At 43.3% G+C, this 72,089-nt stretch overlaps 1 protein-coding gene and 1 pseudogene across 1 annotated transcript; both read left to right on the top strand.

Moving 5' to 3' along the window:
• Nucleotides 1-18,222: 18,222 nt before the first annotated feature.
• LOC128565126 (heterogeneous nuclear ribonucleoprotein R-like) lies at nucleotides 18,223-20,409 on the top strand (annotated as a pseudogene).
• A 14,190-nt stretch (nucleotides 20,410-34,599) lies between these two features.
• LOC128564303 (olfactory receptor 476-like) lies at nucleotides 34,600-35,541 on the top strand. The gene is made up of 2 exons (XM_053559797.1): nucleotides 34,600-35,168; nucleotides 35,250-35,541. The coding sequence occupies exons 1-2, from the start codon at nucleotides 34,600-34,602 to the stop codon at nucleotides 35,539-35,541; spliced, it is 861 nt and encodes a 286-aa protein (XP_053415772.1).
• The last annotated feature ends 36,548 nt before the right edge of the window (nucleotides 35,542-72,089 follow it).

Consider the following 72,089-nt stretch of genomic DNA (forward strand, 5'->3'; position numbering starts at 1 on the left):
TGTGGCACAAAGAACAAGACATTTCCCCTGCCCCTTCTGACCCTGGGCCTGAGGCAGGGGAATAGGTTTTAGTTCTCAAAAAGAAAGGCGGCAGGGATAAGGGTTTGAAGAGACAAAAATATTTTTACCCTGTTCTTGTTTTTCCAGGCCATTCTAGTATACTCACTTCTCCATTTCAAGTCCAAAAAGAACATAAAGCCTTCAATCTGGTATGGCACTGAGATTCTAACTTAGGTTAAATGCCTTAATATCTGTAATAGACAGTCTCCAAAGTCTCCAAGGATTGCCCCCATCAATTCCTTCTTTCCCTGTGTGTTGCTTCTCACATCAACCTTCTTAAATTTGCTATCTCGTTCTGTGGCCTAACAGAGGATCCATCCCAGAGAATGTTCCGTGTGTGCTTGAGAAGAATGTGGATTTGGATTCTGCTGCTGTTGGCTGGAATCTTCTGTATACAGCTGTTGGGTCCATTTGGTCTAACATACTAAGTCTGATGCCTCCTTATTGATTCTTTGTCTGGAAGATCTGTCCACTGCTCCTGACCTTCAAAGAGGTATACAGCACATTTAGACTCCTTTGCCTGTGTCACAAATACAAACATCATCTTGGCCATGTGAAATAACGTGGCAAGTCCAAAGTCAAGACAACGGGACATACACTCCACCTTTTTGAGACAGAAGTGAAAACTAAACAGGAAGTACACAGTAAAGACTAAGGCTTTGCCTCAAGAGAGGTGTGGCCTTTACCCTTGGCTTCTGAGAAATGATCTATATTATATCTGATAGGAACGTCTTTGCTTAGGGTGGGGCTCACCATGCTGATCAGTCATAGGGTGGGGGCTGGAGCCACCAGACAGACCACCCAGGTGATCCAGGTTTGGATCATGTGTCATCAGGCAATCTGGAGACTGAGTTCAAACACATGCATAATAAACGAATTCATCATACCCACATCATAAAGCTGCAGTAAAAACTCTGGGCGTTGAGGCCCAGGTGAACTTCCCTGGTTGGTGATACTCTTGCCACAGATCAGTGTTAAGAGAGGAATGTGTCCTGAGGACTTAGAAGGCTTTGCAGATGGGGCCCTCCCAGACTGCTGTATGCACCTCTTCCTTTGGTTCATTTTCATCTGTATGTCTTGGGAAGAGAATGAGTGAGACCAAAAATGGACATCACCCAAAGGTGCCCAGGTAAGATCTCATGAATACTGAGTGCTTCGTGAAGATACAGTACCCACATGTCTTGTGAATGTGTGATGCCTCTGGGCCTTCCATGCCTTCCTATGAATATTCATCATGCATATATTCTCTGCTTCCTGTATCACAAGCTCCTTGGTGCTAAATTTAGGTTCTCTTATTTTTTATAAGGATCATTCTCCAATAACACAAATACTCATTTATAAGTGTCTCTGTGGTGTAAGTGCAGGCACAGTGGCTCACACCTGTAATCCTAGCACTCTGGGAGGCCGAGACAGGAAGATCACTTGAGCTCAGGAGTTCGAGACCAGCCTGAGCAAGAGAGAGACCCATCACTACTAAACAGAAAAGTTAGCCAAGCACACTGGCAGTTGCCTATAGTCCCAGCTACTTGGGAGGCTGAGGCAGGAGGATTGCTTGAGCCCAGGAAACTGAGGTTGCTGTGAGCTAGGCTGATGCCATGACACTCTTGTCTGGATAACAGAGTGAGATTGTGTGAAAGAAAGAGAAAAGAAGGAAGGAAGAAAGGAAGGAAGGAAGGCAGGCCGGCCAAGTCTCTCTGTCAGAAGAATCTTCAGCCTGATACTCAGGATAGAGAAGGTAAAGGAAGCCATTCACAGGCAATTCACAGGGTGAAAGAGAGGGGACATCTCCAGTGGCAGCAGAACGATTCAGGAGCAGCAGCTGAAAAAGCCATCCATACAAAAAGCATCCAAAGCCTGTGACAATGACAGGTCTAATTTACAACCAGCAGTCAGTGTCATCTTTGTGCTCTAAGAGGTGACATCCACAAAGCATGCAGCATGCAAGGCCCCCTGACGCTGTGAAATGTGGTGCTGGGCCAGATGTGGATGGGAAAAAATGGAGAGAAATGAATGCAAGCAGACAGCACACAGGAAGGAAAGTGACATCTGAGAGCCAGGCCATGGCCACCATTTAGTATTCAGCAGTAGGCTCCGGGTCTTAGGACAAACAGGACACCAGTCCTGCAGGGCGCTCAGGTCTGGAGAGAGAACAGTAGATATCCTGTTATCAGAATCCGCTGCTGAAGTGCAGGGCGGGAATCTCATCAAGGATGGTGACGCTGTGACGCAGAGGATGATCTTGAATCTGCCTATGCCTCGCCTGGAGGCAATTTTGGAATATTTCTCTAGACGAGACCAGTAATGTCAAGTAAGATGACTGAACCCTTAGAGGCTGGGAGCTGTGGGAGGAAGCAAAGATCAAAGGCCAGAAGAACTTGGTTTAGTCCTGACTGTGCCACTTCCTAAATACGATCTTGGACGTCACAGCCCTCCCCTGAGCCTCGGTTTTGTTCTTCCAAATATGGAGACAATTATGAGCAGACCTGAGAGGATTTATATGAAGATAAGGTAACATAACATATAACCTATGGCCAAATATACAAGTTGTTATTATTCTTACCAGTGACTTGCTCTGTGAGCAGAAGAAAATTAGAGTTTTATTAGGCTCAGGTTTTTCTTATGAGAAAGAGGAAGAACAATCTCTCTACTGTTAATGAGAGGAAAAAAAGAAATGAATTCTCTCAAGCCCCCAGGAAGATGATCCCATATGATTGCTCTGTGATGGGTTTCTGTGCAATTCTCTCTCTCTGGAGTCTCACGTTCATAGAACCTTAGGGGCCCCCAGGGGAGGGACTTCGTAAATGAAGAAGGTGATCCCTGTGTCAGGAGCCTCGCAGGTTCTCAGGCCCAGGAGGACCATCAGGTGTCACTCCCTGTCTATCCTGGACCACTGATCACTGCTCCCTGCTCAGCCCCTCGGACAATCTAAAATGAGGTCATTCTCACAGAAGCAGAGCTAGAGAAAAGCCAAGCAAGAAGCCTTCCCAGGAAGGAGGGCTCCAAGGGTCTTCCAGAACTGGCTGAGAGCACCTACCCCTGTAGCTGGTCCAAGGCCCCCAATACCACAGGAAGGGAAAGCCTCTCCCCAGAGTCTCTGAGAACTAGACCTGGAAGAAGACGCTTCTCCACAGCTCCAAGCACTCACAGCTGAACCTTGCCTCCTAAATGTCCCTTCTCCTTTGCTTTCCTTCTTTTATTGATGTGCAGCTCACACTTCAGAAATAAGGTGACAAAGATCAATGACCACAGCTTGTGAGCATCTGTCACATCTGACGAGGAGGAAAGTGAAAAAGAACCAGGAGAAAGCCGGGCAGGGGCCCTCTCCATCACCTCTGTCTTCTCCCCAGAGAGCAAACACTGAAAGGTCCAGGGAGCTCTTTGCATGAAAGACAAGTCAGAGGCTGCACATTAATATTTTTTATGGTGCATCTGCATGGCTCTAGGTTCCAAATTGCTTTAACCCAATGTCACTTTCTGTTAGGTGCTATTTTCTTGGTAACTACAGAAGAGTGACAATGACTTACATGTCCCAAATTAGGGGACTATTTAAACGGGACATTCAAATGAGTACAGTGCAGCCCCGTGCAGACTTTGGTAGCAGGGGTGGGAGGCAGGAGCAGCTCTTAATTTCTGACATGGGAAGATCTCCAAGATAAGATACTAAATTTAAAACGCATAATTTGTGGTAGTGGGGGACTGTGTTCACACTTGCCCCTGAGAAACTAAAAAAAAGAAAAATATATAAATAAGATGCAGAACAGTATATGGTTTGTTACCATTTGTATCTTGACACCTTTGAATCTTTTAAAAGGGAGAAAAAAAACCTTCGTGTGTACCTTTTGTTTCTATAACCATGACTAACCACGGAAAGATTCTTAAGAACTGGTGGCTTCTGAGGAAGAGAGGAGTGGGAGGAGAATTTATTTTTACCTTAGAAACGTACCTCCCATTCAAAAAAGCAAAAACTGAGATTGAAAGATTTATTTCCTTGTTCTTCTTTCTGTGCTTCCAGCCACCCAAGTTCCAATGGAATTGATTGATTCAACAAACATTTTTGAGTAGCCTCTCGGTGAGACCCTGGCCGAGTTCATTCTTGGAATAGAGATTACAACAGTACTGACTTTTGTCATTGCTAGCAACACAAAAAGTATGTTTTCAGAAGCTGAAGACTCTCAGGATTCTGATTTCCCTTGAAGAATCCAAGAGACACGCGGCTGAGGAGAAGAGCTGCCAGCCTGAGTTGCAGCGCCAAGAAATTCTGCACGCCTGTGTCAGGGCGGCCCCTCGGGAGGTGGCGGCGGGTGGAGGCTGAGGGGTCTCTCCACCTGGATTACTGAGCTGGAATCTGCAACCAGGGACTGAAAGCAGAACAGTTACTGCTCCGAACAAGTCTTGCGAGGACTCGGACTTCCCTTGAGTCTCCTGAGTCATTTCTGGTTTGAACATCTGACAGCTTTGGCTGGCTGAAGTACAGTAGTTCCCTCTTAGCCGTAGTTTGTACTCATAGGTCAACTGTGGTCCAAACATAAAATTCCATAAATAAATAATTCATAAGTTCTAAACGGCTCATTGTTCTGAGTAGCGTGATGAAATCTCACACTGTCCCACTTTGTCCTTGCCAGAACGTGAATCATCATCCCTTTATCTGGAGTATCCCTGCTGGACGTGCTACCTGCCCCTTAGTCACTGGGTAGCCTTCTTGTGATCAGATCAACTGTGGCGCTATCACAGTGCTCGTGTTCAAGTAACTCTTGTTTTGCTTACTGATGGCCCCAAATCTGAAGAGTAGTGACGGGGGCATATTGTTGTAATTGGTCTGTTTTATTATTAGCTATTTTTATTAATCTCTTACTGTGCCTAATTTTTTAATTAAACTTTATCAAAAGTGTGTGTATATAGGGGGAAAAGATAGTATACACGTATATAGGGCTCAGTACTCTCCACAGTTTCGGGCATCCACAGGGGGTCTTAGAATGCGTCTCCCTCAGATGAAGAGGGGGACTACTATATTGAGTTTATGGTACTTCCCTGGTTACTGATTTCTTAGTCTGTTTTCTGTTGCTTATAACAGAATACTTGAAACTGGATCATTATTAAAGAAAAGAAATTTACTTCTTATGGTTATCAAAACTAAGGAATCCAAGCTCAAGGGGCCACATCAGGCGAGGTCCTTCTTGCTGGTAGGGACTCACTGCAGAGTCCTGAGGTCTGCAGGGCCTCACATGGACAGGGATCTGAGCACACCAACTCAGGTCACTCTTCCTCTTCTTAAAAAGCTGCCAGATCTACTATCATGAAAACTCATTCATTCATTAACCCATTAATCCATAAAAGGATTAATTCATTCATGAGGGTAAATTCCTCATGATGCAACCATCACTTAAAGACCCCACCTCTCAAAGCTGCCACATTGAGGATTAAATTTCCACATAAGTTTTGGATAGATATTCAAACCATAGCACCGTGTTATTTCTTGGTTTTCATTAAGGAATTTCTCTAGCTTGGGTCGTTTATTTCCTTCCCTGAGCTGTTACCCGCAGCCAGTGAAGAGAGGATAATGCCAACAGCTTTCCATATGGTCAGCCGGGTTCAAATCTCAGTGCATTCCTTCATGACCTGAGGCAGTCTCCTCGCCCCTCCACTGAGGCTGGGATGGGGGAAGCACCCAGCCTGGATTAGCACAGAGCGGAGACTTGACTGACAACTTGTTTCTTCTATCAGAACATTTCCTCCTCACTCCACGACCACCCAGTATTATTACAAGCACTTTATTCTTTACAAATCACCTCTGTCTTCACCACTTCAGTCACTTGAATCCCAAAATCCCAGCCAAGGGCCATCCTCTCCACTTCGCAGGTGAGTACACAGGATGTGCCTTTCTTGAATGAGCTGCCCCGGGTCAAAGCACAAGGAAGAAGGACTAGAGCAGCCCTCTCAACCCTATTCTTACACTTCCTGGTGTTTCTCCCCTTGACAAATTCAAATCCACAAGTGTCTGGGTTCCCACAATGTGCCATGTTACGCGTGATTTCTTTTTAATTCAAAATTTCTTTTGTGCATGGAAGGGAATATCTAAAGCAATTCAATAACTGGTCATAATATTTTAAGTTGTAAACTTGGAACTTTTCTTCTTAGATCATTAAATGCAATTTTCAAGTATCATAAGTTTACTGACTGAACATCGTGGCTCATGCCTGCAATCCTAACACTCTGGGAGGCCAAGACAGGTGGATTGCTTGACCTCAGGAGTTCAAGACCAGCCTGAGCAAGAGTGGGGTCCCCTATTTACTAAAAATAGAAAAACTAGCCAGGAGAGGTGGCAGGTACCTATAGTCCCAGCTACTCAGGAGGCCTATGCAGGAGGATCCCTTGAGCTCGGGAGTTGGGAGGTTGTGGTGAGTTAAGATGATGCCACTACATTCTACCCAGGGCAACAGAGTGAGACTGTGTCTTAAAAAGACAAAAATAGGGCGGCGCCTATGGCTCAAAGGAGTAGGGCGCTGACCCCATATACCAGAGGTGGCGGGTGGTGGGTTCAAACCCGGCCCCAGCCAAAAACTGGGGCAAAAAAAAAGAGACCAAAAAAGTTTACTTACATATCCACTAATATTTGTGTTATAATTTAAAACAATCACAATTTATCTATGATTAATATTGTCTTAGCTCCAAAATTTGAGAGTTTAAATTCTCCTAAATAATAACATACTGTTTCAAATCAAGTTCTTTTAATTGAAAGACACACACACACAATCTAAGGAAGCAAATTCTCATTAATGTTTAAACACTTTATAAGCTTAACTAATTAAATCTCTTAAAGTTTTTAAATTACATCACAAATTTAATGTACCTGATTTCTCAAGCCTTTCAGATGCTTTCATAAAACGCTTCAACAGCTCTTGAAAAATCTATTAAAATAAAATGTAAATCAAACATCCTTCTGTATTTCAGCAGAGTCGAATCAAACATAAACTTTGCTAATTCAATTTAGTGAATTATCATCAACATTTTAAGTCAAATTAAGAAAATACTCTTAAATGTATTAAGCATTGTAAGTAGTATGCAACATCTTTTTTTTTTTTTTAGAGACAGAGTCTCACTTTATCACCCTTGGTAGAGTGCTGTGGCATCGCAACTCACAGTAACCTCCAACTTCTGGACTTAGGCTATTCTCTTGCCTCAGCCTCCTGAGTAGCTGGGACTACAGGCGCCTGCCACAATGCCAGGCTATTTTTTTGTTGCACTTTGGCTGGGGTCAGGTTTGAACCCACCACCCTCAGTATATGCGACCAGTGCCCTACCCACTGAGCCACAGGCACTGTCCCAGTAGTATGCATCTTCAATCTTCATGTATTCAACTATGCATTCAAATTCATATTAAATGGTACAGTTGTTATTAAAAAAAGTATATAGCTATGTTAATAAATCTTTTTTTTTTTTTTGTAGAGACAGAGTCTCACTTTATGGCCCTCGGTAGAGTGCCGTGGCCTCACACAGCTCACAGCAACCTCCAACTCCTGGGCTTAAGCGATTCTCTTGCCTCAGCCTCCCGAGTAGCTGGGACTACAGGCGCCCGTCACAACGCCCAGCTATTTTTTGGTTGCAGTTTGGCCGGGGCCGGGCTTGAACCCGCCACCCTCGGTATATGGGGTGGGCGCCTTACCAACTGAGCCACAGGCGCCGCCCTATGTTAATAAATCTTACACAGAATTAAAGAGCACAAAGCATACACTTATCTAAAAAGAATCATCTCAAGGCTTCCATAGCATCTAGAGTTATAAATTTGTGGTTGCCAGAGATTTGGGACCAGGGTTGCAAATTTAGGACTGATAGAACAGAACACGGATTCTCCTCCCCAGCAGACTCAGCCCACCTTGTGAGTTAACAAGCCGAGCCCCTCCTACAGACAGGTTCTGCTATTGTGACAACAGGCTACAGCTCTCAGCCTGTACAGAATTTCACAACCCAGTACACTGGGTTTCAATATCTACTCTGTCCTAATTCTTATAATCATTCTCTAAATTTTATCACCTGATTTGCGCAAATAGAATTCTTAACTCACCCATCTGTATAGCAATTATCCTCTTTGTAGCCTGTTTACTTTGAAGAGATTCTGTATCTTTTTTTTTTTTTTTTTTTTGCAGTTTTTGGCCAGGGCCAGGTTTGAACCCGCCACCTCTGATATATGGGGCCAGCACCCTATTCCTTTCAGCCACAGGCGCTGCCCATTCTGTATCTTCTTTACAGCTTTCACTCACCCATTCAGCAACTGTCTGTGGAAGATGAACTACGTGCCAGTGACCAGGAAAATGGTGAAAGATGCCTGCCTTCATGTTCTTTGCCTCCTCTTGTCAGGACAGAGACAGTAAAGAAAGTGTATACGTCGGGCCTGGTGAAGGGGCTCACACCTGTAATCCCAACACTTTGGGAGGTTAAAGTGGGAGGGTCACTTGAGGCCAAGAGTTCAAGACCAGCCAACGGAGTGAAACCCTGTCTCTACAAATAAAATCTTTTTTTAATTAGCTAGGCATGGTGGCACATACCTATAGTTTCAGCTTCTTGGGAGGTTGAGGGAGGAAGATCACTTAAGCTCAGGAGATTCAGGCCTTGGTGAGCTGTGATGATGCCACTATACACCAGCCTGGGTGACACCGAGACCCTTTCTCCAAAAAAAAGAAATTAATATCTGGGCACGTGGTGAATTGCTTGAGCTCAGGAGTTCAAGACCAGTCCAAGCAAAAGTGAAAGTGAGACTGCATCTCTAATAAAAATAGAAAAATTATCCAGGTGTCATGGTAGGCGCCTGTAGTCCCAGCTACTCGGGAGGCTGAGGCAAGAGGATCCCTTGAGCCCAGGAGTTTGAGGATGCTGTGAACTATGGTGCCACGGGACTCTACCCAGGGTGACAGAGTGAGACTGTCTCAAAAATTAAAAAATGAACAAATCATGTGTATATAGCATTTTAAAAGAAAAAATGTTAAACAGAGAAAAGAGACCATGAGTGCTGGCATAGGAGAGAGTTTAGTTTTAAATAGGATGATTAGAAAGGGCTTCACCAACAGGCGACGTTTAGCCCAAAGCTTAAAGAAGATGAGGGAAGAGCCACACAGTGAACTGGAGCAGGGAGGTCCTGAGGGGAGGGAAGAGCATGTGCAGAGGTCCCAGGTCACCCCAGGCATGTCCTCAGAGGAGCCGGGAGGCCTGTGTAGGAGCCGAGCAGGGGAGGGAAGGAGGGGAAAGAAAAGAGGACAGAGAGGTGAAAGGGAGGAACAGGGCAGAGGCCAACACGATAGAATAGGGCTTCACCAGCTAGGGCAGGGGTTCAACTTTTTCTTGCAAATTAACAGAATCACTCTGGCTGCTGTGTTCTTGACAAGGAAGCAGGACGCCAGTTGAGAACTACAATAATCCCAGTAAGATATGATGGTGTCCTGAGGAGGGTAGGATGTCAGTAGATGTTTTGAAGTAGAGCCAATGTAATTTACTGACAAATTTAACAAGGGGTAGGAAAAAAAAGGGTCCAAATGACTGCAAGGTTTCAACCAAAACAGCTGAAAGGATTGAGTTGGCATTGCCTGAGTGAGGAAGACTTTCCTCTCCAACTGAAAATTCGTTCATTGACATCAGACATGTGACAGATACTAGGGCTCAAGTTATTGAGATATTAAGTAGCTCTCTTACTGCTGGGAATAAGAAAATTTAGGAGGCAAGATGGATGGACTCTTTTTTTTTTCTTTGAGACAGAGTATCACTATGTCACCCTCAGTAGAGTGCTATGGCATCACAGCTCACAGCAATTTCAAACTCTTGGGATCAAGCGGTTCTCTTGCCTTAGCCTCCCAAGTAGGTGGGACTATAGGCACCTTCTTGTTGTTGTTGCAGTTGTCATTGTTGTTTAGCAGGCCCAGACTGGGTCCAAAGCCACCTGACCCTGGGTGTGGCTGGTGCCCTAACCACTTAGCTATGGGCACCAAGCTGGATGGACATTTTTTAATGCTAAAGCATAGTGATATTAATTCAGATAAAGGAGTGTCTATAAAGTTCAAGACAGAGGGGAAGGGAACAGAACTCCAAACTGGGTTTGGAGAGACCAAAAGACATTCTAAGAAGAAAATGTAGATAGCACGGAAATGCATAGACCATGGTTGGGGTGCAGGAGGAAGTTGCTCAGAATTGCCAGAGGCTAAACTGAGGACAGGGTGTTGTGGAGGCATGGCACGGGGGACATCTGGCTAAAGAACTTAGACGTTCTTGGTGCGAAAACGGGGAAGCAACCCAAGTATCCCTCAACGGATGAATAGATAATCAAAATACGGTGTATCCATATGGTGAAATGGTATTAATCAGACTTGAGAAGGAAGAAATTCTGACACATGGGACAGCATGGATGAACTTTAGGATATTATATGTATTAATTTCAATAAGCCAGTCACACACACCTTTTGGGGGCAAGACACAATTATAAGAGGGACTTTACCCAGCAAATGCAATCAGTGTAACCTGGTTTCTCATACCCTCAATGAATCCCCAACAAAAATAAATAAATAAATAAATAAATAAATGAATGAGCAAGCCAGTCACAGAAAGACCCATATGGCATGATTCCAATTATATGAAGTACTTAGAGCGGGTTGAGGAAATCATTGAGACAGAAAGTAGAATGTTTGTCTCCAGGGGCTGAGAGGAAAAGGGAATGGACAATTATGGCTTAATAAGTACAAAAATGGTTACCATTGCCAGCTGCACGGCACCTCGTGGTCCTAGTATACCCCATCACAGACGAGGAAGAAGTCAACGGAATTCCCAAAAATAGACTGAAAGGAAGTGGGGGAGAGAAGGCAGAGAGGTGACTGCAGGAGCAGCTCGTGGAAGGCAGGGTTTGCCCAGAGAGACAAGACATCCACCTCCTTTTCCCCCCCAAACCCACTTCTGTGAATGGGGCTTATCTCTCCCCCTCTACCCCTTCACCTAAAACCATCTGCCAGAGAACCTGATAGGAGTCATTGGCATGTATGTTGGAAATTAAGTCAAAGTGTTCATACTCTCAAGAGCATTTGAGTTAAATTTTTGTTTACACTATGTCTTAAGACCACCCAGAGCCCGCTCAGTGTCTGAAGACCTGGAACTTTCTGTTGGGTAAATGTAGGGGAACAATGAAAGGGCAGGGGTGGATGGAGCTGCCAAGGCTAAGAAGACCCGTTTGTGATCCTGGACAGACAGCTGAGGTACAAACAGCTGATGTTAAATGAAGGATGATGACTGGCTCCATTACCTGGGGAAAGTTAGTTAAACTTGTGGGGTCTCAGGTCTTCCCCCAGGTGCGTTAAAGAGGTGATCTCTAAAATCTCATGTTCATAAAGGAAAGGGGAGTAAATTGCTTTGAATCACTGGATATTAATCTGTTCTCAAAGGTCCCTCATTCATTTAAACTAATCCTAGATGCCTTTGGGAAGGAACATTGCAAGGAAGTAGGAAGTCAGCCCCCACTTGGGGATCTTTAGTGGAAAACTCAAGCTCTCCATTGGCTGCCAGCTGCCAGTCACCAAGCGGCACACCTCTCCAGGGACAACGTGGGCCACCACTTACAACTCCCAGTGCTGTCCCTGGAGGAACCACACTACGCCAATTCCTGCTGACTCACAGGGGACTAAGAAGCACAGGATGGAAGGTGGCAAATGCAGGTGAGCCAGGGCCTTCCCTTGGAGGAAGGATCCCGAGACAGCCTGAAGACATGTCCAGCTAGAGCAGGTCAGAGGCCAGTAACATCAAGCCCTGCAGAAGACCCCCAGGCCCTGCCAGGAAGAGATCGCCCTGGCTCCTCCTGAGTCAGGACACTGAACACTGATGTCCCTCTTCAGAGTGTCAGAGTTCCAGTTTCTTTCTGACCCTTTCCACAACCTCAGGAAAACAGGGAAAAATCCCCTAAGAAGCTGAGTGAGATGGGAAGCAAGCCTGACGCCCAGGTAGCGTGTGGATAAGCTCCATAAAGACAGATTTACTCCAGGGAGGGGGCCCTGTCACCCTCAGAGCCCCATTTCTCTACTCTCAGATCCTCATAAAGTACAATGCTTGCCATCACTCTGGGAGGCTGAGGTTTCCAGTCCTTCCGTGTCGCTGCTAGTGAGAAAGCTCTATGCACGCAAACCCCAAAAGCTGCCAAATGAATGATGCACTTGAGATCCCGCCTCAGGGGCCCCACGGCTCAGCTCCCCTTCAGTGTTACTTTCATATATGACAGCACAGTGTGTTATTCTGTTCACTTGTGCTTTTAAGCTCAAAACTACAATTCCTTATAAAAATAACTCAAATCTTTTACAACAACCTGGACAGAACTGAAGACCATTCTTCTAAGTGAAGTTTCACAAGAATGGAAAAGCAAATTGTGAGACCACACCTACAGTGCATTTTACAAGAGTCATGTTACATTTACTAAGTGTAGAGTATAAATGTCTGAACACAATAACTAAGAAAATGCAGTGAAGGCTATGTTAACCAGTTTGATGAAAATATTTCAAATGGTATAAAAAAACCAGCACATTATATCCCATGATTGCATTAATGTACACAGCAATGATTTAATTTAAAAAAAAAAAAAAGAATGGAAAAACAAACATCACATATACTCACTATTAAATCAGAAATAATCAATCAACACTCATGTGTACAATTGGGAGTAAAACTCAATGGAAAGAAAGCAGGTGGGAGAGGGCGGGAGGGAAGGGGTAAATTCACATCTAACGGGCACAAGCATGCCATCCGGGTGAACCTTCAACTCCAACTATACAAAGGCAAGTCAAATGACCATAACATTTATACCCCCATCATATTGTAAAATAAAAATAAATGACTCAAATCACTCAAGGCACACATAAAGTACCAGCAAACAAATGCTGGGGCGAGGCTAGGTGGCCCTAGAGTTGTATCCTACCATTAGAAGGGGAAAGCAGGAAAGAAGACAAGAGAAAGACTGGTATCCAGGGCAGACTGGGACCCTTCAAGATTTCCTCACAGGTTCCCAATCTGGCATCTCTCTCTTCTGATGTTTCCTGTCACAAGAGCTATACCCAGACACTCTCCCCAAATGTGTATCTTTCCCCAGCAGCCCCAAGCACCGAAGTCCTCAGCAGAGCTCCTTGGAAAAGCCATTCTCCAGGTCCTAGCATCTCTTTCTGTCAAACAGAGATTTTCACTCAGCATGACTCTCACACCCCATGGCTGGCTAATCCAGCTTCATGCTTTCAACCTACCAGAGATCAGCTCACTGACCATCTCTCAGCCATGGGGCTGGGTGCTGCTCACAAATGCGGAAAAGGCAAAAGGAATGAAGTCAGCTGCCTTCTTGTTCTCCCTCCAGAGCAGAAATCACCACTCAAGTTGTCCCCATGTGTACCTGAAGATATCTTTATTTTACAACAAGCATAGCCTGGAAAGGATCCTTCCTGAAAGCCCAGATTTCTCAGCCTCTACTTCTTTAGCTTCAGGGTAAACCCTGCATTTCTCCTCATGTTTCTTCCTGGGGACCTGTCCTCTATGCTACATAAACTGAGGTCACAAGTCCAGACAAGCATGATTAGATCCCAGGGAAAGTAACCTGGCTAAGCTAATACTCGGTTACTTAGGTGGATTCCCCAACGTATGCAGGACAATCATGTGTGTGTTGGCTTTTTTCCAGGGCAAGGCTGAAGAAAGTGCAGAAGTACAGGGGGCCTCTCCGCCAATACAAAGGCAGTATTAGAAAAGGTGCTCCCATTAGATACCCTCTGAGCAACACCAAAGGTGGGAAGCAGAATGCTATTTGCCTGGATGAGACTGAAATGTTAGCCAGATCTCCACTTGAAATCCTGCCTAGATAATAGCTGCCATTTAACAAATACCTCTCATATGCCAAGCATTTTACTTCCCTCTTTCATAAAATCCTCCCAGCCATACCCAGGAGGAACAAACTATTCATATCCCTTTTTTAAATGAAGGAACAAAATCACGGAAGGGTGACATAACTTGCCTGAGATCACATAATTAAGAAGCAGAACCTGGATTAAAACCAGACTCTGGAGGGCCCAGGCTTACCCACTGTGATGTAACATAACGTCTCCACTGTTTAGAAGGTCTTCCTGGACCCTACGGCAGAGTCTCCAAGACTCTCCAATGGCAAGGCTGCCCTTAGTTCTTTCCTTCCCTGAATGCACATGCTGCGTTTCCCCTTGGTGGGGGGAATCTGTTTTCTCTCCCTGGAATATAAACAAGTTCTTGTGACTAGGATGGTTAGATCTATCAAATGAATCTGCAGAATGCCCCGTTAAAGTTGAGTTTCCAGAGAAACATTAGATAATTTTTTTATTATACATATGTCCCAAATATTTCATGAGACATACAATACCAAATATTTATTATTTATCCAAAATTCATATTTTTCTAGGCACCATATATTTTATCTGGCAACTCGTTTTATTAATTGCTTTGACCAAAAGAATATAGGGCAAGTGACAGTGTGCCAGTTCCAGGCTCAGCCTAAAAGAGGATTGTCAGCTTCCACCTAATCCATCCTGAAAGTCTATCCTGAGACCACCACCCTGAGAGGAGGCCCAGAGAGACACGTGGAAAGGCCACATGGAGAAGCTCTGAGCACCCAGCAATAAGTAAGGCCTCATTAGGCCTTCCAGGACAGCCTGGCCACCAGCCACGTGATTCCAGTGTATACCTTGTAGAGCAGAAGAACCACCTGCCCAAGCCCTGCCCAAACTCCTAATCCACAGAAGTGTGAGAAATAACAAATTGAAATAACAACATCATTGTAAGACACTATGTTCTAAGGAGGCTTCCTAAGTAGCAAGAGAGAATCCAAATGACCTCTAATGGGCCATCTTCAATTTAGACCCAAAATCTTACAGAGTCCTCTCTAGTGGCTTCATGGAGCTTAGTTTTTGTGTCTGTGCCATCTTGTCCCGTCTCACTGGTTTTATTTTATTTTTTTTTTCTCCTTAAGGAGATAGCATATTCTTAAGGTTTAGAACATGAGATTTGGAGATAGGCCCAGGAATGGATTCCAGCTCTGTCTGACAAAGCTGTACAATCTGGTCTCTTTATCTGAAAAATGAGTATGTTAGCACTAATTACCTCATAAGGTGGTTGTTAGAATTAAAGGATATTTAACATCTATTAAGTTATTAGAATAGCACCAGGCCTTAAATTGATGCCCAGCACTTATTAGCTGTTGTTAATAGTTATCCTGACACTGGATAATTTCTCTAACCTGCATTATTTTATTATCTGATCTCCCTTGTTATTTATACTCAGTGGAGAAAATTTAGTGAAGCCACAGATCTGATGACAACAAAGGTGACAAGGTCTGCCACCAAAGAACCAGAGTTCTCCATGGGGAGAGACTCTCAGCACAGAGGAAACACAGTGAGGGGTGTGGCCTTTCTCAGGCCCTCATTCTGCTATTTGAGTCCTTCATTTCCTATTCCCCAGCACAGCAGTCACTGAGAAGTCACAGGCCCCTGAATACAGCCCAGACCTATTGGGTAATTAAGCTACCCCAAACCCCATGCCAGGCTACTCAACCACGCTCCCCGAATTCCTTATTTCTCTTTTACCAGGAATCAGAAATACTAGAACAGACAGAAAAATGTAGACACAGAAACAAATTCCATGGGCTATGGAATCAAACAGTTCTGATGTCTAAATCTGCTTTTAGACTGATGTCTAAACCTCGCATATTTTGTAAGCAAGAAAACTGTATGAAGACAAAACTTGTTATAATAAAAGGCCTGGCATGTGGCACGGCTGATACTCATTTGACACCAGTTTCCCTGCTTCCCTAGCACTCATCATTCTGAGGTCTTAAAAGGACATTGGCTGCTGGTACCAGCAACATGGCCATGTACAATGACATCCTCCTTTTATCCTTCTGTGGCCCCAACATCATGAATCACTAGTCCTGTGCCCTCCCCCCTCTCCTCCCTACAACAACTGGCCTGTGTTGATATTACCAAGGCTGAGCCCATCCTCTTCTCTTGTTCTGCTTACCCTCTTTTCCACCACTGTCACCCTGGTCACCTTCTGAAGAATGCATTCACTGAACTCCAAAGCACAGCTCTGTCCGCCTTTGCCCTCATCTTACAATCATCTCCCTCTTCTACAGCACCATCACACCCATTCACATTCAGCCAAGCTCCTGCGGTCTCAAGGTGACAGGCTGAAGCCTGGAATCCCTCAGCAGGGTAGAGCCAGGACAAGTTATCAGGTTTTGGAAGGCAGAATGTTGATTCTACACCAAGGATGAACCAAGGGCCAAATACCAGGAGAAGAAGGTTCCGATCTAAAAATCCAAGTCAATATTATGGAAGGGTCTTTATCTGACACAAGCCATCATTGTAACCTGGTTCTTTGTATCCTCAATGAATCCCCAACAATAAAATAAATAAATAAATAAAATAAAAATCTAAGTCAAGGGCAGCGCCTGTGGCTCAAAAGAGTAAGGCACCGGCCCCATATGCTGGAGGTGGTGGGTTCAAACCCAGCCCTGGCCAAAAACTGCAAAAAAAAAAAAAAAAAAAAAATTTTCCAGAAAAATCTAAGTCAAGACAAGAAAAACAGTATAATGAGTGAAGTTGGGATTAGACGTGAAGCTAGCTAGGACAACAGGTACACGGGTCATTATGAAAATCTGAGATTCCACAAAAATCAGGAAAATCCTCAAGGACAGGAGGATCCTGTCCTCAAAGCCCTTCTAGAAACACCAATAAACTGAGCAAGGTGAAATCAGAAACAATGCTATTTCCAAGTCTGTTTCTTGGAATTGAAATCATGGACCATTACGCAGTGTCTCAAAACTTTCATAGTGACCTATGTAGTGTTTTGGGGAATAGCACAAATATTGTAATCCTTGTCCTGAGGTCATTGGAGGTCAAAACTGGCTCCTGAGGAGCCAGACTGAGGGTAAAGAGGTATCTCCAGATCCCTCAGGACTCTTGCTGTGCACAAAGCTTACCCAGAATTAGGCTTCTTTGGAAGATTCCTCTCATATCCCGGTGCCTACCTTGGCCAGAAGCAGGGGCCAAAGGCAGCACTTCTGAGGCCGAAATGAAATCTACTGTTTTCTAACACCTGGTCCCTCACCTGTCTCTGTTTGGGTTTTTTGTTACAAGTTCTCCACTTCCCAGGAACAACACATAGACGTGAGCACATTTGTCACTGGGACAGTGCTGAGTGATTCCCGCAGAGTTACATTCCCAGACTCTGCTCACCGCTGCTGTCTGGCTGTGCCTCTCGCCTCCCCAACCCAACGGTGGCCTCTCCGTGGCAGGAATCCAGCCTCAGGCTTCATGTCATCCCCCACTGAGACTAGCCCAGTGCCGAGTGTTACGCCCAATCAGGATTAAGGAATATTTGTTTATTTGCATGTATTTCACCTCTTCCTCTTTGGATTTGAAGCTTCTAGGAAGCAGATGATAAAAGAAATACTGATTGTTTTTATTCTACAAGGCTTAGGACTTTAATTGAACACAGCTGCTACCTGAAAAAGGTGCTTTCCCAGCCGTGATAATTAATCGCTAATCTTCTTCTTGAACATATGTTATACATCAGGCATGCTGTGAAGTACACTGCATACTATTTTGTTTTACTCTCACAACAATTTTGTGAGTGGAGGATGCCTATTTCATGTATGAGGAAACCAAGACCCTAACTTACCTGAGGTCATACACCATTCATGATTGGTGGAATCAGGTCCAGCTAATTTCAAAGTCTATGCTCCACTACAGAACCTAAAACTTCCTGAGATTTCACACAAAATTATGTAACAAGTTTATATTTCTACTGTCTCCCCAAAATCCCAAGTGCTGCTCCCAGAGTTTCCACTAGGGCCCAGCTTTCTATTGATCCCCATAAAGCCTTGATTCTTACCAGGATTTTAGTTTCTACACAGCACCAGGAGGGCAACTTTAAACAGAAAAGAAAAAAAAAGGATAGAAGAAGCAGAAAGAATCAGAAAATCGGGTTCATGAGGGGGAGAGGGTGGCACGCGAGCACCATTTCTAGTTGTTTTCAAAGTGCCTCGCGCTGATTGTCACGGGCTCAGCCACCGGCCCCTGCTCTGCTTGGCATATTAAAATGGCTAATCAGGTGAACGGTAATGAGGTACAGTTAAAAGAAGAGGAAGAATGAATGGATACTTCCAGTGTAACTCACACAGAACACTACAAGACACTGATAGAGGCAGGCCTCCTACAGGAGGTGGCAGAAAAACTTGATGAAATATTTCAGACAGGATTGGTAGCTTATGTTGATCTCGATGAAAGAGCAATTGATGCTCTCAGGGAATTTAATGAGAAGGAGCTCTGTCTGTACTACAACAGTTCAAAGAAAGTGACGTATCACATGTTCAGAACAAGAGTGCATTTTTAGGTGGCGTTATGAAGATCCATAAGCAAAGAGAGAACCAGGGGAGCAAGGTGCAGGAGTCCACAAAAGGGCCTGATGAAGCAAAGATCAAGGCCTTGCTTGGGAGGACTGGTTATACTCTGGACGCAACCACAGGACAGAGGAAGTACGGTGGTCCTCCACCAGACAGAACCTGGAATTGGAACAGAGGTCTTTGTAGGTAAAATACCAAGAGATTTTTTGTTTGTTTGTTTGTTTTTTGTTTGTTTGTTTGTTTTTTGTAGAGACAGAGTCTCACTTTATGGCCCTCGGTAGAGTGCCGTGGCCTCACACAGCTCACAGCAACCTCCAACTCCTGGGCTTAAGCGATTCTCTTGCCTCAGCCTCCCGAGTAGCTGGGACTACAGGCGCCCGCCACAACGCCCAGCCATTTTTTGGTTGCAGTTTGGCCGGGGCCGGGTTTGAACCCGTCACCCTCGGTATATGGGGCCGGCGCCCTACCGACTGAGCCACAGGCGCCGCCCAATACCAAGAGATTTATATGAGGATGAGTTGGTGCCCCTTTTTGAGAAGGCCGGTCCCATTTGGGATCTTCATCTTATGATGGATCCATTGTCTGGTCAGAACAGAGGATATGCATTCATCCCCTTCTGTGGAAAGGAAGTTGCACAGGAAGCTGTTAAACTGAGCAACAGCTATGAAATTCATCCTGGTAAACACCTTGGAGTATGCATTTCTGTGGCAAACAACAGACTTTTTGTTGGATCCTTTCCGAAGAATAAGACTAAAGAAAACATTCTAGAAGAATTCAGTAAAGTCACAGAGGGTTTGGTTGACATTATTCCCTATCATCAACCCGATGACAAAAAGAAGAATCGGGGGTTCTGCTTCCTTGATATGAGGATCACAAGTCAGCAGCACAAGCCAGACACCGGCTGATGAGTGGAAAAGTAAAAGTATGGGGAAATGTAGTTACAGTTGAATGGGCTGACCCTGTGGAAGAACCAGATCCAGAAGTAATGGCTAAGGTGAAAGTTTTATTTGTGAGAAACTTCCCTACTATGGTGACAGAAGAAACACTAGAAAAGTCATCTTCTGAATTTGGAAAAGTTGAAAGAGTGAAGAAGTTGAAAGATTATGCATTTTGTTCATTTCAAAGACAGAGGAGCAGCTATTAAGGCTATGGATGAAATGAATGGCAAAGAAATAGAAGGGGAGGGCACTGGCCCCATATACTGGAGGTGGCGGGTTCAAACCTGGCCCCTGCCAAAAACTGCAAAAAAGAAAGAAAGAAAAAAAAAGAAATGGGGAAGAAATTGAAATAGTCTTAGCCAAGCCACTAAACAAGAAAAGGAAAGAATGCCAAGCTGCTAGACAGGCCTCCAGAAGCACTGCATGTGAAGACTATTACTACCACCCTCCTCCTCAAATGCCACCTCCAATTAGAGGTGGGGGTCATGGTGGGGGCAGAGGTGGATATGGCTACCCTCCAGATTATTATGGCGATGGAGATTACTATGCTGATTACTATGGTTATGATTATCACGACTATCGTGGAGGCTATGAGGATCCCACCATGGCTATGATGATGGCTATGCAGTAAGAGGAAGAGGAGGGGGGGAGGGCAAGGTGCTCCACCACCTCCATGAGGTAGAGCTGGCTATTCACAGAGGGGGGCACCTTTGGGACCACCAAGAGGCTCCAGGAGTGACAGAGGGGGGGTCCTGCACAACAGCAGAGAGGCCCTGGTTTCCATGGATCTCGGGGCAATTGTGGGGGCAATGTAGGAGGCAAGAGGAAGGCAGATGGGTACAACCAACCTGGTTCCAAGCATCATCAGACTAACAACCAACAGACTGGGGTCCCCAACCCATCGCTCAGCAGCCACTTCAGCAAGGTGGTGACTATCCTGGTAACTATGGTTACAATAACAACAACCAGGAATTTTATCAGGATACTTATGGGTAACTGTGGAAATAGATAAGTGAGGGCTTGAAAATGATATTGGCAAGATATGATTGGCTCTACATTCTTTAGATCTACATTCTTCAAAAAAAAAAAAAATTGGCTTAACCATTTCATCTTTAAGTAGCAATTTGCTGCCATTTGTATTGGGCTAAAGAAATCACTGTTGTGTATATACTCAAATCTTTTTATTTTTCATCTTTTCTTAAATGCTCTTGGACATTATTGGGCTTGCAGAGTTCCCTCATTCTGGGGGTTACAATGCTTTTATCGTTTCAGGCTTCATTTTAGCTTCAAAAAAGGCTGAGCACACTATTAAATCATGATTTTGCAGAACCTTTGGTTTTGGACAGTTTCTTTTTTTTTTGGATTTGGGATAGATCACATAGGAGTATGGAGTATGCTGTAAATAAAAATACAAGCTAGTAATGCAAATCAAAACAACTTTGAGATATCATCTAACTCCAGTAAGATTAGCCCATACCACAAAATCCCAAGACCAGAGATGTTGGCGTGGATGTGGAGAAAAGGGAACACTTCTACACCACTGGTGGGAATGCAAATTAATACATTCCTTTTGGAAAGATGTTTGGAGAACACTTAGAGATCTAAAAATAGACCTGCTGTTCAACCCTATAATTCCTCTACTAGGTATATACCCAGAAGACCAAAAATCACATTATAACAAAGATATTTGTACCAGAATGTTTATTGCAGCCCAATTCATAATTGCTAAGTCATGGAAAAAGCCCAAGTGCCCATCGATCCATGAATGGATTAATAAATTATGGTATATGTACACCATGGAATATTATGCAGCCTTAAAGAAAGATGGAGACTTTATCTCTTTCATGTTTACATGGATGGAGCTGGAACATATTCTTCTTAGTAAAGTATCTCAATAATGGAAGAAAAAGTATCCAATGTACTCAGTCCTACTATGAAACTAATTTATGGCTTTCATATGAAAGCTATAACCCAGTTATAACCTAAGAATAGGGGGAAGAGGAAGAGGGAGGGAAGGGAGGGGGGAAGATGGGCAGAGGGAGGGTGATTGGTGGGATCACATCTGCAGTGCATCTTACAAGGGTACATGTGAAACTTACTAAATGTAGAATATAAATGTCTTAACACAATAACTAAGAAAATGCCAAGAAGGCTATGTTAACCAGTGTGATGAAAATATGTCAAATGGTATATAAAACCAGTGTATGGTGCCCCATGATTGCATTAATATACACAGCTATGAATTAATAATAAAAAAATACAAGCTAGTGCTTTGTCTTAGTAGTTTTAAGAAATTAACGCAAATAAATTTAAGTTTTCTTGTATTGAAAATAACCTATGGGGACGGCGCCTGTGGCTCAATGAGCAGGGCGCCGGCCCCATATGGTGGTGGGTTCAAACCCAGCCCCAGCCAAAACTGCAACAACAACAACAACAAAAAATAGCTGGGGGTTGTGGCAGGCGCCTGTAGTCCCAGCTCCTGGGGAGGCTGAGGCAAGAGAATCGCCTAAACCCAGGAGTTGGAGGTTGCTGTGAGCTGTGATGTCATAACACTCTACTAAGGGTGATAAAGTGAGACTCTGTCTCTAAAAAAAAGAAAGAAAGAAAATAACCTATGATTGTATGTTTTGCATTCCTAGAAGTAGGTTAACTGTGTTTTTAAATTGTTATAACATCACACCTTTTTGAAATCTGCCCTACAAAATTAAATGTCAAAGCCATGACAATTTGTTCTTTGATGTGATTGTATTTCCAATTTCTTTTTCATGTAAGATTTCAATAAAACTCAAAAATCTATTCAAAACATTTTTAAAAATCAGAAAATGAAATGGTTCCTCCTGCTACTGCATTAGTCCCTCCTCTCCCGCCACCACAGAAAGCTTCAATCCTCTAAGCCACTTACCTGTCCCTCAGCGCTGTCCCGAGTCTTAATGCCAGCATGAATTTTCCATGGTCAGTCACAATAAATAATGAGGCTACTTCTTCAAGACAAATCCAGGGTGATTTCAAGAATGAACAAGCAGCTGAGCACAGCGGCGCATGCCTATAATCCTAGCACTTTGGGAGGCTGAAGTGGGTGGATTGCCTTAGCTCAGGAATTTGAGACCAGCCTCAGCAAAAGTGAGACCCCCATCTCCAAAAATCACCAGGCATTGCACAATGCGCCTGTAGTCCCAGCTACTGAGGAGGCTGAGGCACAAGAATCACTTGAGCCAAGAGTTTAAAGTCACTGTGAGCTGTAATGTTATGGCACTCTACTGAGGGTGGCAAAATGAGACTATCTCAAAAAAAAAAAAAGAACAAGCAGTGTTGTGTTGATTAAATTGAAAATTCAGGGCAAGAAACGATATTGCTTATAGTAGCCAACTTTAGCATCAGCCCCAAAATTAGAGAAGGATTTATTGTCCCACAACCTCAATTTTTCCTTGTGCAGAAATGAAGAAGTTAAAAAAGATGACCTAGGTAGGATGCCTTCCTGATCTGCCATTCACACAGTCTGAACCCTCTTGGCAGCACCAGGGAACGTATGTTAAAATAAACTCCATTTACAGAGGCGACTGTAACTCTGCTTTTTCTTCCCTATCACCACCATCAGGGAAATAAAGATGGCCCAAACAGAAAGTGAAATGCCCTCAAAAAGAAAAAAAAAAAAACAGGAAGCAAAATACCCTCCAGTAATCCTAGGCAAAGAGCAGATCGTCAGCTGATAGCTCTTCCAATGACCACCAGAAAACCCACTGATCAGCCAAAGCCGTACTTCCCAGGCCTACTGTGGCGGGACAGCCTATCACCTTGCTAGAATATCAGTACAGTCTCCAAAGACAGGTGTCAAAGGAAGATTTTTACAGGGTGTAGTGGTCTGGATTCAAGTGGTTTAAGGTGGATCTTTCAAGGTGGGAAACTATCAGGAGTGGACAAAGTTTGTGACATTATAGTTTAAGATTGGCAGGCACGGAAGGGAAGAGCCTGGAAGCCAATCTTAAGTAAACTACTGTTTGTTGAGCAAACTGTCCAGGATAGTAATCGAGTAGAAAAGCTATTGGCCCAGAAGAGCCAACTATTTGTTCAGATAAACCGGCTTGTTTGGACCCCATGAAGCAAACAGGGAGGTCATTTACTAGTCTGCAGCCCTGCTTCTAGGCCTCAATTTCCTGGAATAATTAGTCAAGTTATGTTGTCACAGTCTCAGTTCTTGGTCCTAATAGTTAAGCTCAAGTTCAATTTATTATTTTTAAAAACCACTATATCGTTCCCATGGAAATAGAACCTGACTTCCTTCCACCAGTCACACTCTGCCTAGACTGTCATGTTGACTGTTTCTCCCACCCCAACCCTCAGAGGGAGCAGAGAAAATTAACGGGGAAATCATTTCAGCTGGAAAAGAGTTCACTGCCGTGTGCAGAGAGCCTGGCCGTGCCCTGGGAGGTTATTGAATCATCAGTTTGAATGGATCCCTCCAAAAGCATGTGTTGAAAACTTAATCTCCAATGCGACAGAGCTGGGAGGTGGGAAGGAATGGGAGGTGTCCAAGTTCCACCCTCATGTATGGCTTCATGCCAATAACCAAAGGACTGGAGGCTGGGAGTTCCATCACTTGCTCTCCCTCCCACGCTCTCTCTCACCATGTGATGCCTTCTGCCATCTTATGACTCAGCAAGAAGGCCCTCCCCAGATGCAGGCCCCTCAACCTTGGACTTCCTAGCCTCCAGAACTCTGAAAAAGAAATTTCTTTTCTTAATAAATTAACCAACCTTGATATTCTGTGAGAGCAATACAAAATACACTAAGACAACCCAGGACATCCAGTGGAACAGGGGATAGCAGCAGTACAGGGCTATGGTGATGTCAGTAACATCAGGATTTTTCTTTTTTCTTTTTTTGAGACTGAGTCTCACTCTCTCGCCCTGAGTAGAATTGCTCACTGCAACCTCAAACTCTTGAGCTCACATGATCCTCTTGCCTCAGCCCCCCAAGCAGCTGGGACTACAGGTGCCTGCCACGATGCCCAGCTAGTTTTTCTATTTTTAGTAGAGACAGGGTCTCACTCTTGCTCAGGCTGGTCTCAGACTCCTTAGCTCAAGCAGTCCACCCGCCCCCACCTCCCAGAATGCTGAGATTATAGTTGTGAACAACCACGCCCAGACAGGATTTTTATTTTGTTGGATAGAAATTAGTTCTCCAGCCTTAGATTTCATTGGCTGTATATAATTCTTGGTAATCACCTTCCCTCCCTTCTCTGGGTCTCTTTTCCTACTCCCAAATATTTTGAGCTAGCAAGAGTCCTTTCATCCCCAGCTTTCTGGATTATTTGAGAGGGCTTCACCAATATATATCTTCACTTTATCAGAAAAGACACAAAGGCAATAAGAGACATCCATTTGGCTGCCTACATATCCTTTACATGGCTTTTCCTTCCACAGCCATATGCTCAGTCTAAGATCATGAACCCACACCACTCAGAGCCATCACGATAACAAGCACAAGCCATCACTAAAAGCTCTAGCAAATTATTATCTTTTCCCATCTACCACCAAGTCATAAGAACGCACAGCCCTTTGGTACTACCTCTCTGCACTTTTGGGAGGATCCTGCCAGCTGATCTAACTGGTAGAACCTGAATAGTTCTCTTCTAAAAGAGCTTTTCATGACAGATTTGCTGGCCAGTGTGCTTGAGGGCAGAGAAAAGACCTACTCCCCGATTATAGACAGGTGTATTGATTGCTAATGCTTGCTCACTAACAAGTTAGTTTGGCAGAACTTGCAAATTGGGAAGGATTTAATGCAAGACTTCATTCATTGCAACATATCATCTGTCAATCAGTTTTGCAAGAATGGGGTCATATAGATCCTGCCTCTAACAACTAGAACCTTCTCATATTAAAAAGAAAAAGAGGCTCGGTCCCTGAGGCTCAAGTGGCTAGGGTGCCAGCCACATACACATGAGCTGGCGGGTTCAAATCCAGTCCGAGCCTGCCAAACAACAATGACGGCTGCAACCAAAAAATGGCCAGGCGTTGTGGTGGGTGCCTGTGGTCCCAGCTACTTGGGAGGCTGAGGCAGGAGAATCGCTTGAGCTTCGGAGTTGGAGGTTGCTGTGAGCTGTGATGCCACAGTACTCTACCCAGGGTGACAGTTTGAGGTTCTGTCTAAAAAAAAAAAAAAGAGAGAGAGAGAGAGAAAGAAAAAGAAAAATGATTGTCTTAGGTCAAATAGCTAAATACAGGCTTAGGAAATGAAAAGAAGCTGCTCCACAAGGGGAGGCAAGAAGAATCTTTACCTGGGAAGCAGAGACGCCAGCTGAGTTAGGATAGATGATACGGAGCTGCGGTTCTCTACCTATGGGTCGTGACCCCTTTTTAACAATGAAAATACATTACGGCATTAGGAAGGTTGGGAACCACTGATCTAGAGCTTGGACCACAGTAAGAAAAGAAATTTGCCCTGGATGCTTCTCTGATAACAAACATGGCAAATTTATTACATAGAGTAAAAATGTCTTAACACGATAATTAAGAAAGTGAGGTTAAGGCTATGTTAACCAGTTTGATGTAAGCATTCCAAATTGTATATAAAACCAGGACCTTGTACTGCATAAATGTATTAATATATACATCTATGATTTAAAAAAATTAAGGACGGCACCTGTGGCTCAAGGAGTAGGGTGCCGGCCCCATATACCGGGGGTGGTGGGTTCAAGCCTGGCCCTGGCCAAAAACTGCAAATAAATAAATAAAATGATAACTTGAAAAATTTTTTTAATTTAAAAAAAATTTTTAAAAAACCCAAATTTCATCAGCTTACAGGAGCCAAAAGTTTATTCCTCACTCATGCTCACGTCCACCATGAATCAGTGATGAATCTGCAGCTGTGATGTCAGAGAAGCCCGTGAATCTTGGACTTTACAAGGTGTCATGGCAGTGAGAGAAGAGGGGAGGTGGGAGAGCAGAGGATGGCTCCCAGTGGCACAAATCACATCCATCCATAACCCCTGGGCCAGACCAAATCATGTGGCTAAGCTTAGTTTAAAGGAGAAAAGAGAATGTATTATCTTCTAATCCAAGAGCACTGATTCTTAGGCGGCATCACCGTAAACTCTAGCACAAAGAGGCTGCAGGAAGCTGTTACATATTTGGGAGCAGAGCCTTGACACAACTGAAGGGGGCATTATTTAAAGAAGATGCAGCTGACAACTTATGCAGGTGGGAATGTGATAGGGAAAGTGAGCGGACACAGCGCTGCTTCACCTCTACAGGTGAAATTCAGCAGGTGTGTTACAAGTGAATAAACCTGCTGTTACCTGCAGGCAACCTGGGCAGTCCACTCCCTCCGTACTGAGACTTCCTCCCAGCTTAGTAGTGTAGGGACTGAATTTCTTTCACACAAACAAGTCATTTGCCTAACAAGGCCATGTGTTTTGCCTGGTGATTTCCTCTGGGAAAGTGTCAGGCTCCCCACAGAGGGAGGCCCGCTCTTTCTTCCTGCTGGGAAAAGCAATCTCTCTGTACCTTGTTCTTACTGGACTTGTCCCTGAAGGTCTCCCACCTCAGCTGGGGAGATATCTGTCACAGAGCCATTTATAGCAGTGAAAAGCTAAAAATACCTATTGTCAATCAACGTGAAGACCAGTTAAAAAAAAATGGTGGCACACGTACGTGACAAAATAATACACAGCCATTTTGTTACTGTTGGAAAACTAAAAATCATAATAGCAATGGTATGCAGCCTATTATACATGAGGGTGGAGGCTATTCTTTACATGGGAACATCTGGCTGAGTGGCAGATTGGCTTGTGTTATATAATATAATTCTGTGTATGGAAAATTACGATCATCATAGGCACACTGAGAGATTTATGTCTAAAAGAACACTCACCAACTCCCATTATCTGTGACGGTGAGATTTCAGATGACAGTTTACTTTCTTTTTGGTTTTTTTCCATCTCGTTTAAATGTTTTTGCAGCTAGTATGTGTTATTTTTATGGAGACAAAAAGTTATTTGGAGGAGGATGGAGAATAATGTTTTTTGAGAGGAAGAAATGTATTCTCGATATTGCTAAGTGAATAAAGCAATTGCGCTGTGTGTCTGCAAGTGTGTGTGTGTGTGTGTGTGTGTGTGTGTAAAATACCACCAGTTGTGTTTCCCAAGGAAATTACATTTGGAGAAGATGAGCACCTAGATGTTCAAAGACCACACAAGTGTTGACTACGGGTTATCATCCACATTTTCCATCACTTTCTGTTGAGACTGGGGGTTATGTTGCTCTGTCCTCTTGGTCTGCGGGGCCTTTTGAGGTTCATCAAACTGAAAGAAGCCTCTATAAATGAAGAGGATCTGTCCTAGCTGGGATGTAGAGTCCTTGCCTCTCCGGAGTTCCCAGTCACCCTCGGCAAGGTCTCTCTGGCACTCCTCAGAGACAGCTTGCAGCCCCAGGTCTGTCCCCCGGGAGAGCCAGTCACAAATTCCCACCAGCACCTCGCTGAGCTCCAGGGGACAGAATGACGAATGCCAGATGAAGCCTAAGACAGGGTCTCCCCAGCAACAAAGACTCTCAAAGCTTTGCTACAACTGGGTAAGAAAAGCTCTTGAGAAAGCTGGCCAGAGTCACTCAGTGAAAAAGGAAGAGAAACACCACCCCCACCAAGACGTTCCGACAACAAAGCTCATGAGTGGATGGTCTCCGTTCAGCCACAGGTAAGTGGGCTGGGGGTGTGATCCCATCACCGGTGGGGGCTCAGCCTCCTTTATCCTCCATTCCTTGTACCTGTGTTCAAAGTTCTTCAGAACTGGTCACCAGCCCCAGCACACAGGTGAACAGGAAAACAAAACTGGAGCTCAGAAGCAGTGCATGGTGAATTTGAAACGGACTTCCTTAGGATTCTGTCCTGGAGCCTCTTGTATTAATATGCAATAGCCCATACTCTCCCGTCACATCCTAAGCTCTCTTAGCTCCAACTGCCCCCTCTATTTTGTACATCAGAGATCTTGGAGTCCACCCTGACACTCTTCTCCCCCTGACACTTCAGCTTCAGTCCCTGGCCTACGTCTCTCCAGTTTACTTACCGCTGGCTGCCGCCACCACTCCCACTCAGGTTTAAGCCATGAAACCCTCCTGGACGACTTCAAGATCCACCCTACCAAACTCCACACCGACCAACTTCCTCCAATCACCTCCCACAGCGGCATCCAGAGTGATGGTCGTCTCCCTGGCAAAAATTCTTTAATGGTATCCCAGGAAAATTCTTTTATGTAGTCTAGGGTTCTGGGTAATCGTTTCTGCTCTAAAACCTGCCACTTACTAACTATGTCTTTGGGCAAGTTGCTGAAGTCCTCTGTGCCTCAGTTTCCTCATGTATAACATGGAGATAACAATAGTACCTCTCTTAAGATGTCTAAGAGGACTCAAAATGAAATTAAAGGTATTTGGAACAGTGCCTGACACACAATGAGCACTCAGTAAAAGTTACAAAGCACTGTCCCCCTGTGGGGATCAGCCACACCACTTCCCCTCTCTTTCCCCTCTACCCACCCTGGTCTTTATCCAGCTCCTCCTCCCCACCCACAGCCCTCACACCTCAGGGTTCTTTGTACGCGTTGTTCCCACTCTTCCCTCTGTGGAAATAGCTTCCTCAGAAAAACCCCCTTGACCTCCCTCAATCAGATCCCCCAGTGTTAGGCTCAGAGCATTGGATACCTCTACTTCTGAGCTATTGTCCTAATTGCGATTTTCAGCGTAACTTGTATAATTATTTCAGTAATATTTGTCTTTCCCTCAGAACTTGAAACTCCACAAAAGAGGGGCACCATGTCTGTTTTTCCCTTACCATTGTATGTCCGCCTCCTGCATAGTGCCCAGCACACAGTAGGGTGCATAAAAAAATATTCTGAATGGCCCAATACCTGCTGGGGACTCTCCCACCTCCCTCTCCTGTAAGAAACTCTTTGCTAAGCTTCAGAACAGTATACCCATCTGTTCCCTAAACCTCTATATTTTATTCTGCCAAACTCACCCTATAAGAAATAGAATTCACATCCTCCCTCAAACCTGTTACCCGTTGTAATGAATGACACCCCTATTTACCTGGTTACCCAAACCAGAAACTGGCCCCCTGGCCCTCCTTTGGTACACACATCCACCCAGTGAGTGAGCACTGATAAACCTGCCTCCTAAGTAGTTCCTCTGTCTAACCTTAAACAGGGCAAAGATCACATCTACCTTGATCACCACTGTCTCCTCAGTGCTATCAAGAGGACTTAAGTACTCGAGAGCAAATCAAATAACACCACCCTACTCCTTGCCTCCTCTCTGGCTTCCCTCGAATTCATTTTTACAGCTTAGTCTCACCATGTCATGGTGCTGCTTAAAACCCTTCAGCAGCACCCCACTTACGGGACCCTGCTTTCCAGAACAGTCCTCCAGAGGCCAGACAGTATTTTCCCACAGTTAACAATGACCAGACAAGGTGGTGTAATCTTAGCACTTTGGGAGGCCGAGAGGGTGGATTGCTTGAGCACAGGAGTGAGCAAAACAAGACCCTGTCTCTACTAAAAATAGAAAAAGAAGCTGGGCATGGTTTTGCGTGCCTATAGTCCCAGCTGCTGGGGAGGCTGAGGCAGGTGGATCACTTGAGCCCTAGAATTTGAGGTTACAGTGAGGTAGGATGATGCCACAGCACTCTACCTAGGGTGACAGAGGGAGACCCTGTCTAAATAAATAATAATAAATAAATAACCAGGATGTATTAATAGAAATTTATTTTTTAAAGGAAAGACTAATGCTTAGATGACCCTATGGGATGAAAACCTTAGTTTCTTCTCCCATTCACGAAATCTCTTTCTATCAAAAGAAAAATGATTTATGAAAACAGCTGAGACTACAAACTACTACTCACTATAATTTACACAAAGATATTAGGGGTACAAATTATAGCCCAAACTGGTGAGGTCCCTTCCAGCGCCCAGGGAAAGAGCAGAGCTGTCAGAGAGAGAACTGTAATCCATCATGGCTCTGCACTGTATCTGTAGGAACAGGTGATCTTCGGAAATCCCACCGCCCCCATCTGCAGGTGGTCTCCACTTTTATAACTCCCCCCCATTCTGACCTGAGTAAGCCTCTTCTCCTACGTTACATCAGAGCACCTCAGCATGCCCACTGCCATGGCAACCATTCACCCGAGTTTCAGCTGGGAAACCAGAGGAAGCTAACCCCCTGCTCCTTCAACCAGGAATCATTACTAGGGATCCAGAGTCCTCTAAGTCCTCACCACATGCCATCGTGACATCCAACTTACGCTTAACACAACTGTTTCAGTTTGCTAGAGAGCTGTGAGCCCAGCTCATGGAGCCACTGAAGAGAAAGGCTGAGTGAACTGCCCCTGCCAGCTTCCTTCTTGTTTTCTCTTTGTTGAGGTCCACCATAAATAGAATCTCTCTTCCCCAAGCAAATCCTGAGCCAATTAAGAGATAAGAGGTAGAATCAAAGCAGATGAAGGGGCAGAATATCCCCTGCACCACTCATGAAACTTGGTGATGCAGAATGTGGCTCACACCTGTGGGTGAGCTGTCTCCCTAAAAGTGAGCTCCAGAATTAGGCAGACTTAATGACCTAGTTTTAAGATCTGCCTTACAGAGGAGCAGAAGAGACCAGAATCTGTGCTTCCCACAGGCAAGGAAGAGGGCAGAGCAGAACAATCCATTACCCCAACTCACTGACCACATAAGGCACTCCTTCAAAAGAGAAGGGACCGGAGTATTCCACAATGGGTAACTCTCTGTGGGGAGAGAAACATCCTGAATGAAGAGGCATCCCCTCTGGTGCCCTCCAAAGCTAAAATCCATGTATATTGTTAACATTTCAAGAGGCCAGGAGTTGGCAGTAAGATACGGATAGCAGGCCAGGTGTGGTGGCTCATACCTGTAATCCTAGCGCTCTGGGAGGCAGGTGGATTGCCTGAGTTCACAGGTTCAAGACCAGCCTGAGCCAGAGTGAGACCTTGTCTCTAAAAATAGCCAGGCATTGTGGCAGGAACCTGTAGTCCTAGCTATTTGGGAAGCTGAGGCAAGAGAATCACTTGAGCCCAAGAATTTGAGGTTGCTGTGAACTATGACACCATGGCACGCTACCAAGGGGGACAAAGTGAGACTCTGTCTAAAAAAAAAAAAAAAAAGATAGTAGGCATGGTGGCTCATGCCTGGGATCCTAGCACTCTGGGAGGCTGAAGTGGGAGGATGGCCTGAGCTCAAGAGTTCAAGACAAGCTTGAGCAAGAGCAAGACCCCATCTCTACTAAATATAGAAAAACTAGCCAGGTGTTGTGGCAGGCGCCTATAGTCTCAGCTACTAGAGAGGCTGAGGCAAGAGGATTGATTAAGCCTAAGAATTTGAGATTGCTGTGAGCTATCACACCATGGCACTCTACCCAGGGAACAGAGTGAGACTCTGTATCCAAAAAAAAAAAAAAGATACTGATAGCACAAGCGCATGTTACCGGCTTTGGCTATAGGCTACCTGTTTCTAGATAACCTAGGATGCTCTGAAAGAGGGTCTGCCTTACTTGTCCTTCCTTCCCAGCCTCGCTCCAAACATTTAACAATTAGCATGCGATGGGCCCTGAGCAGTCAGAATAGATGCCCAAATAATCAGAAAAAAAAAAAATAGGGTCTTTGCTACACACGAGCTCACGCTCTGAAGCACTGCCTGTTACTGGAAAACATAACAATGTCTGCAAGATGCTCCATGGACACGAGCATCCCTCTGGGGAGCTTAGGAGGGTAAGCTCTTTGACCTTGATTCTCTGGCTAGAGATCTTGACCTTCCCTTCTGCTTTAAGAACCGTGTCCTTGGGCGGTGCCTGTGGCTCAGTGAGTAGGGCGCCGGCCCCATATACCGAGGGTGGCTGGTTCAAGCCCAGCCCCGGCCAAACTGCAACAAAAAAATAGCCGGGCGTTGTGGCGGGCGCCTGTAGTCCCAGCTGCTCGGGAAGCTGAGGCAAGAGAATCGCGTAAGCCCAAGACTTGGAGGTTGCTGTGAGCTGTGTGACGCCACGGCACTCTACCAAGGGCGGTACAGTGAGACCCTGTCTCTACAAAAAAATAAAAAATAAATAAAAAAAATAAAAAAAAAAAATAAGAACCGTGTCCTTTGCTGGACCCCAAAGCTACAAGTCTGGCATGCTCTACTGCCTTTGGTCATTTCCAGCCAAAACACGCCCCTTGATTCTTTGTCATGGTTTTGTCAAGCTGGAGTTTCCGTATTTGCTGTAGCTACCTATGCTCACAGACAAATATTTTGTTTAGCAGTGAACAATGACACAGACTTTGTCTTCTTTCATTTCATTTTCTCGCCATGGATTATTAGTTCAGGAAATAGAGGGAGGTCATGAAGCCTCCTGAGTAGCTGAGACTACAGGCGCCTGCCACAACGCCTCGCTAGTTTTTCTATTTTTAGTAGAGACGGGGTCTCACTCTTGCTCAAGCTTGTTTTGAACTCCTAAGCTCAGGCCATTCTCCCGTCTCAGCCTCCCAGAGTGCCAGGATCCCAGGAGTGAGCCACCAGGGATGGCCTGGCTGCTGTCAGTGAACTGCTCAAGCACCACTGGACTCGCCAGCCTGCAGCAGTCCTAATGGGTGTATTCGCTTTCTGTGCTTGCTGTAACAACTTGCCACAAATTGGGTGGTTGGAAACAAGGGAAATCTATTCTCTTTCTCTTCCAGTTCTGGAGGCTAAAAGTCTGACAGGAAGAATATGAGCTGGCCGCGCTCCCTCGGTAGCCTCAGAGAGAAGCTCCTTCCATGCCTCTGCTGGCTTCTGAAAGCACAGGCGTCCTCCAGGGTTGGGACAGCCTAACTCCAGTCTCTGTCCCCATCTTCACAGGGCCACCTCCTCCTGTGTCTGTCTCTTCACTTTATATTCTCTTCCCTGTACCTCTGGTTTTTTAGTAAGGTCGTGTTGGAGTAGGACCCACCCCAATCAACTATGACCTCATCTTAACCTGATTACATCTGCAAAGACTCATTTCCAAATACGGTCACATTCACAGGTGCCAGAGGTTAGGATTCCAACATAGCTTCTTGGAAAATACAATTCAACCCACAACACTGGAGAAATGCCTGCTCTGCTGAGTCACCTCACATTCTGATGATTTGCAGTGTCTGATTTCCTGTGTCCCTGATCTTGGGGACTGGCACTGTTAGAATCTTTGCACCCAAATATGACCCAAGCGGATCCTTTTATTTTTTTATTTATTTATTTTATTTTTTTTTTGTAGAGACAGAGTCTCACTTTATGGCCCTCGGTAGAGTGCTGTGGCCTCACACAGCTCACAGCAACCTCCAGCTCCTGGGCTTAAGCGATTCTCTTGCCTCAGCCTCCCAAGTAGCTGGGACTACAGGCCCCTGCCACAACGCCCAGCTATTTTTTGGTTGCAGTTCAGCTGGGGCCGGGTTTGAACCCACCACCCTCAGTATATGGGGCCGGCACCTTACCAACTGAGCCACAGGCGCCGCCCGCGGATCCTTTCATTTATTCTCCCTCTGACACAACACACCAAGCCTCCAACACCTACTATGGATACTGGTTCTCAGTAGAACAGGAAATTTGGAGACAGAAAATGATTCTAACTACATAATGAGGATGCAATAGCGAGACCAGGACAGGCTCATGCCTATAATCCTAGCACTCTGGGAGGCTGAGGCAGGTGGCTTGCTTAAGCTCAGGAGCTCAAGACCAGCCTGAGCAAGAGCAAGACCCCATTTCTAAAACTATAGCCGGGCATTGAGGTGGGCATCTGTAGTCCCAGCTACTTGGGAGGCTGAGCCAAAAGGATTGCTTGAGCCCAAAAGTTTGAAGTTGCTGCAAACTATGACACTCTACCAAAGGTGACAAAGTGAGACTCTGTCTCAAAAACAAAAAAAAAAAACCTAGATCAGACTGAGTTCTGATCCCACTTTTACTTATGTACCTTAGGCAAGTTGATAATCTCATTAAGTATAAATGGGCGTGAGATTTAAATCAGAAGGTACATGTGAAGTTTAAATAGTTCACACACGGCTCACACTAGGTGCTCAATTCCTATCAGCTTCTCCTCCCACTGCCCCTCAAGCCGCCCATGCTGGGGGCATAGCAGCAGCTCTGGGCCCTGACCCTGACTCTAGGTACAAGTGCATCTTATCTGGTCTCTCTGCAGCGACATGTGCACCACAGTGGGGAACTGCACCCAAGTCACCTGGTTCCTCCTTCAGGGGCTCACGGAGCAGGAGGAGCTCCGTGGGATCCTCTTTGTGCTCTTCCTGTTCGTCTACTCAGTCACCCTCCTGGGCAACCTGGGCATGATCGTCCTGATCCGCACAGACCCCCAGCTCCACACGCCCATGTACTTCTTCCTAAGCATCCTCTCTTTCATAGACGCTTCCTTTTCCACGATGGACACCCCCAGGCTGCTGGAGAGCTTCCTCACCTCAGAGCAGGTCATCTCCTTTGCAGGCTGTGTGGTCCAGCTGGCCCTCATGACTCTCCATGGGACTGCTGAGTGCCTGCTCCTGGCTGTCATGGCCTACGACCGATTCACTGCCATCTGCCGCCCTCTCCTCTACCACACCATTATGTCCCACCGTCTGTGCGTCCTGCTGGTGGCAGCCACCTATACTGCTTCTGCAGCCATTTCAACTTTGCTGACTGTGCTCATCTTTACGCTGCCCTACTGTGGCCCCAATGTCATTAACCACTACTTCTGTGACATCCCCCCCGTGCTCCGTCTTGCCTGTGCCAATACGAGAGAGGTTGAAGCCGTCATGATCTCCTTGTTGGCCTTCCTCATCCTTTTCACCATCACCATTAACCTACTCTCCTATGCCTACATCCTGGTGACCATCTGCAGGATGCGCTCCCTGGAGGCCCAAAGCAAAGCCTTCTCCACCTGCGCCTCCCATCTCACCATCATCTGCCTCTTCTATGGCACTGTCACCTTCATGTATGGTCAGCCAAGATCTCACAATTTCGTGGAACAAAACAAGGTCGTGTCTGTTGTCTACACTGTGGTCATCCCCATGCTGAACCCTCTGATCTACAGCCTGAGGAATAAAGATGTCAAATGTGCGTTAAAGAGGAGATGCCTTGGCAAGCTGCCTTTTTAACCAAGTGTGGACTGTTCTATCCATGGCAGCCGCTACACCGAGCACGGACAGAAACACTTAGAGCAAAATATGTGCCAATACTATTTTAAAGACTTTATACGTATCGGCTCATTTAATCTTCACAATAAGTATACAAAATGAATAGATACTATACTTATAACAGGAATGTGAGGTGCAGAGAAGCTGAGTAACTTTTTCTGTTTTCCCAAGTGCAAACTAGACAGGAGCACCCATCTCAGTGGTGAATGTCAGGCTTCCCCCAGGGATGGAGGGGGCTTCCGTGGGGGGTGAAAGGGGCTCACACTGGGTCTGGCACAAACAATTGTTCACAATCCACTGGTTTCCTTTCTTCCCTGCAGAAACCACTCCATAGGATGGAGTACTCTTACACATCAATGTTTTCCAAGGGTGAGACCATATCACGTAGCTCTGACAATTTTTTTTTTTTTTAACTCTTCTGTTGTTGTCAAGTCGAAGTCTCCCTCTGGGACTAGTTTGATTTTAAACTTGCCCTAGTTTTCGCTCCCTTTTTAACACAGAGGCAAGCTTAACAGTAATTACCTAGGGTTTAATAATGTTGCGTGGTTTTCATTTTTACTTGTTTTTATGTTACTTTTTGTGACTCTGATTTTAAAAGGTGTTTTGTAATAAACAGAAAAACAAGTATCCCATGTACTTGATACTAATAGGAAACCCATATGTAAACAACTACACACCCTCAAGAAAGAAAAGCACAAATGTGTACTAGTGAGGGGGAGAGCAGAGGAGAGCAAAGGGAGGCGGAAGGGTGACTGGCAACTTCGTACCTAATGTCCATAAAGTGAGGGTACACAGCACAGCCCCTGGGCGAAGGGCTCGACTACAACTTGAACTTTATCTTAGAAACAAAAGCAATACAACCTAAACATTTGTACCCTCATATTAATCTGAAATTTTAAAAACAAAGGTTTGCTTTTTTAATCAACAATTGTTTAGAACAGCCTCATTTTTAGAAAAATCACAATACAGGTGGTAACACTGGAAAATATCACAAAGGAGGTAAAAACTGACTTCAGGAACACATACCAAAATTCATACTTTTTGAAACATGTTTACATTCATCATTTTACTTGACCTTTATCCAATGCTTTAAGATAGGTATGCCAGGTGTTATTTACCCACATTTTACAGATAATAAAAGAATCCAAGGCTCGGCACCTGTGGCTCAAACGGCTAAGGCGCCAGCCGCATACACCTGAGCTGGCAGATTCGAATCCAGCCCGGGCCCGCCAAACAACAACGACGGCTACAACCCAAAAATAGCCAGGGGTTGTGGTGGGCACCTGTGGTCCCAGCTACTTGGGAGGCAGAGGCAAGAGAATTGCTTGAGCCCAGGAGTTGGAGGTTGCTGTGAGCTGTGATGCCACGGCACTCTACCCAGGGCGACAGCTTGAGACTCTGTCTCAAAAAAAAAAAAAGAATGCAAGAGGTTTGCCTGACCAGCCGAATGTCTGACTAGAAGTCATAAGCAGCTCAGAAGAGCAAGCCTAAAGGTCCTAAATGATGGTGGAACCTTGGCATACCTCAGCTTCATTTCAAAACACATGAAAATTCTTGATCTTCTCGTACTGGGGACAGAATTGTGTATCCCAATATTCATATGCTGGAGCCCTAATCACAGTTCTTCAGAATGTGATGGTATTTGGAGACAGGAACTTTAAAGAAGTGACTAAGTTAAAATGAGGTCATTAGAATGGGCCCCAATCCAATCTGACTGGTGTCCTTATAGGAAGAGGAAATTTGTACACACAGAGAGACATCTAAGATCTGAGCATGGGGGAAGACCCTGTGAGGCCACAGTGAGAAGGCAGCCAACCGCAAGACCAGGAAAGAGGACTCAGAAGAAACCTACCCTGCCAACACCTTGAATGTGGACTTCCAACCTCCAGAACTAAATTTCTATCATTGAAGCCACTCAGTCTGAGTTATTTTGTCATGGCAGCCAGAACTCACCAACATGGCTTCCATGCCAAGACTGCCTCTCAATCCACTATGGCTGCTGAAGCTCCAGCCATCCGTTCAGTGTTTAATGAAGAAAGCTGGAGGAATGAGAAAAACATTGCCAGCTATCTGCTCCGTTTTGGTATCTGCTATGGTTTGAGTGGCTGCCCCCCCCAATTTAACTGCCATTGTGATGGCATTAAGAAGTGGGACTGCAAAGAGGTGATTAGACCATGAGATGTTTGCACTTATCAAGGGAGATAGTTCATGATAAAAGTGGCTTCTGCCCGCTCTTGCCCTATCCTGCTCTTGTGCACCCTCTCTGCTTTTCTGCCTTCCACCAAGGGATGATGTCCCAGGAAGAACTGCACCAGGTGCAGCCTCTCATCTTTGGACTTCCCAGCCTCTAAGGCTGTTAGAAATACATTTCTTTTTTAAATAAATTGCTCAGTCTATGACATTATGTTACAGCAGCACAAAACACAGTGATACGGTAGCCTTCCCAGTAATGGCCATTTGCCTCTCATCAGCCAGAATTAAGACACCTAGAAGTCACGAATGTGTGACTCTCCTCCCTTACTACCTACTGCCTAGAACTGAAGATATCAGAGAACTGATGGCTACTCGCAACTCTACATGTCCTGCCACCAGATTCCATGCGTGGACAGCTCAGGAAGTTTGAATTTTTCAGCCAACATAAAAAAATTTAATGAGATTGTGTCTTAATCATTTGAACTGCTATAACAAAATGCCATAAACTGGGTGGCTTATAGACAGAAATTTATTTCTCCAGTTCTGGAGTTTGGGCAGTCAGAGATCAAGGCCCTCGTAGATTCCGTGTCTAGATTCCGTAGATTCCATGGCCCACTTTCTGTTTCATAGACAGTGCCTTCTTGCTGAGTTCTCACATGGTGGAAGGGGAAAAAGAATTCTCTGGGGCCTTTTATAAGGACATTAGTCCCATTAATAAAGGCTCCAGCCTTATGACCTAATCATCCCCCAAAGGCTCCATCTCCTAATACCTTCATCTTGGAGATTTAAGATTTCAACATGTGAATTTGGAGGAGGGGGACGCAAACATTCAGCCCTTAGCAGATCATGTTTTAAAATCTATATTCCCAGTTTGTCTGGAAAGGAAAAAAATGAAAGTGATCACCGCAGTAGTCTCATTCTCAGCGTAGCCATAATCACCTGGTGCTGAGTTGCAGCTATTGTTTTAGATGGACACAGATTCCCCAGTACCACCCTATGATATGGTGAAATGTATATTGGCCTTCATACCCATTTCCTGGTGTATTCCTTGGAATCTCCAAAGTTCTGTCTTTTGTCTACTAATGTTTGGGGGTTTTGTTGAGGGGTTGAGATAGAGTTTCTCTCTATCACCAGGCTAGAGTGTCAAGATCTCAGCCTAGCTCACAGCAACCTCAAACTCCTGGGCTCAAGCACTCCTACTGCCTCAGCCTCCTGAGGGGCTGAACTACAAGCACGTACCACCACACTCAGCTGATTTTTCATATTTTTAGTAGAGATGGGCTCTTGCTCTTGCTCCGGCTGCTTCCAAACTTCTGAACTCAAGCAATCCTCCCACCTCCTGCCTCCCAGAGTGCTAGGATTACAGAAGTAAGCTACCATGCCCAGCCTGCTAACATTGCCTGATAACTTTGGGAGGCTGGTCACAGGCAAGACAAAGTCAGAATTAGAGGATTAGGACTTTTAGCCCTACCCAACAACTCCTGAGAAGGGAGAAGGAGTGAAGTCTAATTGATCATCAATAGCCAATGGTTTAATTAATCATGCCTACATAATGAAGGTCTTCATAGAAGCCCATGAGGATAGGACTGGAGAAACTTCCAGAATAGCTGAACACCTGAGGCTCCTGGAGGGCGGGCACCCAGGGAGAGCACAGAAGATTCACACCCTTCTCACATACCTCTTTTGTGCATTTCTTCATCCATATCCTTTACATCCTTTATAATAAGCCAGTAAATGTAAGTTTCCCTGAGTTCTATGAGCTTTTCCAGCAAATTAATCAAACCCAAAGAGGAAGTCCTAATGATACAGGGTTTCCCACATTGGGGGCTGGACAAGGGCCTCCATTTTCTAGGCCTAAGAAAACAGACTTTTTCTTTCCAAACTGTACTCTCTGAATACAAGCAAGACAGGAGAAAGGCAGGTAAGAAAGGGCCTTTTCTGGAGTGGACTCCATGCCATTTTGCCTAGAGCTGGAAGGACTACATTCATTTGTTAATACACTCATTCATGCAATCAACGTAACCTGGTTCTTTGTACCCTCAATGAATCCCCAATGATAAAAAAAAAAAGAAAATTAAATATGTGTGTGTGTGTATGTGTGTGTATATACATAAAACAGCTCAAAAAAAAAAAAAGGAAATACATTCATTCATTCACTAATCAACATTGAAGTCTACCAAGTCCTGGCCAAAGTAATTCTCAAGATCTCCCTATTTACAAAACAGTATATAACCCTAGATAAAAGACCCACTGGGGACTTCCCAGTTGGGTCTACCCCTTCTGCCAGAGACTCTAATGCCTTTCATTCCTTCTATTCCTTTCCATCTAATAAATCCTATCTTATCACTGATCCCTGTGGTCCATGGGCTCATTCTTTGAATCTCCAAGACCAAGGACCTACTGAAAAAAAAAAAAAATTCCATCACTACTACGTATCATGACTTGAAGCCAACCAATCAGAATTCCTGGAGGCTCACACTTGTAGCTGGTGGCTGGGGGACTGAGCATTCAACCTATGGGATCTACATGTAGATAGAGTCAAATTTGAATCAGAGAATACCTGACTGGTGTCCACTACAGAACTGATTATTTGTTGATGGGGAGAACCTACACACACACACCATCCAGATATCTTCTGTGTTTATTGTTGTGGTATAGCAGTAATACAAGGTTACCCGGCTCAGGGCTTGACAGAGTCCTCCCCTGCCCCCATTTCCTAAGCCTGGGTGAGCTCAGAAATCAGACCCTCGTCTCTACACACAAACAGGCTTCCCTTTCCAGCCCCTTCTGGGCTCTATCAAGGTCATGAACAAAGCAGTCTAAAAGGTTCTGGGCAGTTCTTCCTTGAGTAGAGAGCTCACACCCTAATTCCTTCCTGAGCAAAAACTGCAAGGACCCCATTCCTGTGCTAATTTTAGGATTACTTTCTGCCCATAGACCTCTGGATAATTGTGGCATATTTCCCCATAACTCCTTGCCTGCAGGATAAGATTTAAACCCTTAGACTGAAGACATGGGGGGATTCCCACCTGGATTCCCCCACTCCACTGCTAGGGGTTCCGTTCCACTTTCTTTTGGCTTGTCAATCTTCCTACCAATCTTTTCCTGTCAATAAATTCTGTCCTGTTGCTTATCCCTGTGGTCTGTGGTTTCATTCTTCAAACCCCCAGACCAAGGACTCAGCATAGAGAGAAATTGCAGCAACAACAGCAGAGGGAAAATTGTTTCAGTTTTTACAAACACCCCTTGACCCAATTTTCCCCACCATGCTTTACTAGAGTCATCATTCTTTTTAATATGCTCTGAGTTTTTCCTTATACCAAAGAAAATTTATTATGTTTGCATCTCTAGGAAAGTAAGAAAAGATACTATGGGCCTACAGGGCCGCATGTTTCAGGACAAATAGTGCCTAGAACCATACCTGGCACCTAAAGATACTCAATAAATAATCTTTGAATAAAAAAATTTTTTTCAGACGGAGCCTCAAGCTGTCACCCTGGGTAGAGTGCTGTGGCATCAGAGTTCACAGCAACCTCCAACTCCCGGGCTCAAGCGATTCTCCTGCCTCCACCTCCCTAATAGCTGGGACTACAAGCAACTGCCACAACGCCCGGCTATTTTTTGGTTGCAGCCATCATTGTTGTTTGGCTGTCCTGGGCTGGATTCGAACCCGCCAGCTCAGGTTTATGTGGCTGGCACCTTAGCTGCTTGAGCCACAGGCACCAAGCCTCTTTGAATAAATTTTTTAAAATTCCCTTTTTAAATGTAAAAAAATGTCCCTATAGGTTTATTAAAACCTTCTTCCCCAAAAAAGTTTATATATATAGAAAGAATAAAATCTATGTTTTTCATTCAATTGAAGTATCTGAGTGACCCTTACAGGCATCTGACTTTATAAACTCTAGTCTATGAGGAAAATTCTAGAATCCTTAGTATTACCTTTTAAGATACTAAACTAATCTAATTTTTCTGGGAGCACCTCACACTTCCCACCAAACACCTACCCTGAAACCACAACCATACATCCTGAGCAGGCCGTGCATTTTCACAGACCTCTTCCTTTGCTGACGTCTTCCTGAGTGGCTGGAATGTACTGGAATGTTCTGGAGTGTACTTTGTCAGTCTGACAAATCTCTTTGTCATTCTAGTTCCAACCCAAATGTAACCTCTTCTGGGAAACTTCTCTCACTCCTACAGAGAGAATTCATCATTCCTTCCTCAGTGCTCTGGTTTGCTTTTGTTTAAGAAAAAATTAAAAAACAAAACTTTCAGAAATCAAAGATTGAGTGATGAATGAAAAAGCTTTGTGAACTAAAATAAAATCTTAAGGCTCCCCATCCCCAGCAGCTGACTGACTGCACCCCCTCTTGGCCAAGGGGATACCCTAAAACTGAGTTGCTAGCCATGAGAAAGGAGATCAAACATGCCTCACCATGTCCCCCTCTTTTCTTAGAGATGTGCTGTGTGACTCATTAACAGGTCTAAGGCTACACACAACACACATGCCAGTCCCCAATATATGTAACAAATCATTTGAGTCTGGGTATATGTCTCATACCTTATCTCTGATTAGCAGACCCTCGTCTTAACTCAAGCATTCCTTTTCCCTGACTCCTGCTCTGTTACACAAACTAGTTGTCTTTCAGCCAATTGTCAACTGAAGAATCTTTAAACCCACCCACAAACTATAAGCCCCTCTCCCTTTGAGATGTTCCACCTTTTCAGGCCAAACCAATGTATGCCTTCCATATATCAATTTATGACTATACCTGTGATTCCTGTCTCTCTGAAATGTGCAAAACCAAACTGTAATCCTACCACAGTGAGTCAACTTGTTCAAGGCTTCTTGGGTGTGGCTTCAGGTCATGGTCCCCAAATTTGGCTCAGAATAAACCTCTTTAAATTATCTTACAGAGTAGGTCTTCTTTTCCTTTGACAGGTTTTGTTTTTCTTTCAAGCAGGAGGCCCTGATTCAGCACAAGGCCTGGGAAGGCTTTGTATCTGAGGATGCAGGAAGAGAAACAAGGTCATTTTCTAAAGCTAGAAAACCATGAGCTGTCTTGTTCCTATGTTAGAAAAACGAAGTATCTGGGTGTTATTGACTGGTGGCCAACACTTGGGCTTTAATTAGACAAGATCTAACTCTGTGAAGGTGGTCTTCTATGGACACCTGTGGTGGCCGCCTCAAGGTTATGGCTTCTGGCTGAGAAGCAGGCTGGAGTCACGCAGGTAGCCGTGCGTGGCTCTGAAGGGGTAATAACCTAGCTCCACATGCACACTCGCCACACTGCACCACAAAATGTCAGTTCTGCTTTTCTCCCCTATTAGACACAAGTACCTAGAGTGTTTTACTTATTTGTTTGTCCCTTAATCTTATGTCCCTTACCCAACCCCTGGCCCAGTCTTAGAAAAACAGAGAATGTTTAACTATTGCTAGTTGCTTCATTTAAATTGCTGCCACAAAGTGCCTGGCATAATGTCTGGTACAAAATAGATGCCTGGGGAACAATAGCTCTTTTCCTAGGGACACATAAAGCTGAATACTGGGCAGGGATCTTTCTCCCAAGAACAGGGAGGGATGCCTCCAGATAAAGTTTAATATGACTGCTACAAAGTCACAAGATTGCATCTTTCTGGGAAGGCACTAATGTCCCTCCCCTCCTGATCAGCAAGCTGCACTCGCGAGCCGTTTTCCCATAGAGACATCAATCTGGAAACAATCGCCATCTCACAACCAGCAGCTCTTCTTGGGACAGGCTGTACCTAACCCTATATGGGCAGTGGGAGTGGGCAGAGTTCAGGGTCTCATTGAATCCTTCATTTTGTGGCAGTTTGCAATAGTTAGGACTCAGCCAAAGCCTGTGGGATCCAGAGCACCAGCTCTTTCTACAGCTCTGGGCAACTATAGTCACCAGGGAGCCTTAGCTTTCCCTTTAAAGACTCTGCTCCCATCCAGTCTTCTTTAAAGCTTATCCATAATCATTTTTATATATGTAATTTTTGTGTCCCCCAGCTAAATGGTAAACGCCCTACGGACAGGAAGGGCACCGTTGGAAAATGATAGAATAGACCCATCCAAACCCCTACAGCACTGTTCCTCAGAGATCAGCGTTTCTGCAAGAAATTAGGAAATGAGGCCGGGCCGGGTGGCTCATGCCTGTAATCCTAGCACTCTGGGAGGCCAAGGCAGTGGATTGCTTGAGCTCATGGGTTCAAGACCAGCCTGAGTAAGAATGAGACCCCATCTCTACTAAAAATAGAAAAACTGATACAAGAGGATTGCTTGAGCCCAAGAATTGCAGGTTGCTGTGAGCTATGATGCCACGGCACTCTACCCCTTAAGACTCTGTCTCAAAAAATTAAAAAAAAAAAAAGAAATTAGGAGAATGCATCTATAGTTTTTATTCCCTGTGAGAAAACCCCATCAACTTCCACTAACTTCCTCCCTTAGGAGCTTGATATCTGCTCAACGTTTCTCCTACAGTAGGTTCTGACCAGGAGCTTCCAGTGAATTCCAGGACTGCTGTAGAAGAAGGTAGGAACAGGAAAAAAAATTATATATATATATGTATATATATTTATACACACACACACACACATATATACATATATGGGCCAGGTAAGAAAGTGGGGAAATACTTCTAGCCCTTCTGGACAGATCTGCTCTACAGAGCTCTCTGCATAGAGGGCCTGTGTCCAGCAGGCAGAGGTCTCCCCCTGGGCCATGGGGCATGTGACTCACACCTGAAGAAGACAGCTCCTTTTGTCTCCTCTCAGAGAATGAGTTCAGACAGGCTCAGATGTGCAGGGCCCATGAGTCACCAGTGATCAAGAAAGAACCGGACATGGGAGAGGGTGGGGCAGCATCCAGAGGTCAAACGCCTCCCTCCCAAACCCAGCTCAGGGACATCCAAAGTCCAAGGCCCTTCTCGGGCCTAGGCCGGGGTCTCTCAGCCTCCACACTATTAACGTTTGGGGCTGGATAATTCCTTGTGTACACGGCAGAATGTCTAACAGCTTACATGGCCTCTCCCCAAGATGCCAGGAGTACACCTCCCAAACCACCCACCCACCCAACTCTAGCAACCAAAGACACCTGCACACATTGTCAAATGTACCCTGGGGGTCCAGAGGAATCAGCCTGGTTGAGAGTTTAGGCCTTACTTGGCCTCTTGCTAGCTCTCTGTCCTTCCCTTCCCCATGCAGAGCGTGAGGTGGGGATCTCAGCCTTATCTCCTCCCTCTGATGGCTGATTCCTGAGAAATCCCTGAAGATAACCTGTCAGACCCAAAGCTTTCACTGCTGCTTTCAAGGCAGTGGGTAAGAAGGAGTAAGTAACGATCGTGGAGAAGAAAAATGTTCCTGGAGCTTAGAGAGGGAAGGAAAAGGCGGGAAGGGACCCAGGAGTCCTCATCTTACAGAAACCCACTGTCCAGAGGAACCGAGGCAGCGCTGTCCAGCAATTTCAGGACGGAAGCCACAGATATGGGCCACGTGTGTTGATTTTTCATTTTCTACTAGCTATGTTTCTAAAGATAAAAAAGGTGAAATTAACTTCAATAGTATATTGTATTTAACCCAATACTATATATATATCTGAAATATAATGCAATCAATATTTTAAGACGAGTAATGAGATACTTTACATTTTTTTGTTCTGAGTTTTCAACATCTAAAGTGTATGTCTTCCATTTACAACTTACCTCAGTTTGGACCAGCCACTCCTCTAGTGCATAATAGCCACATATGGCTAGTGGCTACCTCACTGGAGGTAGGACATTAGGACCAGGGTTTTTTTTACAGAGAGTGAAGGTCACCTCCACCCTTCTCCCAGCACCACAAGCCTTCCAGAGGCCAAGACCTTCACGACACGGTTGAGGCAATGTAGTCGCCAAGCAGATACCGTATTTGCACCTCAGAGAACAAGGTACCATTCGTTTCATGGGGCCCCTGCCCCATCCCCAACAATGCGCCCTCCTGGGCACAGAAATCCAGCAGCATGTAAGTTGTCTGTCTGGTCCTTTCAGAGACCGCACCTCTTGTCACAAAGAAAGTCATAAATCCCAAGATTGTAAATGAGCAAGGTTGTAAATGAGCCCCACCCTACTCAGAGACTGGCTCCTAGGAGTCAGGCCTCCACCCAGCTCAGCCCACACACACCCAGCCCCTCCCCTGAGCTGAGTTTGCTCACCGCTTACCTAACACAAAGCTACAGATCTATGAGGACTTGTGGACACTCCCTTGTACACCGTGATCAATCTGCTAACCTATCACCCATATCTACTTCATGGTAGACAAAAAAGGTGCTGGTGGAGCTGAGCACCTCTCCTAAAGTGATAAATCTGCAAGCCGTGCCGACAAACTCCTTAGTTAAGCCAGGAGAACTGGAATGGGGCAGGGCCCTTGATGGAGATGTACAGCCTTTGGTTACAGGTTGGATCCTCCCCTTTCCGAGAGCTACTTTTCTACCAGGCATCTTCTCCCCTTGTTCTGCTAGAATGCATGTCCTGAAATCGACTTATCCTGACTCAGACACAGACCCTTCAAGGGCTTGCATGGAAAAAGACAGAACATACTGAGGCTGTGACCAGCTAAGGAACAGAAATTCCAAAACTTTCCAAATTTTTTCCACGGGTTGTGTTTGCAGATGAATCATTCAGCAGTTTTAAGAAATACATATCTTGGCTGGGCAAGGTGGCTCATGCCTGTAATCCTAGCCCTCTGGAAGGCCAAAGCAGGAGGATCCCTTAAGCTCAGGAACTAGAGGCTGGCCTGAGCAAGAATGAGACCCCATCTCTACTAAAAATAGAAAAAATTAGCTGGATGTTGTGGTGGGCACCTGTAATCCCAGCTGCTCAGGAAGAAAAGGCAGGAGGATCACTTGAGCTCAGGAGTCTGAGGTTGCTGTGAGCTAGGCTGATGCCACAGCACTCTACCCAAGTGACAGAGCAAAACTATCTCAAAAAACAAATATCTCAATACCCTCCGTACTTGAGGTCTGACAATTAAGCTCACAAACTCATGCTAGAAAATGTACTATATACCTCATTGCTGAATATCACTATGGTCACCTTTGAAGTACTCCCCTTGGGAAGCTATGCACCAATGCTAGTGCCTAGTCCACCCTTCAAAGAAATGTGGGACTCTTTCTGGAATGACCATTAGTGCTGTCATCATACAGCACACAAAAACATGCAACAATAATGAACACCAGTTAGCAAGTTACCACCAAACACTGACGCAAACACAACTAGGAGACACTGAAATGCCAAGGTTATGAAATCTTAACGAGTTATTTGTACAGTGCTGCCAACATAACCACAGGCGGCAAGTTCATGAACTTCATTATCAGACCTCATATACACATAGTAGGGTTGCAATAAATATGTGTATGAATCTGTTTTATACAGATTGTATTGATTCATACACATACATGAATCTATTCTATACACAGATAGATATGTGTATGAATCTGTTCTATACAGATTGTATAGATTCATACACATACATGAATCTGTTCTATACACAGATAGATATGTGTATGAATCTGTTCTATACCGATGGCATATAGAGCTCATACCCTGGGGTGGAAAGGGATCTCTACAAGGTCTCCATGTTAGAGGCCCAGGAAGGAATGACTCTTTCTCTGCACAGTTTTCCAGCCTCCTGTTTACCTACAGACCAAGGGAACAGAGTAGAGAACCCAGAAATGAAACCATATATCTATGAGCAACTGATTTTTGACAAAAACATAGACTGGGGAAAGGACACTCTATTTAATAAATGTTCCTGGGAAAATTGGAGAGCCATGTGCAGAACAAAACAGGATCCCTATCTCTTATCATAAATAAAAATGAAGATGGATTAAAGACCTAAATGCAAGATTTGAAACCATAAAAATTCTGGAAGAAACCATAAGAAAAACTCTTGTAGGCATCAGTGTAGGCAAAGAATTTATGACTAAAACCCCAAAAGCAAATACAGTGACAACAAAAATAAATAAACAAGATTGCATTAAATTTAAAAGCTTCTGAGCAGCAATGGAAATAAGCAACAAAGTAAGGAGACAACCTACAGAATGGGAGAAAATATTCATAAACTATACAACAAAGGGCAACCGTATCCAGGATCTACAAAGAACTCAAATTATCAAAAAAGAAAAGACAAGGAAAGAAAAAAAGAAAACTCATTGAAAAGTGGGCAAAAGGCATGAACAGAGTTTTTTCAAAGGACAACCTCAAACTCTTGGGTTTTTATAAATGGCCAATAGATAAATGTAAAATGTTCAACATCACTAATCATCAGGGAAATCCAAACTGAAATCACAATAAGATATCACTTGACCCCTATCAGAATGGCCATTACTAAAATTCTAAAAACTATGGATGTAGTGACAAAGGAACACTTGTACACTGTTGGTGGGACTATAAATTATTAATAATACAACCTGTATGGAAGACAGTATGGAGACTCCCAAAGAACTAAATATAGACTTACCATCTGATCCAGCAACCCCATTATTAGGCATCTACCTAAAGGAAAAGAAGTCATTTTGTCAAAAATATATGCAAGCAACGCCCGTAGCTCAGTGGGTAGGGCTCCAGCCACATACACTGAGGCTGGCAGGTTCAGACCCAGCCCGAGCCTGCTAAACAACAATGGCAACAATAACAACAACAACAAATAGCCAGGAATTGTGGTGGGCGCCTGTAGTCCCAGCGCCTTGGGAGGCTGAGGCAAGAGAATCACTTAAACCCAAGAGTTTGAGGTTGCTGTGAGCTGTGACACTACAGCACTCTACCCAGAGCAACAACTTGAAACTCTGTCTCAAAAACAATATATGTATATAAATATATATATGCAGTACCTGTACTCAAATGTTTATCACAGCACAATTCATAATTGCAAAGATGTGGAATCAACCTAAGTGCCCACCAGTTGGTAAGTGGGTAAGGAAAATGTGGCATAAGTACCAGGGGTACTACTCAGGCATAAAAATGAATGAAATAATGTCTTTTGCAGCAATGTGGATGGAACTGGAAAACGTTATCCTAAGTGAAACATCTGAGGAATGGAGAAACAAATGTCACATGTTCTCACTAATAAGTTCTCATTCAACGATATGTGCATGGTCATAAAATTCGTGTAAAGGCCTTTGGAAACTAAGAAGGAGAGAGGATGGAAGAGAGGTGGGAGATAAAAACTTACCTGCTGGCTCGGTGCCTGTAGCTCAACGGCTAAGGGCACCAGCCACATACACAGGAGCTGGCAGGTTCAAATCCAGCCCAATCCTGCCAAACAACAATGACGACTACAACCAAAAAATAGCCGAGTGTTGTGGTGGGCACCTATAGTCCCAGCTACTTGGGAGGCTGAGGCAAGAGAATCGCTTAAGCTCAAGAGTTTGAGGTTGCTATGATGCCACAGCACTCTACCGAGGACAACAAAGTGAGACTCTGTCTTAAAAACAAAAAAAGAAGTAGAACTATACCTCAAAACAATTAAGGCCATTATATGACAAACCTATAGCTAACATGATACTGAATAAAGTTGAAAGCTTTTCCTTTAAGAACTGGAGCAAGACAATGACACCCACTTTTATCACTTCTACTCAACATGGTACTGGAATTCCCAGCCAAAGCAATTAGTCAAGAAAAAAAAAAAAAGCCATCCAAATTGGAAAGGAAGAAGTCAAATTGTTCCTGTTTGCAGATGACAAGATCTTATATATAGAAAATTCTGGACTTTACCAAAAAGAAAAAAAGTCAGAACTAACAAATGAATTCAGTAAAGTTGAAGGATACAAAATTAACATGTATGCTAATAGTATTTCTATATGCTAATAGTCAACTATCTGAAAAAGAAACCAAGAAAATAGCAATCCAATTTACAATAGCTGTAAAAAATATACATACCTAGGAATAAATTTAACCAAGGAAATGAAGGATCTCTAAACTGAAAATTCTGAGATATCGATGAAGAAATTGAAGAGGACACAAATAAATGGAGAGGTGTCCTATCTTAATGAATTGACCGGAAGAACTGATATTGTTAAATTGTTTATACTACCCAAAACAATCTACTAATTCACTGCATCTCTAGCAAAGTACCAACGACATTCTTCACAGAAATCGACAAAATGATCCTAAAATTTGTGTGGAAACACAAAATACCACAAATACCCAAAGCAATCCTGAGCGAAAAGAACAAACCTGAAGGCATTACACAACCTGACTTCAAAATATGCTGAAAATATATATATATATGTTTATATATGTATACATATATACTACTAAGCTATAGTAGCCGAAACAGCAAGGTACTGGCACACGGACCAATGGAACAAAGAGGGCAGCCCCAGAATAAATCCATTCTCTTACAGCCAACTATTTTTGAAGAAAGTGCCAAGAACGCCCATTAAAAGGAAAGGACAGTTCGTCAATAAATGATGTTGAGCTGGGCTCAGTTACTCACGCCTATAATCTCAATACTTTGGGAGGTCAGGGTGGGCCGATCACTTGAGGCCAGGAGTTCAAGACCAGCCTGGGCAATATAGCATGGGACTCCATCTCTACTGGAGAAAAAAGAAAAACATTTTTTTAAATTAGCTGAGTATGATAGAGCGTACTTATAGTATCAGCTACTCAGCTGAGACAGGAGGATCACTTGAGCCCAGAATGGCAGAGCAAGACCCTGTCTCAAAAGAAAAAAATAACTGTGTTAGGAAAATTCGATATCCACATGGGGAAGAATGAAAGTAGTCCCTATTTCTCATAATACACAAAAATAAAGTCAAAATGAATTAAAGGCATAAATGTCAGACCCCAAACTGTGAAACAACTGAAAGAAAATATAGGAAATATTCTTCATGATGTTGAACTAGGCAAAGATTTTTTGTAAGATCTCAGAAATACAGGTAAGAAAAGCAAAAATAGTCAAATGGAATTACATCAAACTACAAAGCTTCTGCCCAGCAAAGGGAACAATCAGCAAAGGAAGAGACAGTGTAAAATGGGAGAAAATATTTGCAAGCTATATATCTGACAAGGAGTTAATATCCAGAATACATAAAGAAATTCAACTAAATAGCAAAAAAAAATAAAAAGTAATAGTTCGATTTAAAAAATGAGCAAAATACTTTAATAGACACTTCTCAAAAGAAGACATAACAAATGGCCAAAAGATTTACCAAAAAAAAAATGCTCAACATCCCTAATCATCAGGGACATGCAAATCAAAACCACAATGAGATAGCACCTCATATGTTGTGAATGAGAAGCCCTAGACACTGTTGGTGGGGGCGTAAATTAATACAGCCACTTTAGAAAAGAGTACTAAAAATAGAAGTACCCCACGATCCAGCCAGCCCACTACTGGATATATACATACCAGAGGAAATGAATCAGTATTTTGAAGAGATAGCTGCACTCCTAGCTTTCTTGCAGCACATTTACCATAGCCAAGACATGGAACCAACCTAAGTGTTTGACAACAGATAAGCGAATAATGAAAATGTGGTATAAATACACAGTGGAATACTATTCAGCCATAAAATAATAAAATCTTGTCATTTGCAACCACTTTGGGAGGACATAATGTAAGTGAGATAAGCTTGAGAAAGAAAGATAAATGCTGCGTATATTCTCACTCATAAGTGGTGGAATCTAAAAAAGGTGATGTCATAGAAGCTGAGAGTAGAGCAGAGGTTATCAGAGATTGGGGTGGCAGGAGGTGGGGGGATAGAGAAGGGTGGGTCAACGGTAAGAAATCACAATTAAACAAGAGGAGTAAGTTTTGGTGATGTATTGCACAGTAGAATGGCTATTGGTAATAATAATGCGTGGTATATTTCAAAATAGCTACAAGAGAAGAGTTTTGAACGTTCATGCCACAAAGAAATAATAGAAGTTTGAGGTGATGAATATGCTAATTAATAATTATAGAATGTCTGTTATGCAAACTATCACATTGTACTCCAAAAATATGTACAATTATTACACGTCAATGAAAAACGTCTTAAGGAACTCACCTTTAAAAATATTTAAAGCCCCTTCTCTGATAGGTTCTTGAGGATAAGTTTTGTATTTCTGCCTCTCTGCGAACTTAACCCATGGCTGGAAATGTTTGTTGCAAAAATTGATCTGACTGCACGCAATGGCTCACACCTTAATCCTACCACTCTGGGAGGCTGAGAAGGAAAGATCCCTTGAGCTCAGGAGTTTGAGACCAGCCTGAGCAAGAGCGAGACGCCATCTCTATAAAAACTAGAAAAATTAGCTGAGTGTGGCGGTGCCTGGCTATAGTCCCAGTTACTCAGGAGGTTGAGGCAAGAGGATCACTTGAGCCCAGGAGGTTAAGGCTGCAGTGAGCTAGGATGACACCACTACACTCTAGCCCAGGTGACAGACCAAGACTCTGTCTCAAAAAAAAATTATTCATTCATTAATTATGTCAAAAATAACAACACATTCCACTTGCATAGAACCTTGGATCTCATATAGCACTTTCCCAATAAATCCCTACTCCAGAAACCTGCGGTAAATATTTGGCTTTTATGCCTGTACATAAGGGTATAAAATTCTTCACATAACTTCGTATGTTTATATGTGAAGTTACATGCAAATATAAATGGAGGGTCTGCTATGTACCTCACAATGGACTAAGTGCTGGAGATGGTGTGATGAATAAGAAAGTCTCTGCCCTCAAGGATGGCATCTTGCATAAAATCCTGTCAGACTATGTGTCCCAAGTTGGAGTTCACAAGCCAACACCATCAGCCTCTCTAACCTGAGCTGTACTTGCTGAGCATTTCCACTTTGGGGGCTCTGAGGCCTAGAGACCCTGACTTTTAAAAGTGTCCATTTTGGCAGGTACCAGATGGTGAGAGAAACACAGTTATCTAACATTTAATTTTAATGTTCTGGGAATACTTTTCCCCATTTCATTCTGCAGAGGATTTGGGCCAAAGACTGAGTGGTGAAGAGAAAGAGAGAAATGAAAAACTAAAAATGACAAACAAGGGAAGCAAAATGATACATTCTCACTTAAGAAGTAACTCAGATGAGATTGCTAGGGGTTGTTGTAGGTGTATGCAAATGACATGCAAATGTGACGTCCTTGCCAGCTCAGCTCAAAGGGTTGCAGCCCTTTTACTTAACATACTTCATGGAGGGTCAACTGGAATATGCTTCCAGAGTTTACTGTGTGAAATTGACTGCTGACCTCATCTCCTTCACCATCTATTTGATCATAAATGAAACACTTCCCCACTCTGCCCCGTGTGTGTCCTTTTATGTGACAGTGGGATGCATAATCTTCAATGTTTCTTCCATATTTTACATATGTTCTCATTATAGAGAGTAATAATTTCCTTTGCCCTCACTACGTCCAAGAAACTAACCCCAGAATTTGAACATTCCTAGAAAGCCTGACTCATAGTGAAGACACAAAAAAAGAGGAGAGAGAGAGAAAGACAACAGGAAAAGAAAGTGGTGAAAAATAATTCACCACACAGGAGAGAACAGAAGAGACTTAAAAAGATGGGTAAGTGCCTGGCACAACATTATAGGAATGCCCCACAATTTCCCAGGATCCACAAAGATATAGAGCCTTAGGTCATCAGTGTTTTCCCAGCAGGTGCACCTAACAATATTAAGTGCAAATTAGGGTTACCATTTTTTTTAATTGTTGAACTAAGAAAATTCCATAGAATTTATTATCTCTGTGTCTAGTACTAAATGTGTCTGAATAGAGATCCGATGCCCACCTGCTGAGGATGTTGAAAAGATGCATCAGTCAATGCCTTTTGGAGTGACCCCTGATATCCCCTCACATCCTGTGATTCTACCTTTCCTTGAAAGTTTTATCAGATTAGATTGAATTGAATTTTCTGAAACGCTCAAGTATGCCCATGACTCTGTATTTTTAAGTCCTCTTGTAGCCCGCTCTGCACCAGCTCCAAACAATGTCAGGTTATCCCTCCCATCTCTAATCGCCGATCACCCTTGTGGGCCTAATCTGGGAGAGAGAAATGGGCCTATCTGATTCTCTGGTTCTGTGCCTTCTCTGAGACTCTATCAGTCAATTTTCAACTCCCTTTTTAGTTTCTTTCATTTCTCCCAAAATCATTCCCTTCTCTTATTTAACCAATAAGTATGTATTGGGCACCACTGTTCATCTCACTGTTCATACATGGGACACAAAACACGTAAAGACCACTTTCTTGCTCCAGCATGCCTATAGTTGGAATGAAAAGCCAAAACTACCACCTGTTAAATAATTTTCAAAATGAACATGAAGCAGTTTACTACCAAGAAATAAGTGGCATATACCCAACGTGGAAATGCATAGGATTTCAGAAGAAAGAAATACCGCTTTCAGGTAGGGTGGTCTGAAGGAAGGGAAGTTTAAATTGGGCATTTAAACATGGCAAAGATCACTTGTGATTGGAAGAAGGAAGGGCCTCAGAAGCTTGAGGAACAACAAGACAAGCATTAGAGATATGCCTTACATGCCAGGGTGCAACCCAGGGACAGTCCATGCTGGGAGGCTCGGCAGAAAACACTGAAAATTTTTGCACAGAATGAGAGAGCTATAACTATGTTTCTGAGAGCTGTCGAGCTCAATCTTGGAGGCTGTGATTCAGCCCCATTAACACTGGGGCTATTTATGACTGAGGGAGAAAATGTTGTGAAGTCACCAGCCCTCACAGGCTCGTTCCAGCTACTTCCTACTCAGCACCATCCTCAGAAGGAAGCAGGTGTCAGCAGCAGCAAGCTTCGCGTGCAGGAAGGTCAGTAATCAGCCAGCGGGAGAGGAGGCGAGGAGACGGGTGGTGGAGGCTTGAGTGAGAAAGGTAGATGTCAGTGGAAGTTTGAGGTGACAGCCTACAAGAAGGATGGAGAAGAGGACATGGGCCTGAAATGCTGTCCTGGGGAAGCAGAGACATGTGCAGACAAAACTGCTTTCAATCTGCCTTTTCATTACCCTTTGTGAAAACAAAAGACAAAATTACTTGCAACCTGCCATTGCATTAGCCTTTGTGGAGGGAAAAAATGTGTTTGTTTTTTTTTTTTACTCGCATGCTGCTGTTTGGGGTGCTGTGCCGTTTCAGCACCCTGGTGACTGGACAGCACTTCCCCCAGGCTTACTCTTCTCAGCTGCTCTCTGAGTCTGAAGTGATATCCTCTTCCAATTCTACGCCCTCAGATTCACCTTTTTCTTCTCTCTAATGACCATTTTCACAGCCATTTACCAGTCCGCAGCAGGCTGCCCAAATGGACTGTCACCTCCTTAGAGACACCTGCATTTAGCAACTCAAGGAAAATCTATTCTAGTAGGATGGGAACAAAAAGATTCCTCTTTTTTGACTTTGTTTTCAGGCAAACAAAGCTGTATTTGGCAATTTTAGTAAATCTACCTTGCAATTTGTAGTCAAAATAAACTATCATTCAGTGGGCATTTACTAGCTACTGGGCACTAGGACAACCTGCATACTGTGCGTGCAATAGGTCACTTGGTTCTCTCAACATTCCTTGTGAAGTAGGAATTTTCAACCCCATTTTACACGAGTAACATAGAAATCACAGACATTGTGTAATGTACCCAAAGCTACACCACCAATAAATTCAGAAACAACTCTGTTTAAGCGATTTCCAAGGCCTTGTTAGTGCAGACAAGAAGATTTTAAATGAAAGACAAGTTCACAACTTTATTGTAATAGTTATACATCTCTCTTAATATACTTTAAAGATGCTGCTGCATTAAATCCATAGATTTTAAAGATATTGTCTCTTACAGCAGGTCTAGTCTTAGTTTTAAATAAGTTGGAATTTTAAAATATTTGGTAAATATTACAAGTAGCATGTAAATTTGTCAAAAATCATAGCTGACTTTTGGAAAAACGCTATAGTAAGCTAGACTTTGCATATTATTCAGAGATATTTCTGAGAACTTATCCAATCCCCAACCTTGTATGTGCCACTGTAGCGTATAATTTCCCCATAAAATGCACAGTCAACAAAGGCACGCTGAGATGCAAATGCTAGGGGCTCAGCTAAATTCCCTCACAAGGAAAGTGACTCATTCCAAACACCAGTGGGAACGTGCAGGTGGTTCAAATTCATATCTCAGCAAAATTGCAAGTTTTATCTCTGATAAATCTTCAAGGTTAATTTGGTGAGTTCCTAAAGTTTTCTATAATCAGTTCCTGCCAGGTACCTATTCCAACTTCCTTTATATCACTGTCTCCCATCTGGCACCCTAAAACTCCTGGTGATACTCAAAGATGGTAAGACAGTATCTTAGAGGTACTATCAGTATTTCCAGTTATTAAAGCAATATAGACTAATTAAAATATCAAGCTTCCTCTGTGGTTGGGATAATATAAACTCTGTGCAGTAATTGTAATTTTTATGGGTACTCAAAGCCTGACTGATAGTCTTTGATTTATAAAATGGAAGCTGTGTTAAACTAATGAGTGTTTTGGGGGGGTGGCCATGATAATTTAGTTTATGGAGTTCATAGACCTGGAGCAGTGCTTTGAGGGAAAAGGCTAAGAACCATCTTGTAAATAATACCAGGAACATTCTACCTGTTAATGTTTTTTTTGTTTGTTTGTTTGTTTGTTTGTTTTTGTAGAGACAGAGTCTCACTTTATGGCCCTCGGTAGAGTGCCATGGCCTCACACAGCTCACAGCAACCTCCAACTCCTGGGCTTAAGCGATTCTCCTGCCTCAGCCTCCCAAGTAGCTGGGACTACAGGCGCCTGCCACAACACCCGGCTATTTTTTGGTTGCAGTTTGGCCGGGGCCGGGTTTGAACCCGCCACCCTCAGTATATGGGGCCGGCGCCTTAACCGACTGAGCCACAGGCGCCGCCCCTGCCTGTTAATGTTTTATTTTGCACTGCACTTTGCTGTAGCCAAGGGACTTTTGGATGTAAGGAACAGAAAACTCTTCAAAGTTAAGCTCAAAGACAGAGGAAGTGTACCACAGAGGCAGCATGATCTTGCAAAAGCTAATAAGCACCTCGGGCTTCATGGGGCCTGGATCTGGCTGGTATAGGTGAAGCCATCTGGGTTGGATCCTCCATGCCTCTCTCTCTTACTGGGGTGGAATGATCTCTTATTTCTGCTTCTTCTTATGTTCTGGTCCCTATCTCCTCTCTGCAGTGTGGCTTCTCTGCCCAGCCATGGTGTCTGCTCCCCTGTTAATGCAGCTTGCACATGGTTCTGGCTGCTGTGGTACCAGCTTCCACTCTGATCTGAATGGGCTTCTGAATTCAGCACAAACAATCACATTTATTCCCCCAGATTCCTGGGAAAAGACAACTTGAAGATGCCCCCATTTCTGATCCAACCAACTGTACCAGAGAGGAGGCCACCTCATGGTACAAGTTCCCAGGGGAGGGGACTATGGTAAGGCTGGTATCCCAACACACTTTGGCTACACACTTTTCTCTGCAAAATTTCAAGTCTTCTTGGAAATAGTTCCCATATAAAACTCAAGTAATAATAAATATTGAAAATACACTCATCAAATATTTGTTGAGAACATGGGATGGCAAGCCACAATGAGCTCTGTAGATGCTTACAGTCTAGTTAGGAGGGGGAAATACACACACACGTATTTGTAATTATTGGCATGCACATGGCCCCAACAACAAGCAAAATGGGAAGTCACCAAGCAGAGATGAGTGATCAGAATTGCTTCCCAAAGCCAACACTTCTGCAGGTTCACACATGGGTACTTAAGGGAAGAGTCATATCTTGACGTGCTTGCATTGGTAAGAAATAATGACGTTATAAGCTGAACACCGATATTCAATTGTTTATTATAAGTGGGTTAGGAATTGAATGAAGGAAATGATTGTAGGTGATGGGCAAAAGGGAACAGAGACAGGAGAGAAATGGATCAGAGACCCAAAATCTGTTGCAAAAGATGGCAGCCTGGAAGCCTGACCCTTTAAGATGAGGAGGCTGTCTTGCAGGAACTTCACCCCTCCCCCAGGGCGACTCGCTCAGAGGTCACTGAGTAAATAAGGCTTGCCTGGGCCAGGCTGCCCTCTCAGGAAGAGTGAGTGCTTTGGGGGTGTTCCGGAATGCAAAACACACTGGAGACAGTACAAATGTCTAAAACACCTTAAGAAAGAAAAATTCTCTCAGGAAAAGATAAGGAGAAAAATATCTCCTTTCTTCTGGCAGCTGGTCTGAACACAAGGCTTCCTGAGTGTTAACTGCCACTCCTGTGATTTGTGTGCATGGTCTAATTGGGGTCTGCTTTGACAACCTGCTCCTGGACTGTGTTCCCTGTACCATGCTCTGTTAGAGCAATAATAGTAAGAGATAAATCAATCTAATTAACATAGTTAAAGAAATAGTTTAGTGAGAAAATGCAAGTCCAGCAAGAACCATGATGTAAGGGTTCAGTCTTCCTCCATTAGATTGATGTGATGTGTGTAATAAAAATGGAGGTAGCCAGGGCGGCGCCTGTGGCTCAAGGAGTAGGGCGCCGGTCCCATATGCCAGAGGTGGCGAGTTCAAACCCAGCCCTGGCCAAAAACCAAAAAAAAAAAAAAAAAATTGAAAAATGGAGCTAGCCTGGAGCGAGGGGCTTTTCACCAAACAACACCCTGACCCAGCTGCTCTAAAAAAACTTTCTCTTTGTGTCCTGACTTTTCATTTTTTCTTCATCCTCTGGTCTCCGCCAGTCAATGGGAGAGAACACACAGTGTAGTTGGGGATGGTCCCCAACACACTTCCTCTCTCTGCCTGTTTTTACCGTTCCATCTAGTGGTGACAGCCTTTCTTCTTCACCTCCCCTTCACCTGCATCAATACTAACCTTGTCCCCCTCTTACCTCCCAAAAAAATCTTTCCTGATGATACCTCCCAGAAGTAATTTCTCCATTCTCTGACCTTTCATAGCACTTGAAGTACCTTTTTTAGAGCACTTCAACTTTTCTGCTGCTTTTTATATAATCATTAAGGTACATGTCATATCTCTTCTACCAGACTGCAAACCTTCTTGGTAATAAAATCCATAGGATAGAGAAAGGACCTAGTGCCATTTCTGGCATATGGTGGGCATTCAATTAATATCAAATTAATAAATGAATAAATGCCTACATGTATGTGTGAATGAGTGAACAGTAGGTATATGTAAGGAGGGTTTGAACATGTGCTGAAGAAAGAAGATATATCCAGAGCAAGATAAGAGAAAATGTTCATTTCTTTTCCTTTATAGTGAAAGAAGTTTAAATATAGACGCCAAATCCACTCAGGGCATATTTTTGCACCCTCAACTGTAATCAGAGGCATTATTGTCTTTCCTACCAACCCAAGCCCACTGTTACAGATGCAATGAAAATTTCTTCTCGTTCTCTCAACTGCCTCAAACTATAGAGGTTTAAGAAGCCAATGTCTCAGCTCAGCACCAGTAGCTCAGAGGTTAGGGCACCAGCCACATACACCAGAGCTGGCAGGTTCGAACCCAGCCCGGGCCTGCCATTCAACAATGACAACTGCAACAAAAAAATAGCCAGGCGTTGTGGCAGGCACCTGCAGTCCCAGCTACTTGGGAGGCTGAGGCAAGAGAATCGCTTAAGCCCAAGAGTTGGAGGTTGCTGTGAGTTGTGATGCCATGGCACTCTACCGAGGGCAACATAGTGAGACTCTGTCTCAAAAAGAAGAAGAAGAAGAAGAAGAAGAAGAAGAGGAAGAGGAAGAGGAAGAAGAAGAAGAAGTTGTTACATCATCACTCACCAAAACAAATACGCCACAAAACTTTTTGTTAGATAAGGAATAAATATCTTTATAGCTTAAGACACTTTGCTTGAGTTTTCTATTACTTGTAATACTAGACAAATGTAGTACTCATATACCCACCTAACAAACAACTCCATTTAATTCATCAGGTTTTCATTTTAAGCTAACATCTAAGCCCTATTCTCTTCTCATCTCCCACTACATTCTCCCTCCCCACCCCCACATATCCTAACTCTTTCTTCTGCCTTTGCCCCTTGGGAACTATCAGTCCTTCCTCTTCTCTATTTTACATTCTGTGCATCCATAAGAAAACAGCTTAATCAATTCTATTCCAAAATAGAGAAGAAAGGAAATTAGAGTTTATCCGTGCTTTACAAACATTATCTCAGGCGAATCTGTACAACTATACTTCGTGTTAAGTACTTTACTCCCATTTTGCAAAGAGAAAAGCTCAAGTTAATTAACTAATGTCAAACAACTTGTAAAAGTGATGCAGCCAGATTGTCTTCACCTGTTTAACCACAAAACTTTCTACTTCACTGGGCTCTCTCTCATGTACTCTCACGTCCATGTGTATTACTTCCTTTGGGCTTATGCTGTTTGAACAATCAAGACAGTCACATATTCACCCTTATTTCTATGTCTGTATTTGTATCCGTCACAGTGAGCACTTGGTTATCAGTATCCATGAGGTGACAGCAGTTGCACAGACATTCCAAACATAACTCCCCTTTGTCTCAGAAACCTACAGGGTAATTTGTTTTGAGAGCAGATTTTTCTCCTAGTCATAGTCTCCTTGAGCTAACACTAAGATAAACTAGAACTTTCTAAATAGCTATCCAGTGATGAAAGGGTGAAAAAGCCCTAGGTGAGAAAAGCAGCCACATGGTAGGGTTAGAAATGACAGCAGGTGGATAGTAATCCCTATATGGATAGTAGAAAGTTGGTCACAAAATCATATCCTCAGACCCTGAGTTCAGAAATTAACACAAGTCAGAAAGAATGAAGATGATGAAGGAAATGAGGAAGAAAGAGAAGAAACAAGCAATAATGAAGAAACAAACTTAATGAGCATCTGCTGTGTGCCCCAGAAGGTGTTTTCATGAGTAGCATACTCTGACAATTAAGTTCATGAACTCAACAGCATGTGCTTACGTTGGCAACACTGTACAAACAATTCGGTAAGGTTTTTAACCTTGGTATATCAGTTGTGTCCATACTGCTCACAGTTGTGTTCATGTCTACATGTGGCTGAATATGTCCAAATCCCTTGCTGAATGATGTTGCATGTACCTATCACCCAAACCCAACAATTATCAATTTTTAGCCAATTCTGCCTTTATCTTACCACTCTTCCCAGGCAGATTATTTTTCTTCTTCCTTAGTGTTCATAATTTCTATTTCAAAATATTAAGGAGGCACAAGTGTTCTTGTTTCATGAATGAATGATGTAATGCTAACATCAGGGCTTTCCGTGTGCCCATCACCAGAACAGTGTACACTGTACCCAATAAGTAAGTTTTAATTTCTCCTTGCCTCCCCTTCTTTGTTTCCAATGTTTTTTACACCATTTTATGACTGTGTGTACACATCATTTAGCTCCCATTTATTAGTGAAAACATGCAGTGTTTGTTTTTCCATTCCTGAGATACTTCACTTAGGATGTTCATTTCTAAGAACATCCAGGTTGCTGCAAATGACATTATTTCATTCCTTTCTATAAGCAAATCCCAATTTCATATAATTTCCCACAGTTTCTTTTTAATGCCCAAATATGTCCTTTTTTTTTTTTTTAAGTTGCATCTCATTTTATTTGCAAACGTAATGGACTACAAACTGCAATGAAGTTTATTTACTTTGTTTAGTTTGGAAATAGTTCCTGAGCCATAGAGGGAAACTATATAAGACCTCCCAAGTCTCTGAATATTTTTTTCTTATTTCAGATTAATGTGAAGGTACAAACAACTAACTTACAATGTTTGCATTTGTTAGGTAGCATCCCTCTTGTAGTTGCATCCCATACCAAAGAGGTGTGCCAGGTACACTTACATTGTGCCCATTAAGTGGGAGCACACTGACCCCCCCCTCCTTTTTTTTTATATTGATGCCTCCACTTTGCTGGTTCTCTGAGCGTGCTCTTGGTCTTCCCATCAGCTGGTCCAGGCCTGACTTGGAGGCTCCGCTGCACCATCACCCCACAGCTGAGAGCTCATCGAACTAAACTCTGTGATTCTCTTTAGTTCTAACAGTCCATGACTCACAGAACCAAGACCACCCTCACCCCAGTAAATTCAGCTGAGGCCAGGGTGAGGCAGTATCAGGACACCAGAGTCAGCTGACAGATGGATCCAGAGGAATCCGTCCTCCCAGTGGCAAAGCACAATCCGAGAGCAAGAAAAAGATAAACGGGTTACACCTGGGAGGGGATCGGTGCATGTGTTCAAGCCTAGTAACAAATCCCTGGGCTTCTCCTCATGCCCATTGGCATTTCCTATGCTTAGAAGTTAGCTTAATTTCTGAAAATATTTTTTTAATTGCTAACATAAATAAAATACTCATTCTGTTAACAAGACCCCCGGTGCCTCCTCAGATGATTCCCCGGTGGTGGCCAATGCAGGAGAGCTCCCTGGGAGGGTCAGGTCCCTGTCCTAGGGTGGCTCCAACCCCCCTCAAGCTTCCACTACAGCCTTTAACAACTATGACGAAAGATCATGGTGAGAGAAGGAACTTGCTTCTAACCCCAGCCCTGATCCTGGCCCACTCTCAGTCCCTCACCAGTCTCTGAACTCAGTGTCCCCAGTTTGTTTGTTCAGTATTATGGCCCAGCAGACAAGGCCCCTGGGTTATTTAGTTGAAAAACTGGGAAAACTATCCCCCACGTTCCTGCAGGCTCCCAGAAGACAAGATAACTTTTCTTCATCCAGACTTCAGAATCCAGGAAAGAGGCAAGGAGGCTCTAACCTGCTCCTGCTAAACCTTTCTACTGCCAAGAAGAGAGCCACCAGCTCCAGCTCCCCAAGGAGACACTTGCCTCTCTGTGCCTCTAAACCAAAATAAGTGCCAAAAATCTAGAAGGGATAATCTTCTCCCCTGAGGCTGAACCTTCCAGGACCCCAGGAGATGGTGTGTGTCAAGAGCTTCTTGGAGCTTTAAGCCTCCAAAGCCATGAGAGACCAAGCAGGCTTGGAGCTGGCTACATGAACTCTGGGCAGAGCCAGGGTTGTGTGGAGCATTCGTCCCGAGGGCCAATCTGTTTGCCTGAGCTATGTGTCTTCTTGTCCTCAGGTTTGGGTGTGTGACCTCCACCCAGAAAGAACTTTAGGGAGAAGAATCTGAAAGGCACCAGCTGGAGTGGAAGCGAGTCCCAGAGCCACCCCATGTGGTTGGGCTGAGAGGTTCTCGAGTCCCCTCTGCTATTGTGTCAAGCTGAGGAGTGCTGTCTGCTAAGGTCAGTATCTGCCTAATGGAAATTCTACTGAGGTTCCTGGGCACTGATTCAAAAAGCTGAGGTTGCCTGTTCTCTTCTCCTTGCCCTGCTCCATAATCCACACCCATCTCATCCCTTACTCAGTCAGCCATTAAGCATTTCCTGAGATCCCAGGGTATTCAGGGGTCCTGAGCATGTCTTCCAGCTCCCCATTTATTATGCATTCCTAATCAGACTTAATGAATGCTAATGTACATCTGTCCAGTGTCTTCTCTGTTTCCAGAAGTGTGCTAAGTACATCGACACTCACTCTTTCCATCCCTCCAGAAACTGAGGAAACTGAGGCTTAAGGAGGTTAAGCAACTCTACTAAGTTTTCTGACTCCTTCCAGAATACCTTCTGCCCCGTAAATGTTTCCTAAGATTAATTCCCACTTCTGGGCCTTGGGCTTTCCCATCTCAGTCACCTGCCACATCCTCCTCATTCTTCAAGGCTTAGCCCTCCTATGCTCCCTAGTTCTGAAGCCTTGTCACACCACTCCACACTTCAATCACCCTTCTGTTGGGGGTTCCCACGGCAGGGTGGGTTCCACCCATCTTCACTCTTCCTCAGGGGAACAATTGTGTTTCTCAACAAAACTTTGAGGTTAAATGGCTGCAACCATGTCTTATGCTCTTTGGAACAGCAGTTGTTTCAATGTTTTGAACAACCATCATTATATAAATACTTCTGAATCATAGTAGTTGTTCCAAAACTCTTTGTTTCCTTATCACAAAACTTAAAACAACTTCTGCTCTCAGAAGTAGTGATGTGGCAGGAAAACAAAACAACCCAATGGAAAGACAGAGGGAAAGACAGACTTGGAAACTGACAAAGCCCTCTTAAACAATTTAAATACACTGTGAGAGTGAAAGTCAACCACCAGGTTAGGGCAGCACACAAAATGAGAATTCAGTTGGGAGAAAGAAGAGTGTGTGTGTGTGTGTGTGTGTGTGTGTGTGTGTGTACATGACTGTGCTGTCATCCTATCAGAGAAAAAAAATGAAAGCAGTAACATTCATTGTAGATCAGAGACTTGTGGACATTTGACAAGAACTAAGCCCCTGAGAAAGTTAAGCCCTCTGGAAGACCAAGACAGGTGGATTGCTTGAGCTCAGGAGTTAAGAGGCCAGCCTGAGCAAGAGTGAGACCTCCATCTCTTCTTTAAAAAATTTTAAAAATAGCAAGGCAGGGAGGTGCCTATGGCTCAAGGAGTAGGGCGCCGGCCCCATATACGGGGCGGAGGGTTCAAACCCAGCCCTGGCCAGAACTGCAAAAAAAAAAAAAAAACCTAGCAAGACATCATGGTAAGCACCTGTAGTCCCATCTACTCAGGAGGCTGAGGCAAGAGGATCATTTGAGCCAAGGAGTTTGAGGTTGCTGTGAGCTGTGATGATGCCACAGCACTCTACTTCAGGGTGACACAGTACGAGTCTGTCTCAAACAAAAAAAAAAGAAGAAGAAAAGAAGAGAAAGAGTAAACATAAGTCTATGCTGGGATTAATAATGGGATTAAGCCTGTGAGTAACCACTGCATTCCAACCTAAACAACATAGCAAGACCATATCTCTAAACAAATAAGAATAACTGCATGGGTGGAGAACGGGAGCACAGGACAGGAGGCCAACTTTGTTATGCTTCAAGCCTGACTCACGTGGTGGGATTTTGCCACAGCCCCAGAACCCTGACTTTCAGAGTTGCATGTTCTAACCTTTACAAGAAATAGAAGGCTGTTCTCTGAAGGAGTGTTCTAGTGACTTCTCCGGTAGTCAACATGATCACAGACTCAGCTCTGGGAGGAAAGAGAGGCAGCAAAGCAGAGGGATGGTCCTGGGAGTTTCTGGAGCTGAGTTCTTGCAAGGCCACAGTTTTCAAACCAGGGATGTGTAAGCCCCCAGAGTAAGTGAAGACTGGTCAAAGCATTCATAGGCAAAATAATTCTTAAGGGAACTAATTTCCAGAACCTCAGTGTCCATATCTGTTTCTTCCTAAAACCAATGACCTTGCCATGTCTGTGATGGGGCTGTGCATCTGTCTCATTCCCCTGTTACAGTTACTCTTCTCCCAAACAGAAATGCGTCTTTCTAACCCATCCTGAATCTTATGAGAAGGCATTTCATGAGCATATGAAAACTTCCAGAATACCACACAAAAATAAAATTTGATTAACAGGTGTTGAAAAGTAAATGACTTTAATAATTACCTATAAAACTCTCTTAAATCAGTATGAAATCTTTCAACAAAACGGAGGAAGGATCTTTCCTAATTAACAGATGATAGAGAATTAAAAATAACTTTTGATGACACATCCCTGTGTGACTCCTGGCATTACCTAAGAAGGAGGTCAAGGCACTGAATGGTAATACCAGGACAGAAATCCTTATGTCCCTATCTTTTTATTTATGTTAGCAGAGTTTCTCAGAACTTAATGTTTCATGTTTGAAATATTTGCCAGAGATCACCGCTATGAGTGGACAAGATACTGAAACAGATACTCCAAGCTGGACGGAACCTCCTAAAATTGTCCCTTACAATCAGGTACCCTTGATCTCTAGACAAGTTCACATGGACTCCTTCTGTGTTTCCCAGGGCATGCTGAGGCAAAGATCCACACCCAGGCAGGCAGCTCAGGGAAGAGGTGCTCACAGTCAGACTTCAGGACCAGGGAGGACCTCAGAGATATTATGTACCAAATCTTGACTTGGCTGATGATAAATCAGAGACCCTGAGAGGGGATAACTGCCAGGTCACAGAGCTAACAGGCAACAGAGCTGGAAATGGAAAGCCAGTCTCCATCCTGTCAATCCAGCGCTCTTTCCACCTTGCCGTGTACTTGTTACAACAGGTGAGAATAAAGGTGGGGTTGTTCTTCTACGTTCTTCTGCACAATGACACCGCATTTCCTCTTTGTCCTCAGCAGAAACCTGTCTGACATGGATGAAGCAGGTGGTGAGGTTTTGTCCTACTGATTTTCAGGATGTAGTTCAGACACTCAAAGAGGAAAGTGTGGGGGAGGACAGAAGAGAGTGGAACATGTGAGGAGGACAGAGAGGATTCTGGCATTTCCAGTCACCCCATGGATTCATGTCTTAGAGAATAATCACACACACACTAAACCACCATGTGCAAGCCGATGGTCTCCCAGGTGACATTCAACTAAATGGATTTGTAGAGGACAAGGTTGTGATTTTAGAGGATGGGATGCCCTCACGTGTGTTTAAATACAAGCTACCACATGGGTGAACCTTGATAACATTGAGTTAAGTGAAAGAGGCCAGATGCAAAAGCTCTATATTACATCAATCCATTTAAATGAGATGTCCAGAATGGGCAAATCCACAGAGACAGAAAATTCATTAATGGTTTCCAGATGCTGAGGGAAGGGAAGAACGGAAAGTGACTACTAAAAGATATGCAGTTTTATTTTATTTTTTTATTAATAAGAGACGGGGCCTCACCATGTTGCCCAGGCTGGAGTGCAATGGCTACTCACAGGTGCGATCCCACTACTGATCAGCACGGGAGAGATATGCAGTTTTATTTGGGGGGTGATGAAAATGTTCTTGAATGAAATAGTGGAAAAAGATGCCTAACATTATGCAGATACTAGCAACCACCAAATTGTAGATTTTAAAATGTTGAATTGTGTAGTATGTGAATCACACCTTGATTTTAAAAAAAAAGGCTGAAATAAGTGTCCAATAGAGTAATCAACATATTGTATAGACAGAGGCATCGATTACCTGCCATGTTCCAAGCATTCGGATATTTCACATTCGCTTTTTTATTTTTTTTATTATTAAATCATAGCTGTGTACATTAATGCGATCATGGGGCACCATACACTGGTTTTATAGACCATTGGACACATTTTCATCACACTGGTTAACATACCCTTCCTGGCATTTTCTTAGTTATTGTGTTAAGATGGTTATGTTCTACATTTACTAAGATTCACATGTACCCTTGTAAGATGCACCGCAGGTGTAATCCCACCAATCACCCTCCCTCCTTCCATCCTCCCCCCCTGCCCTCTCCCCCTTCCCCCTATCTTAGGTTATAACTGGGTTATAGCTTTCATACGAAAGCCATAAATTAGTTTCATAGTAGGGCTGAGTACATTGGATGCTTTTTCTTCCATTCTTGAGATACTTTACTAAGAAGAATATGTTTCAGCTCTATCCATGTAAACATAAAAGAGGTAAAGTCTCCATCTTTCTTTAAGGCTGCGTAATATTCCATGGTGTACATATACCACAATTTATTAATCCATTCATGGATCAATGGGCACTTGGGCTTTTTCCATGACTTAGCAATTATGAATTGGGCTGCAATAAACATTCTGGTACAAATATCTTTGTTATAATGTGATTTTTGGTCTTCTGGGTATATACCTAGTAGAGGAATTATAGATTGAATGGCAGATATATTTTTAGATCTCTAAGTGTTCTCCAAACATCTTTCCAAAAGGAATGTATTAATTTGCATTCCCACCAGCAGTGTAGAAGTATTCCTTTTTCTCCACATCCACGCCAACATCTCTGGTCTTGAGATTTTGTGATATGGGCTGATCTTACTGGAGTTAGATGATATCTCAAAGTAGTTTTGATTTGCATTTCTCTGATGATTAAAGATGACGAGCATTTTTTCATATGTCTGTAGGCTGTGCACCTATCTTCTTCAGAGAAGTTTCTCTTCAAGTCCCTTGCCCAGCCTGCGATGGGATCACTTGTTCTTTTCTTGCTTATACATTTGAGTCCTCTGTGGATTCTGGTTATTAAACCTTTGTCGGAGACATAACCTGCAAATATTTTCTCCCATTCTGAGGGCTGTCTGCTTGCTTTAGTTACTGTGTTCTTGGCTGTGCAGAAGCTTTTTAGTTTGATCAGGTCCCAGTAGTGTATTTTTGAAGCTGCTTCAATTGCCTAGGGGTCCTCCTCATAAAATATTCTACCAGACTGATTTTTTCAAGGGTTTTCCCAGCACTCTCTTCTAGTATTTTTATAGTTTCATGTCTTAAGTTTAAATCTTTAATCCAGTGAGAGTCTATCTTAGTTAATGGTGAAAGATGTGGGTCCAGTTTCAGTCTTCTACAGGTTGCCAGCCAGTTCAACCAGCACCATTTGTTAAATAGGGAATCTTTTCCCCACTGAATGTTTTTAATTGGCTTGTCGAAGATCAAATAACGGTAAGTACCTGGGTTCATCTCTTGGTTCTCTATTCTTTTCCAGACATCTACCTCTCTGTTTTTGTGCCAGTACCATGCTGTTTTGATCACTATGGATTTATACTATATTCTGAGATCTGGTAGCGTGATTCCTCCTGCTTTGTTTTTATTTATGAGTAATGTCTTTGCTATTCGAGGTTTTTTATGATTCCATATAAAACGAAGTATTATTTTTTCAAGATCTTTAAAGTATGACAGTGGAGCTTTAATAGGGATTGCATTAAAATTATATATTGCTATGGGTAGTATAGACATTTTAACAATGTTGATTCTTCCCAGCCATGAGCATTGTATGTTTTTCCATTTGTTAACATTTTCAGCTATTTCTTTTCTTAGAGTTTCATAGTTCTCTTTATAGAGATCTTTCACATCCTTTGTTAGATAAACTCCCAAATATATCATCTTCTTTGCACTACTGTGAATGGAATAGTGTCCTTAACTGTTTTTTCAGCTTGACTATTGTTGGTATATATAAAGGCTACCAATTTATGAATGTTGATTTTGTAACCTGAGATGCTGCTATATTCCTTGATCACTTTTAAGAGTTTTGTAGTAGAATCTCTGGTGTTTTCCAGATATACAATCATATCATCCGCAAAGAGCGAAAGTTTGATCTCTTCTGACCCTATATGGAGACCCTTGATCACCTTTTCTTCCCTAATTGCGATGGCTAAAACTTCCATTACAATGTTAAAGAGCAGTGGAGACAATGGGCAGCCTTGTCTGGTTCCTGATCTGAGTGGAAATGATTTCAATTTAACTCCATTCAATACGATATTGGCTGTGGGTTTGCTGTAGATGGCCTCTATTAGCTTAAGAAATGTCCCTTCTATATCAATTTTCATACATGTTCTGATCATGAAGGGATGCTGGATATTATCAAAAGCTTTTTCTGCATCAATTGAGAGAATCATATCATCTTTGTTTTTTAATTTGTTTATGTGTTGAATTATATTTATAGGTTTATGTATATTGAACCAGCCTTGAGACCCTGGGATAAAACCGACTTGGTCATTATGTATAATTTGTTTGATGTGTTGCTGGATTCTGTTTGTTAGGATCTTGTTGAATATTTTTGCATCTATAATTCATTAGTGATATTGGTCTATAGTTTTCTTTTCTTATTGGGTCTTTTCCTGGTTTGGGGATCAAGGTGATGTTTGCTTCATAGAACGTTTTGGGTAGTCTTCCTTCTTTTTCTACATTTTGGAACAGGTTGAGTAATATAGGTACCTATTCCTCTTTAAAGGTTTGGTAGAATTCTGATGTGAAGCCATCTGGTCCCGGGCTTTTCTTTTTAGGGAGATTTTATATGGTTGATGCTATTTCAGAACTTGATATTGGCCTGTTCAACATTTCCACTTGATTCTGCCTAAGTCTTGGAAGCTGACATGCTTCCAAGTATTGGTCAATTTCCTTCAGATTTTCATATTTCTGAGAATAAAGTTTCTTGTAATATTCATTAAGAATTTTTTGAATTTCTGAGGAGTCTGTTGTTATTTCATCTTTGTCGTTTCTGATTAATGAGATTAGAGATTTTGCTTTTTTCCTGGTTAGGTTAGCCAAAGGTTTATCTATTTTATTGAACTTTTCAAAAAACCAACTTTTTGATTTACTGATCTGTTGTATAATTCTTTTGTTTTCAATTTCATTTAATTCTGCTCTAATTTTGGTTATTTCTTTTCTTCTACTGGGTTTGGGCTTGGAATGTTCTTCCTTTTCCAGTTGCTTGAGATGTCCCATTAAGTTGTTAACTTCCTCTCTTTCCATTCTCTTGAGGAAGGCTTGCAGTGCTACAAATTTCCCTCTTCGGACTGCCTTTGCAGTATCCCAGAGGTTCTGATAATTCGTGTCTTCATTGTCATTTTGTTCCAAAAATTTGGCAATTTCCTTCTTAATCTCATCTCTGACCCAGCTGTCATTCAGCATAAGGTAATTTAACTTCCATGTGTTTGTATGAATATGCAGATTCCTGTTGTAACTGAGTTCAACTTTTATTCCATGGTGGTCTGAGAAGATGCAAGGAATAAGTTCTATTCCTTTAAATTTACTGAGGTTAGACTTGTGACGTAAGATGTGATCGATTTTGGATTATGTTCCATGGGCTGATGAGAAATATGTATATTCAGTTTCATTGGGATGAAATGTTCTGCAGATGTCTGCTAAATCCAAATGTTGGATGGTTAGGTGTAAATCTAAAATTTCTTTGCTCAGCTTCTTCTTGGAGGATATGCCAAAAGAGTGTTGAAATATCTGACTATTATGGAGCTGGAGGAAATCAAGTTGCTCATGTCTGTTACAGTTTCTCTTATAAATTGAGGTGCATTCAGGTTGGGTGCATAAATATTAATAATTGAAATCTCACCATATTGAGGATTACACTTAACAAATATGAAGTGACCATTCTTATCCTTCCTTACTTTTGTTGGTTTAAAGCCTATTGTGTCTGCAAATAGAATTGCAACACCTGCTTTTTTCTGATTACCATTTGCCTGAAATATGGATGACCATCCTTTTGCCCTGAGTCTATATTTATCTTTTAAGGTAAGATGTGACTCTTGTATGCAGCAAATATCTGGCCTGAGTTTTGTATCCAGTCAGCTAACCTATGCCTCTTTAGAGGACAATTTAAGCCATTCACTTTAATGGAGAATATTAATAAGTCTGGTAAAATTTGGGTACGAGTTTTTCAAAAGTCCAGTGGACATTTTTAATCCTTTCACCACTGTGGAAGTTGGAATTTGATCAAAAGTTTCTGAGTGAGTTTACTTTCATGGTAGAGGATTGGGCTGGTCATTATGGAAGATAGGTCTGAGAATATCCTGAAGAGCTGGTTTGGTTATGGCAAATTTATTCAACATATGAATGTCATTAAAGTATTTAATTTCTCCATCATAAATGAAACTCAGTTTAGCTGGATACAAGATCCGGGGTTGAAAGTTATTTTGCTTTGGGAGATTTAAAGTCAATGACCACCCTCTTCTGGCTTGAAAATTTCAGCAGAGAGATCTGCAGTCATTCTAATATTCTTCCCTTTGTAGGTAACGGATTTCTTACATCTGGATGCTTTGAGAATTTTCTCTTTCATATTAACTTTAGCGAAGTTAATTATGATATGCCTAGGGGATGTCTTATTGGGATTGAGTTGTGTGGGGTTTTGAAACTGTCTGCTATCTGTGTTTCAGAATCTCTTGGCATGTCTGGAAAGTTCTCTTTCATAATTTCATGGAGAAGGGCCTCTGTGCCTTGCAAGACCACTTCATCACTTTCAGGGATTCCAATGAGGCAGATATTAACCTTCTTCGAACTATCACAGAGCTCTCTGAGAGAATGATCCATTTTTGCTCTCCATTTCTCTTCCTCTTTGAGAGTTTGGGAGAGTTCAAAGGCTTTGTTTTCAACATCAGAAATCCTTTCTTCTGCTTGCTCCACTCTGTTACTGAGGGATTCTACTGTATTTTTCAGATCTTTGAGGGCTGCAAAATCTTTGGTGGTTTTGTCTTTAAATTCGTTAAATTCTTGAGACAACTTTTGAATTTCTCCTCGAATTTCTAATTCTGACTTTTGAATTGCTCCTCGGATTTCTAATTCCAAATTTTCCTCCATTCTCTTAATCTTGTTTGCAATCCAAATTCTGAAACCTCGGCCAGCTTTTTATGAATGGGATCTTCAGTTACATCTGCCATATCTTTCCTTGGGGGGGTTGATCTCTTCTGGTTATTCATGTTACCAGAGTTTTTCTGCTGATTCTGCCCCATGATTATTTTACACCTTTTGATTTTTCCCCTGGAGCTTTGTCGAGGACCCATACAGTGCTATGGCCTGAGAAACTGAGGACCTGTTTGGTGTGGTGGGGCT

The sequence above is a fragment of the Nycticebus coucang genome, chromosome 14, assembly GCF_027406575.1.
Source record: "Nycticebus coucang isolate mNycCou1 chromosome 14, mNycCou1.pri, whole genome shotgun sequence".
Lineage (NCBI taxonomy): Eukaryota > Metazoa > Chordata > Mammalia > Primates > Lorisidae > Nycticebus > Nycticebus coucang.

Excerpts from the sequence above, each read along its gene's own strand:
- LOC128564303 (XM_053559797.1), top strand. The coding sequence starts at position 34,600 with ATGTGCACCACAGTGGGGAACTGCACCCAAGTCACCTGGTTCCTCCTT. Across the intron at positions 35,169-35,249 it reads CCCCCCGTGCTCCGTCTTGC|ACTCTCCTATGCCTACATCC; the intron begins CTGTGCCAATAC and ends CACCATTAACCT.